Consider the following 72,089-nt stretch of genomic DNA (forward strand, 5'->3'; position numbering starts at 1 on the left):
TATTAACCCCTAAACGAAGTTGCTGCTACATTATTTGTGCAACTTGATCATTTTTTTTTGCACAGACAATATATATCTACGTACAAAATATTCGTTAAATGTACGCCATTTTGCACATATTTACAAAACATTGTGTTTGTGTATGACTTTGTTCTGGAGAAATGCAACCGTGAAAAAAAATCGCAATGCCCTCTCTTTCTATGTTTAGGTGAATAAGCACATGGCACTCGCTTTACACGATATGTGAAAGCCATAGGCGTTAATATAAACTACACGCTTGGCCGCATTCTTTTATTCCGCAATGTTTAATGACTTTATTACACAAAAACGATCATTGTACACTATTTTTGCTCAAGTCCTTATCATAGCCACAAGCCGTAATGCATTAAAAGTGTAATACCAACTCTTACGCGTAATTTGCAAGGGTCTTCGTCATGTTCCCAAATAAAACAAATGACTTCAAGTCACTTACAATTTCGTAACACCGAGCTTTTTCTTAAGTCCCGACGTAGTTTTGGGTATCACCCAAACCACCACCTCCCTGGGAACGTTTGAGAATACCAGTGTCACCACATTTTACGTGTCTTTTATTTATGCTCCTGTGGGAAAACTTGCATAGGGAGCTTTTCATGGCACTTGGAATAAGAAGGGGGTGGGCGGTGTAATGATAACTTCCCTTCTTAAGAAAAGCCACCTTTATGCCATCTATGTACGACCTCACGAGGTGTCTCGAAAGTCATATTTTGTTTTATAGGTATACAAGTTATTGAATGATGTCTCCGTGCCAGTGTTATAATACACAGAATGTAATACTGCTTTGCTCCTGTAGCTGAAGTCTTTGTAAGTGTTTATAGGTGCCCCTTCTAAAGAAAGCAAAATACGAGAGTGCAAGTTGGCTGTGGAACTCTTTGTCTATACAGGGGCTTATTATCAGGGAATGTTCTTTGCTCCAAGAATGAGTTCGTGTGCTGCGAAGATGTCGACAAGTGTAATAAATGCTATGCTATTGCTTTAGCGTATTTCTCAATACTCTTTCCTCTTGTGCTGCACTTAGGACTGGCTATGTGTTTTTGGTTATTTTTCTATGTCAATCAGCACTTACACAAAATATATCAATTTTAAAAGGGATAACATATGATTTACCGTATTTTGGCCATACCGAATTCTCAGAAGGCTCTCGTGCTGCTACTTTGTAATCTTGCGCGTTGTGTTCTGTTTTGTATTGGTGCGCATTTTTTAATAAAAACGTTTTACCCCTTCTGGCTGCAGAACAAATTCTAATAGTAATCTACTATTGCACTTCCAGCTTCCGTGCCCTTAATGGTTCAAATTTTGCGAGTCTTGACTTTTTTCCCACCACACAGGAATTTATGTTTTTGGTTGCTTCTTAACAAAACGAAAAAATTATGGTAAATACAAAAAAAAATTCAACTCCCAACTGCAGTAGCGAAAATGTGGTCCTGTTTGTCGAGCCTCCTGAAAACGCAGAGGTTTTAAAAATAACGCCAAGAAACAGCAATTACACCACAACGTCTAGTATAAAAACATCCATTTGTCCTAGATCTATTGGTATTCTGCTCCAGATTACTGCTAGAATATTCACACTTTTGTACAGTTACACATAATTTACAAGAAAAACACCCTTTGCAAATATTATTGGCTAGTCTGGAATGTGTAAAAATGGAGGAATACTGATTCTAGCTAAATAAATGAGCAATTTTTGTAGCACGGCGAGCGAGTTTAAGCCTTTCCAGGTTATTGGCTATGGCAAATTTTATCTACTGCGTTTTCAGTGTCACCGTTATATTGGTACAATTTTCTGCATTGCTTGTGATGGTTTCTTATATAAAAATTTTACAGCGATTTTGAGGCGCATGTCTTGGAAAATGAAACAAAAAATTCAATGCGAATAGCACCACGAACAAAATAATTACTGCAATACCTTAAATACTGGCAACATAAAAACATTAATGCCGATAATTTTTGCCACTATTTGGAAGGTATTCTTGATAGTGCCTCATCCTTTCTTAAAACTGCAATACTTAGTTGAATAATACTTTTTTTAACGTAAAAATGCCTTACCCGAATCTACAATTCTCGCCGGTTTTTGGAAGCTCGACACAGGGCTGGACACTTCATTGGGCAAAGCAACGTGAAAATGTACTTGCGGAAATTTGGTCTTCCTTGTCCAGCCACAGAAAACGGATGTAGCAGATGTAAAAATAGCATCAAGAAACAAAAAAACAAGAAACGCGTTCCAATCTCTGATTGCTTGGGGAAAAAAATGATTACTTCAATGTGTCTGTGTGGAATATATATTCGGGTAAATGTCGGCAGTGTTTCGCTCGAGTACTTCTGCTATCAGACTGTGTTAAGACATGGAATTTTTTAATAGTCAGTCCATCATTTAAAAGAACAAATAAAAACTTTAGGTGCGGGATTCCAGCGCGACTGCTGATAGTTGGGAGGCCAGCACGGGCAAGAAACTCTGTGGGAGAGTTGTGGCGTCGATACTTGTTGAAAATAAACCTAACGGCTTTTATCTGAACACTTTCCAATTTTTCTAAGCACGTTTTATTGTGTGGGAACCAACTTATTATCCTGTATTCTAGTATAGAGCGTACTAAGAAAAGCGTTGGTCTCAGTTGAAGTTGATTTCCGGGAGCGTTTGAGAGAGCAGGGCACCGAAACGGCGTCAGCACTAATAAACGATACGTGTTTATTAAACCTCAGGTCAGCAGACATAATAACTCCCAAATATTTGTATTCATATATTCTTTAAAGAACGTGTCTATCAATCATATACTGGTAAATTGATGGCAGTTTTTTTCTAGTACCAGTCATACATACAGACTTGTCAAAATTGGGTGAGATTTGGAGGTCGTAGCACCATTTAAAATTGATTTTAACGCATTTCGTAGCAATATTTTATCGTTCTGGGCGTATATTTCTCTGTAGATAATGCAATCATCTGCAATCAACCGTACTGTAGCATCTCTCTGATTTGAGATATCATTTACAAAAAAAAGAAAAAAGATGGGGCCTAATAGTGTTCCCTGTGGGACACCCGACATAACTTGCACCGTATCTGAGCATTGTCCTTCAAGTTCTACGTGCTGCAAACAATATGAGAAATAAGCGGATAATCAATTTGTAATTCTTGCAGATCTGATGGTGTTCGGTAGTTTAAATAGCAATTTTTGATATGATACGCTATCCAAAGCTTTTGATAGATCAAAAAATACATGATCCACCTGGCGATGCTTGACTACTGTTCGAGCAAGGGCGTGAAAAGTTCTAAGTATTTCATTAGTAGTTGAGCGCCCTTTTTGAAATCCGTGTTGATTTTTCTTGATCACGTTATTTGCCTCAACAAAGGCTAATATGTGTTTCAGTAATTTATGTTCTTTTATTTTACAGGCAGTGCAAGTGAGTGAAATAGGTCAAAAATTTGAAAGATTGGTCTCATTTCCTGACTTATAGATCAGAACTACCTTAGCGATTATCCAATCTCTGGGGACGTCACAAGTATCTAAGAATTTTTTATTCATCAGCAGCAGGTATTTGCTCACCCACTCCGCGTATCTTCTAAGGAAAGAGTTCGGTATGTAGTAAGGACCACATGATTTTTAATATCTAAGGCGATTTTAATATCATGATTTTTATTATCATGATTTAACATGATTTTTAATATCATCAAGCGTGCTCTTATTGAAACTTCTAGGGTTAAACGGGGGCCTAATGGCGTTATCGACATTAAATACAAACTGGAATTAATATTTCAACTGCTCAGCTTTAAGCAATGCGGATGCCGGCGGCAAGTTAATATGTTTGCGTTTTCCGGAATTTAAGTATCGCCAGAACTTATCCGGGGACGCTTTTATGAATTTGCCTAACGTAACATTTATGTACCTATCTTTATCATTTCGGACTGAAGTTTTAAGAGTTTGAGATTTTACGCCCATGCATTTTTTATACCTTTGTCAGCAATATTTATTTTTCAGCTTTCGAAGTCTTGATAGCTTGCGCTTGAGATGAATGATCTCTCTTTTTATCCAAGGGTCAGTTTTTGCTGTTTTTATTTATTTGGAATATATTTAGATGAACAGCCTTCCACATTCGTATTAAAAGTATCCACAAGCAGTCAACTGATACAATTGGGTCGTTTGAAAGAACTTTAAAAGCTGGGTATGAAATTTTCATGTTGTCAAGCACACTGACGTCATCAGCTTTATCCACGTCATACATACGTTTTTTTACTCTCCCGTTGCGCACACTCGGAAACGATAACCAGCATTTTGTTGCCTTGTGATCAGATATGCGCTCGGTAACTTCCCAAGAAAGGCCATCGGTTAAAACGGTATCACTCACAAATGTTAGATCCAGAATATTCTGCGAAAAAGCAGGGACAAGTGTGGTTTGCAAAATTATCTGCTTTAGTTCGAAGTTATAGGTTAAATCAAGCAGCGCTTCAGCGCTGGCCTTTTCAGCGGTTCCACTTTGAAGGTACTCCCACTCAAGGTCAGTACGGGTATATTTACCAGTCAGAATATTTTTTTTTTGATTCATGAAGATGCCGTTGCATATATTCTTTCAGGACATGTATCGCATCATAGCCTACTCCTGGTGGACGATACATTCTTCCCACGTAAATGCAAAACTTGCCTATCGTAACTTTACACCACAGGGCTTCTATACCGTCAACGTCCATTTAATACCCTCAATTTGAAACAGTGAATTTGAAACTTTTGAAGAAATCGAGGACATTTGGATTGCAAAGCAAATTGCGCCACAATCAAGACTACAAAATTAAAGGTGTAGTGTCGGAAGGTGCATGAGCGTGAGGCTTCATAGTGTTGACCCTCAAGTTTAACAGTGATAAAAATCTATGCTTCCAACAGCTGTTTATTTAATTTGGAGAAAGGGCGTTAAAAAAAATGTTTGGAACTCTCCCTTTCCTATTCTTTTTAAGATATTAGTAATCGATCAAGCATGGAGTAACATACTTATCAAATTCGGTCTTACATTCCAGAAGCTTTTCATGGTACGACAACAGCATATGCTTTTTTTGCACAGTCTTTGTTGAATACGGTGTCTTTTGCCGCCTCATAAAAGGAAACTAGGCAGGAGTTTTAGGAGTAGCACCTTGTTGGAAGGAATGCTTGCCCGGATCCACGCGCATGACGTCAAGGGCATGGCGCGAAGCGCGGGGCGGGAGAGCTTTATTCTCTTCACTACGCTACACTTGCGGGTGTAGCATATTGTCCCACATCCTCCCCTCTCTAAAAAGGTCACGGTTCCATCCGCGATTGCGGAATTATGCACCGTCTACTCTTGCTGTGAGTATGGTCACTGCTTGTGCATAATGGGTTCCGCGGGACTGACTCTTGTTGCTGCACCTCGTAAGAATGCTGAGGCATTGCGACCAGGGAAGTTCTGTTGCGGCGACAAGATCCATAATCCGTGTCAACCCAGTAGGACCTCGGCTTCTCCGCATGCTCTTTGACCGTGTCAAATTTTTTAAGGTCCACGATTCATACGTCAGTATCGGGGTCAAACTACGGAAGGTCTCGTGCCCCATGCCGGATGTCGAAGTGGTGCTGTTTCTTTTTCCTGCTTTCAGCCTCGTATGCCCTCAGCCTGTCTCTGTCCGGGAGGCACGGGACTACGCCGCCCGCAGAACCCGGCAAAGTAGTGCGGAGTCTCCTACCCATTAGGAGGAGCTCAGCGGGAGAATACGCGTTCTTGCGCAGGCTCATCCTGTACGCGAAAAGCGTTTTGTAGGCATCGCCCGTCTTCTCGAGGCATGCGGAGCGGCCATCCTTCGCAGTTCTTTAGGCAAAGCTAAGCACTCCACCGCATGCTCTCTGAAGTCCACAATAAAATGACCGATGTCGCCTGTAGCACCACACGTTCCACAGAGAGGTGAAGCGATAATGTTCAGCTTATGAAGCCACGCCGGTGTCCGCGCTGAGCTGGTCCGGATGCGCAAGAGTAAGGTTGCCTCTGTCCTCTTCATTCCTTTTGTGACACGAGGTCGATGTTGTGGTCGCGAAAGAGAGCGGAATATTTCCGGAAGGCCATTGGATCACGAGGAGGGACATCTTTCGTTTGATCCTGTAAAGTTTTTGTGTCACAAGCCTCAGCGAGGCATGGTGAATTCCCGCGAAGAGCGGTAAAAAGGTGCTGATCGGGTGAGCAATTGCCGCCACACCACGCAAGGCTAGGTCCACCCGTCAATGAACATCACCACCACCACAACCACCACCGTCTTCTCGAGGGAGCCCTTGATCACTTTTACGGCAGCTTCCGCGAGCCCGTTGCTTTCAGGGTACCGGGGATTTGATGTCACGTGTTAAAAACCGTATTCTTTGGCGAAGGCTGCAAACGGTGAGTCAGGTCCTTTTGAAAATTGTGGACCGTTGTCACTGACAACCACTTCGGGGATTTCATGCCTTGAAAAAATTGACTTTCAGTGAGTTACCACTGCCCTCGAAGTCAGGCTCGTGAGTTTGGCCTACTCCGAATAACTCCAGTAGTAGTCGGTGACGATTAGCCACCATACTCCTCCAATGAAGAAGAGTTCGACGCCAACTGGCTGCCAAGGCCTGTCGGGAAATTCTTCCGGCTGCAGCGGTATCTTCCGGTTAGGCCTTGCTTGAGGCAGGTCCGGCAGGTATTGACAAGATTCTCGATGTTCGGTGTCAATCGTGGGCCACGAGACAGCATTTCTTGCTCTTGCACGGCACTTGTCGATGCCGAAACGGCCTTCGTGCAGTCCACGGAGAGCTGACTCCCGTAGTCTTTTGGGCACTACTCTCCGAAAGCCATGCATCAGGATGTCGTCGAATTCGGTGATGCTGTCCTTGTGCGCCCAGAATGCCTTAAGGTTTTGTTGGAGGTCAGGATGGCTCGGCCAACCCTTCTGCGTGAATGCACGGAGCTGGCGGCAATGTTCGTCGCGTAGTTGCTCCCGTTTCAATTCGTCTAAGGAAGGTGGTGAAACTGGGAGCGTAGATAACAGCTGACCCACGTGTCCTTCAATCTCTCTCTCTAGCTCATTCGTCTCGCCGTGGATACCGGAGACCTCGTAGGGCATCAGCTGCGGTCAGTTCTTGTCCGGGGACGTAAACAACCTCGTAAGCGTAACGCATTAAGCGCATCCGCATCCTCTGTAGACAAGGCGTTATGTCGTCGATGGGTTTTGAGCCAAAAGCGCAACTAGGGGCTTGTGGTCGGTCTCAAGACAAAACTTCATCCCGAAGACGTAGTCATGGAACTTCTCGCATGCCTTTCTTTTCAATCTGAGGGTATCGACGTACTGTTTCCGTAAGTACTCGATAGGCGTAGGCGATAACAGCGAAGCGGCCGTTCTCTTGCTTTTGGCGCAATCCGGTGCCGAGACCTTAGGACGACGCATCCGCTGTGTCCTTCGTCGGCCTGTTGTTGCTGTGCACGGGTAGAACTGGGATTGATGAGAGCAGTTTCTTCCATTTGCCAAATGCATCCTCTTGTGCGGCCTCCCAGACGAATTTCTGCTTTGAAGACAGCATGCTGGACAGGGGCTGGAGAAGTTCGGCCATGTTCGGTACGAAACGACTCAGGTAAGTCTCCATGCCTAGTAGCCGTCGAAGTTGGGCTAGATATTTCTGTGATGGCTTTGAGTCTTCTCTCATCAGGTCGAACATGGTTGTTCTCGATGACGTGCCATAAGTACGAGATTTTTGTGACGCCAAACTGACATTTCTCCTTGTTTAGCGTGACACCGGCGCGTCAAATCCGCTCGAGACTACTTCGGAGTCACTCGTCGTGTTCCTGCTTGGTCGAACCCCAGATGAGAATGTCGTCCATGTGACAGGCGACCCCATCGAGGCCTTGCAGAATGTCACTCTTGCGTCGTTGGAAGTGTACAGGAGCAGAGCAAACGCCGAAGGGTAGATGATTGAAGCAGAGACGACCAAAGGGCGTTATAAAGGTCGTGATCAAGTTGCTTCTCTCAGTCAGCGGGATCTGCCAAAAACCCGAGGTTGCGTCGATTTTCGATAACCAAGCGGCTCCTCGAAGCATGCCAAGGGTGTGCTCAACAGCTGGCATCGGATGCCACTCGTGGAGTACAGACTTGTTTAGTTCCGTGTAGTCGACACAAATGCGGAGTGCCCCCGAAGGCTTGCGTACGACGACTATTGGCGCGCACCGTGCTGTTGGTGGCGTGACAGGAGTAATTACGCCAACTTCCTTCATTCGTTGTAGCTCTGCCGTGGTGTTTTCGTAGCGCGGAAGTGGTACCCGACATGAAGATGTCAGGGCAAACGGAGTTGCGTCAGGTTGGAAAACGATGTCATACTCCTGTTGCAGCTTTCCGAGCCCTTAGAAGATTCGGAAAGTCCCTTTCGACGTTTAAATCCAAAACAGTGTTCATAGACGGGAACAAACCAAGGTTGGTGATGGATGGTTTGCCAAGTAGGGCTGTGCGCAGAGCAGGTAAGATGTAGACGTTTTCTACGCTTTTTTGGCCGTTGATCTTGAAATGAAGCCTTGCCATTCCGAGACGCACAGAGTCTTTCTATCTGGACCCTGAAGCCTCCGGTCGGGGAACGTCAGAACACTGTGCTTGAAGAGCCGTCGGAACCAGCCGCATGATTTCTTGAAGCCCCTCGGGTGGTGCGTGGTTGGGGGTGGCGTTGCAACTGGGTCTTCGCGGGTCTACTCCACCGTACTTTCAGAGCGTCGAGGTTGACTGCTTCCTTTGGCGTGCTTGATAAGAGTTCTACCTGCTGCTGTTGGACTGCTTCACTCTGACCAGGTATGGTTAACGCCTTCATTAGGTCTAGGCTGAATTCAAGCTGCAGAGTTTGCGACACTTTATGTTTCTTGAGGCGCACGACTAACCTGCTGTGAATTATCTTTTCACAGAGCTCCCCGTAGTTACAAGAATCTGCTAGTGTGTGTAGGGCTGTTGTGAAATCTTCGACGGACTCACCATCCGGCTGGACTTGGGTGCTGAATTTCGCCCGCTCGTAGAAGATGTTTCGCCGAGGTATGAAGTAGTCCTCGAAGCCCTTAAGCACTGCGTTAAAGTTCTTCTGCTCGTCAGTGGTCAGCTTGAAGGTATTAAAGATGTCCTTTGCCTGGGGTCCCATGAAGTAGACAAGTGCATCCACCTGGCATTCTTTGGGCCGATCGCTGAGCCCTGAAGCAGCCCCGTAGCGGAGGAAACGTCTCTTCCATTGGGGCCAGTCTTACGGTGAGAAGGTGAACGGGTAAGGTGCCGTGATCTGGAACGAGGCAGCGCGGCCGTTCTTGTTGGCCATCTAGAGTGAGTTGCTCGCGAAGGTCACAGGCAGGTCTGCAGTGGAGGGAAGGCGCTTAGACGAGGCAGAAGCGTCTTCAGAACGAGGGTTGGTTGGGTGTGCTGACGTTTCGTTCCTGCGGGGAGCGCGATCAGCACATCCCACTTCTGACACCATGTTGGAAGGAATGCTTGCCCGGCACCAAGCGCATGATGTCAAGGGCATGGCGCGCGGCGCGGGGCGGGAGAGCTTTCTTCTCTTCACTACGCTACACGTGCGCGTGTATCTTATTACTTGGACGACAATCATGCTACAGGGATTAAAATGCTCAAGCTTATTGATAAGAAGTGTTCTATACGAAGTCGGCACATAAAATCCGTAAATAAAAGTCGCGGAATACAGGTGTTCCCCGCAAGCAATAATTTTAGTTGTAATATTCTTCAACCCCGTCTTCAGAATTTGATTTTGACGTGACTTTATTTTAAACGCATAGGACAAGCCAAGTGGTGTTGAAATAAAAGTACTCCTGATGTACTAATATTTATCACTTTGTAATATAGCTCGAAGGAAACCGTACTAAATACAAAAAGTGACAAGGAATCTTTCCTTTTAGTCAAATTCGCAACCACAGACCTTTTGTGTCACGGTTATTTTTCCCCATTTGCATTACGGTGGATTTTTGGATGGAAACACCTTTCTAAAGTACTCCTAATTTATACCACTATTTTGAGCTGAAGAGGTAGCAGTCGGCCAAAAATTGGGTTTTGCAAAGTGGTGTTTTCATTAAATGTGATGGTTACTTTGTACAGGTTCATGACATTTTTTACAGCACCTTTCCTTCATATCGAGTACACGCTGCTCACGGTAAGTCAAGTTTGAAAGAACTTCGTTTAAAGTATCAGACGCTTGAGGTATCAGAAGTTCTTATAACTATGACTCCGCGCAACATAGCAACTTGTGATATAAGTAACCACTCTTATAAATATTATTACAACAATTACACACAATACCCAAATGCTATTCACACTTTAGATACAAAAACGTACAATGAATGATTTCTTTCTCCTTGTGTAACTGTCGAATCCAAAGTTGGAATTGTTTCTCAATTCACACGGAGTTGTGGGCAATCGCGAATTTGTTTTTACTTTGTATAATTGTAATCGGCTTTAATTGTAATTGTTAGTGGTCTTAAATCGTAATAAGGAGCTAGAAGCGACCAATGCAGAAGACATTTTTCGGATCGGAAAAGAAAAACGTACTAAAGCAGAAAAGACACCCACTAACGCAGTTTGGGTTGGGCGCTACCTAAATAAATAAAGAACAAAAAAGGCCAATGTAATTTTAAATTTAGTTTAAGTAAAAAAATCGGAATTACTCAGGTTATTCTCGCGGGAATATATCGGTATCGGTACTATGGACTGAAAATAGAGGCATACGTAAAATATGCTACCCAGAGACTGAGAAGATGAAAAAAGGGTAATACTTCGGCTATAGTTGTGCAAAAAGTTAGAAACGTCGAATCTTGCTTTTATTTATCTATATACTTCTTTTTTTTACAGACAGGTTTATTCACCTTTATTTCTCTGACGCTCAAAAACGACCAAAGAAAAATGTTAGCGAAAAACATGCATCTGTTTGGTATATATATTTCAACCGAGAGTTCTGTTTGTGTGCGATATTGAGTCCACTTTCACTACGGTAATGGCGAAGATATTCCTCCTGGGTTTCTTCGGTTTCTTCCTTCTTTACGGGGAGTTCTTAAAATGACGAATTCTTTCTTCCGATATAGGTCTTTCGCTAGAATAGTAGTAAAACACTCAAGTTTACATTAATAATCACGTACCTGATGTATAAGCATTGATTGAATTTGTGCTTGAATCAAATCGATGTCAATAAATTAACATGTATGTTCTATGCAATAAAACTGAAATCAAGGTTTTTATGGTATGTAGTATCGTTATGGGACTGTAAAAATAGGGCCTTTGAGTGCTTACTCATTTTTAACCAAGATACAATCACGCCAGCTTATACACTTTGCTGGTGTTTTTATAAGTGTAGCATTTGGAAGGTATTCTGGCATTGTGGTTGTTTTGGAAGCCTGAACTCCACTGAAGCGTGTATATTTGGTGAAATAATTGACGAAATTGATGCGAACACTAATAAAGCTTTCGCACTTTTTTTAGCTTAAAAACTAAAGCATTTAGCAAAATGAAATATACATTGCTCGTAAACGTTCCTTTAGTTACCGACTTGGTTAAGGTAACATTGCTTTAAAGTAAATGTTTCTTCGGTGAATGAAGTATACTAAAGTACACAACAACCATATTTCCATAAATAAATGCAACGGAAACTAATATGGCTACGTGTACCAGCCGTATTTTTTTACAATCCTTGCGTAATATTTGTGATTTCCGAGCTAAATGTAAAATAAGCTGTGTTATCAAAAAAAATATATTTGTTCACATGGGTATTTGATACGTCTGGGTAATAACCTAGAGAATATTCTTGTTGCTTTAGTTTCAGCAAATTTAACTTCCATCGCCACTGAAGGTAAGCTCTCTAAGCAGACTTGCTTTCCTATGAAACCCATAGAATAGGTAGACAATGAACTCAGCAGTTGTAAATGTAAACAAACTAACAATAAAAAGTTGAAGAATAGGGTAATATTTGAATACGTATTATGTCTGTGGGAGCTCAAACATTTTAACTTATAGGAAGTCCTACAGTGTCCCTGTTTTAATTAGCGATCCTCATAACGGTCACGATGACCACCCCACCATGCTGGGATGCACAACAAAACTAATATTGTGAAACAGAAAGTAGACAGGGCAGTGATAACTTTACTGTAATCCCATTCCCTGGGCATGTACGAGTATCTGAAGCGGATCTGAAAAAGTGTTTGAAAAAGTATTATACAAAAACGTTGTTCATACAAACTAACATGTTTACAAAAACAATTAGAGGGAGAGAAGCAACTTTTCTGTTGTGCAAACTCAGGGGTGGGGTGGGCTTTTCCAAGGCTCTTGCCGTCAGTCTTTTTAGGGGCTGGAAGTAACAGCTGTAAACAGCCTGCCGGCTTACAAAAGAGTGAAATGAAGGGAAAAGTGACTGAGCAGGCACTGACACACTGTGTTGCAGTGTTGTTCTGTGCATAAAATGAACCATGTGGGCATGAGGAGAATTCCTGAGCGTGTGTTCGCGAAGGAGGCAACGCTTAAATTTTTATCGCTGTGATGTTCCAACTGTTTTTTGCTACAGACGAGAGGAAAAGGGGGAAGTGCCTGCAAAAGGGTTGGAATTGGGGAAGGCAACTTGCACCGCTATCTTGTCTCGGGGGAAACAGTTGAACAGTTGGTGGGTCGTGCCTGCAAAAGGGGCGCAATTGTGGGGACGTAGGTGGTCCTCTTTTTTTTAGCTTCAGGTGAGAGAGCTGTGCAGCACTAGGTAATGAATACGCCGAGCCAAAGAAGAACACATATATTTAACACTGAGGGTAGGAGCGGCTAGGGCAGCCGCACCGATGCCTGGCGGAACGAGCGGTGTTCCTAGGAGCCCCCATGCTCGCCACGCGGCTGAAAGTGGTGACTCATCATCTCGCGTGATGTTGCTAAAGAAGCTCCTCCTACCCTTGTGATCCGTGGCTCGCAATCCTGGGTGCGATAACCTATTGTAGGCCTGGAAATCAACGTGCGCGAAATGCACCAGGACGAGTGGGCGTGGGATGGGCGTGGAAACATCACAAAGCACCGTAACAAGAAACAATGGATTGGGTGCTTTTTAAAGGAGAACAGCGCGTAAAAATTCGCGAAGCGCTAATATTTCAGCATCATCGTGCTTTGCTGTGGCGATTGGTGTGAAGCTGATGTCAGGCGCTGACTGAACGCTGTCTGAACGTTGTCTGAACGCTGTCTGAACGTTCGTTTAAAAGAACATGAAACCTCGATAACATCAGGCGGAGGTGCAAACTTGCCTGCCCGTTGCCGAAGTTGTGAATGCACCCCCTTCTTTGACAAAACACAAATAATTGGTAGAGGAACCACAGAGTGCGAGCGGGAGCTTATTGAATCTTACCAAATGCGGAAGCATGATTATGTTAAGTGCGTGAGTGTTCCCTCACTAAGAGTATCACGTGAAGAATCTTAATATCTAAAAATAGAACCGATTGAACTGCGTCATTAGCTGACCTTCTTTCTTTAATTTTACGGCGCATGCCCTGACCTTGCTTTTTCTTTGAAATTTTATTCATTAAACTGTTGCTAGTCCCAGCGTGTGTGTTGTCTGCTCTATCTCGTGTTCGCGTCTTTAAGGCTGGGTTTTACAGTTTTCTAATAAATGGGAGTGCCAGGGTGACAATGTGGTAAGTGACGTCATGTATGACAATGAGGAGGAAGTGTGGAGCGCGCAGAAGTGACGGGAATTTCCCAAGAAGCATGTCGTAGAGAGACTTCGACGAGGTGCGAACGCCAAGGATAGTTCCTTCGAAGCTGTTCCAAGCACAGAGATGTGTGTTGTAGCATCAACGAGGTGCTTTCTGTACATTCCAACTTACAAGATGTAGTGACACAAAAAGTCTGCGCTCAAAATGTTGTAGGCCAAATCAGAGATAAGAAAAATGTATCTAAATGTCCTGCAGACGCCAATGTTTAGGGAAAGCGTTTCCTCTCCGTAGGTACAGATGGAAGTCTTGTTGGCGCCGTGTAAGCTGCTTGTGGCTCCTCTGCTGTTGCTAAACGCGGCTGACGATGGTACGAGGCTGACTTCGACGTCAGTGTCGTCAAGAAAACCCGGTCTGGTTGTTTTGTCCTTCAAAAAAAGACTCGGCTAGCTCCACAAGGGACAGTAGTCGCCGCCTCAGGTAGTGCGCCGGAGACTTCCCATGAAACGTTCAGGCTGACATACATTACGCTGCTGCTTTTCCAAGGTTGCGGTGGTGCGAGCATACACCTTGCCTTGAAGGTGACGTCGAATGGCGGCGCGCAAACGAGCGGCCGTGGAGAGAAGGACTGGTGGTAGGCTGAGGGAGTGGCGAATTGATACTGATAGCTTGGTGACTGTCAATGTGTAAACGTGGGCTAGTTGGTTCGAACTGTGAAACATGGTTAAGTAGCGCGGTAAGGACGGGACGCCACCGCTATCCTGACGGAGGTGGGCAAGCGTTGATGAAAATCTCTCGAAGCAAAGCTTGATCGAACCTGGCTTCTTTGCCTCGAAGGAGCTGTTGATAGCCGCGCCGTGGCTGTGAAGGCTTCGGTCACCGTGTTTTTAATTGTAGAAGCTGCAACCTTCGCGGTTTCGATTTTGTCGTCAGCTTGATGAGTTCACTAGTAAGGGTGTAGAACGGCGCGGTGGGGGGTGGTGAAACAATCAGGTCGCGATGCTTAGTTTTGATCTCAATAGGTAGGGCAGAACGAGATAATTGAACTTATGTCTCTGCGACATAATGTTCTCTATGGCGAAAAAGCGGTTATCTTGGCGAGCTAGAGGCTTCGGTCATGACGTCAGTACTGGGGTAGCAACGCGCAACTGCAGCAACGTCACTAAGTGCTGCGGAGGCTGTTCGATCGCTGTCATTAGCAGCGGTGGCTCCGACTGCGACATTCAAAGTGCTGCGATTGCCCTCACCCATGTTGATGTCTGTGGTCACCAATTCGGTGGCAGCACTAAGCAATCAAAACGCCTAGTCACACAAGAACAGATGTATTTAAGACACAAGGTAGCAGCGGCAAGGCGAGGGGAAGGGATGCCTAGGAATGACCGGAGTTCCTACGAGGCACCAACGCCTCGCCACGAGGCATAGAGCGGTGTTTAGTCGTCTTTGGCGACGTTGCTAGAATGAAATAGTGTGAACGTCTCTTCTGCGAAATTGCCGGTATTAGGGGCAAGCAGATTACGCCTCTTGTTGGTTGCTAAGACGAGATAGTGCAAAATCGGTGGACAGCTCTTGCAAAAGGACGAGAATGCCGGGAGGTTGTTTTTGCCACTTGTGGTTTGTTTCAGGCGATAGAGTGGAGCAGGGGTGGGTAGATATTGCAAAAAGGCGCAAATTCTGGGAGGTAGGTTGCGCCCATTTTTTGTTCATGCATGTAAGAGGCGGCAGTGGAGGGATCTAGTGCCTCAGAAAGAGGTTAGTTGCAGGTTGGTAAGGGAGGTAAGTTACGCAACTTGTGGGTTGTTTCATGGGAGAGGTTGGTGAATCGGTGGTTGGTGCCTGCAAAATAGGCGGCAAAGCTGTTAAGCAGGTTGGGAAACTCGTGGGATGTTTCAGGAATGAGAGTATAAAAGGGGTGAAAAGGGCCTGCAAAAAAAGCGATGCTGTTGGGAGGTAGGTTCCTCCAGGGGGGGTTGCTTTGCGCGAGAAAGGGAAGATGAAGGTGGGTAATCCGAGCCAAATAGGCCGTCTTAGCAGAAGTACCACGAATATACAATTGGAAATCGTGGACGCTGTGTGTACAGACATATAAAACGTCACTAGTGTAATTAAAGTTCGGTCTTGTTAGGCCGGTTTATTTGGGCCTGGCATAAAAAACTGTGTTTTAAAACCAGCTAAAGTGTAAATAGTAAAGCGAATTGAAAAAAGCTTGGAATGCAGTCATACCAACAACTGCCTTGATAAAATATTTTAGAAAAATTGGCGAGTAGCGTAGCATATTATGTAAAAGATGGTGCTCAATCAGCGAACGGCAATGGCCTCATTGTCAGCAATTACTACAGATGTGATGGTGAGTCCATAAAAGGAACGTCATTTCTAATTTTTTGTTTTTTGAATCATGGTTGCTGTAAACTCTAGTTTTTTTACAGAAAGTCCAACCAGATGTGGTGGTTATACTGTGACTTAATTTTTTTTCATTTCAAGCCTAGCCACTTCAGAAATGCACGTCCTAATTTCTTATGTTATGTTATGTTATGTAAGCCAAGCCATGGGTTGTAATTTATTCATTATTATTGCGCAACCACAAATTAGCATTATGTTATGTAATTGCTTCAGTTTTCAAAATAAATAAAATAGGTCAGCAATACGTACTGCTTTTTTTTAATAATAATGGCATTATTTGGTTCTGGAGAGGGCAATGTTTTGTAAGGTGTAAATTTACTACACCATTTATAGTCTCTAAAACATTATGCATATTTTCCTCCCATGATAATCAATTTTGGGACACTGATACTATATTTGTGTTTGATACCTCTTTAAAGCTTGAATATTTCATTGCTGAATGAAACGTATTTCAGTGGCACACTTGGTTTGGGAAATTCGCTGTTCACTGTAAAAGAGTTTACGGTGCATGTAACCATAAAAGACATAAATATTTCCAAAAACGAAAACACTTGGGCAGTATTCACTTTTCACGTAGAAAGCGTAGTTTGTAATATAATATAACTTATTGGTAATATTGGAGAAAAAGACATACCATTAAAAGAAATAAATAAATATTAAAATATTTAAATAAATAAATAAGAAATATTTTAAATAAAACAAAACGGTTCCTCAGATTACTTCGTTTTATGGCTTGTTTCTCTTGTAATGCATACACCTATCTCTTTATTTTGCGTAAATTATATATACAGCACCATGGACGATGTGGGTAATCATTGTCCCTCACTTCCTACAGAAACCCATAGCGCTATCTTGCTAACTCCTCAGCCAAAATAAATTTAAATATAGTAGAAATAAATGTAGTGGGAAAGACCTACGAATAAATGCGTTAGATAAACAAAGCGAGCTAAAACATAGGGTTAAAGAAAGCCGACAATTTATTTGGGCTGAATAATGATCCTGGAACTAATAATGAAGTTGGGGTGCTATTTTACTATGCGAAACAAAGACGATATTGCCAAACATAAAGAACATAGGAGAAACGCTAACTTCAAGTTATATTAATAATTTCCTTGGGCCCATATTCCACGGGACTCTGAAGAAAGGTGGTTGGAAGAAATGGTTCTAAAAACTTGCTCTAGAACCAACCTTAACAAAGTGTACATAGAGAAGGAGTGAAAGAAACAGCTTTATTTTTCTAATATCTTATGGTGGGGGAATGCTGATGCAAAGAATTCCTCGGCGGCTTCTAATGCTCTTGCCATCGCATCTTCAGTGTAGATGCCGTAGCCGCCCAGAGCTTGCACCCAGACAAGAGGAGTCGTTTTAAAGGAGGCACGATTGCACCGGTTGTAATAAAGCGTATAGTAGCATGGGCGTCTTGTGCGTTGCATTTGAGACATGGGGGAGTGAAGAGAATTTAAGAGCGAGTGCTAATATGAAGGGCGTATTGCTGAAATGTTTGTATTTAGGATGTGCACTTGTGGACTTCTTTATGCGTAAGAGGGGAGAAGAGGGTAGCTAGTGCCTGCAAAAGAGGCGATAATACGAGATTTAAGTTGCGTGACTTTTACATTGTTTCTGGAGGGAAAGGGGAGAATGAGGTGGGTGGTTTCCTGGAAAAGGGGCAGTAATGGGTACAGGCACCCATGTACGTGAGAAATATACTTTCAAATAACGAGGTGCCTCTGCGTGTGGACATGAGAAGGTCCTCGCCCGCGCATTTATTGCTCGGGTTTGCTATTTCGCCGGCCTCAAATTGCCTGCGCATGGTGGTCCATGTTCCACAGCATTATCACGTGTTAATTGGAGGGGCAATTTTAAAGAAAATGTGAAGTTATAGCAAGAACGCCCTTGGAGCAATAATGCAGAGAGGGTAGTGAGTGGGGTGGCATAAGATGTGATTCAGGCGCTGGACGATTGTGGAGCAAGGGCCGCCTTCTGAGCTGCTAGTATAGATTTGGTGGGAGGAAAACAAAAGTTTCTTTCTTATAAATATTTTGCTGCTCGAATCATGGTTGTTGAAAACTATTGTTTGTTTAAAGAAAGATAAAATCATTCCTGTGATTATATAGATTGAAATTTCCTCTTTGGGTAAACCAATATCAAAACTGCGTGTGATGTTTCAAATTGCTGTCCCCACTATGGTTTGTATGATATCAAGAATGTTAAACAACCGCAAAATAACCGGTACGTCAAAAATTCCCTTATTATTCCTCCAGACAAAAATCACAGCGAGCAATGCATAGTTTTTTTAAGTGATTAATTAGAATGCTGATGAGGGATGGAGAATGTTCTGTGATGTAGAAAAGCAATGCTGACATTTACATCCTCTAGTAAATATAAAAAAACTCGAAAACCAGTCAACTTTTTGGCATATATTAACATATTTTTGTTGAATATTCTTTTAAAATATAGGATTCTTCGGTTTATAAAATGCGTTTTGTAGACGCAGCCGGTGAGGATAACTTCACTACTCGGTTGAAAATTTTGATGGCGTATGGAAATATAGCCAAAATCATTTCTTTTCTTCCCATTAACAAAATAATTAAAAACTACTTATTGGTGTTCGTAGGTGCCGCCCTTGTGAAACCCGTGTTTTATTGTGGCTTTAGAAATCACTCCGTAAAGTAGACATATCGTTTCAATGAGACCAGTTCTTGAAACACTGCATGTGGCTGTTTGTCACGTCTTTTTTCTGCCCTAACGCATACATTTGTCACTTTATTTTCAGATGATTTAATTTCCAGCTCAACAAATGGTGAGCTTTCTCTGAGTACTTGCCTTCCTGGAGAGACCCACCAAAACAGTACACAACGTACTCAGCTATAGCTAACATAAAAAAACAGGATGGAATGCAGTAGGAAAAACAAAAAATATAAGGGGCTTTTATGTACGAAGCCAGGCAAAACAATATTTGTCGCAGAACGCCGATAGTTGATTTGTACCGAATAATGATACTCAGCATGCTAATAAAAATAAAACCTGTGTTGCGCCACAAAGACGATATTACCGATCATAAAGTAGGCAGGCCAAGTGGTAAATTTCATGCAATCTCTCTTTATTCACATGTGCTTTTGTACTAGACGATTTTCTGAAAATTTCGAAGTAATAAATGGTTAAAAATAACCGGTTTTCAGAATAAATGACAGAAACGTTTACAAAGAAAGCTGGCGAAACCAACAAATTTGTAATTATGATATCCCAGGCTGGGGAAAGAGGGAGGCACAGACGGCCTCAGAGCATTGAAAGGCTCCTGCAACGCCACACAAAGCAGGTGCGTGGGGTAGCGCCGTAATAGACGACTCGAAGTTGATGCACTGGTCAGCCGCGCCGCGGCTGCCAGTGCTGCCTGGGTGAGACACGCTACGCTCTTCGTGAACTACTGGCTCCGCTGGTTCGTGCCCCCCCCCCCCCCAAAATTCAACTGGCAGGAGGGGGGAAAACAATTCCGCTGAGGCGAGAGTCACGTGTGTGTATACCACAGTTGAGTCCGGCGTTATGGACTTGCTTTCCTGTAGCTTGCGCGTGCGCTTGGAACGTGGTTTGATGTGCGGAGGGGGGTGAGGCGCTGCTGTCCAGTTGGAAATGCCCACGTCGCTGACGTCGTCACCCGTAGCGCATGTGAGGAACTATGTCATAGCGCATTGCAACAGCAATAGAGACACACTGATGAAATTTAAGAGAGAATTAACCTCAGGTTGATCAGCACCTTTTTTTACAATGTAAAAAACTAAAATTGACCCGACTAAGTCTCAACGGTACAACAGAAAATGAAATCGGCTTCATTTCAGGTGACAACCCAGGTATTGTGCATAACATCGAGGTGCTAAGTTAGATACAAAGCAGTGATCACAGGAAGGTTAGATGCAAGCTAAGGTGATCTCTCAAAAGAGATAGGAGCTAAACTCGTGAATTCTAAGAAACCCCGAAGAAGTCAGTCAGCGTCACTTAGCGGGACTTTAAAATAACTCTTAAAAACAAAATACCGCTTCTAGACGATCAAAACAAGGTCAATGCAACAGGGTAATGACAACCTAAGATAGCAATAAGTGAATCAGCAGCAGCGGTGGGCGAAGCAATATGTTTAGAACAAGCTGAAAAACTAAGAAATGAACGAAAGTATTGTCGAATAGAAGAACTTGAAAGTGTCAAGTAGGGCATATCAGATTAAATTACCCGAGCTTTCGACAATAACTAATAGAAGTAGAACAAACGACGTTCGTGCATATAATATGGCAATGATCAAGCATGACAAAAACGTTTTCTTCAGCTTGCGAAGCGAAACGCTCGAAGTTTAATGTCATAACTAACTGGGACCGAGGGTTAGTGCACACCCCAACCACAAGACAGAAATCTGGATGACAAAAGGCATGGGTTGGGGAGCTTTCTCCAAACACTCCCAATTAGTGAAAAGTAGGCTACCTATGTCACGCAAATGAAAAATCTGCAATCAGTAAAAAGTGCAAGTAATGCGTTTTGGAGCTAAAATTTGGTGCTTTACTAAACAAATAGAAACAATTCATAGGTCGACCGAACGGGCCATGGAGGGAATAGTGTTAGGAGGACCACTCAGGTGCAAAAAACGAGAACACACTGCAGGTTCCCAGATGTTCTCGCGTCATTGGTTGTTAGATTGCGCCTATGAGAACGGCAGCGTTCGTGCTAAGCTGATCCAATCTGCAATGATATAACGCACTAGTGTAGAATATATGATAGCTCAAATACGCAAATATGGACTTGCACTAGCCATATAGTGATAACCACCAACAAGCGGTAGACAAATAGGACAACCGAGTGGATACCAAAAGAGAGGTTCTAGAATAAGAGGAAGACCATTAGACTGATGGAGGAAAGTTAATGAGAAAATTCGCGTTTAAGATGTGTACTCGAGCAGGAAAGACGGAAGCGGTTTAGAGTAAATACGAGAGGCATTCGTCCTGCAGCGCACCTGAGTAGGATAATGGTAATGATCATGATGAGAATAAAACGCCATGATGCCAGGAACGCCCCTTTAAGAGCAGAACTCAGGCTTTAACCATTCCGGCGGCCGATGCTGGCTTCATCAGAGGCAGAACAATGGCTATGTTGAGAAGGTACCACTGTGAAAGTAATAAATTGGTGTGATTGAACATTCGTTTTGTTATTTTATGCAACCTGGACAACTCCATATATCGTTACGCAAAAGCGACATTTTTTACCATAAAAGTGCGACAGTGCTTCTGGTATGTGCAGCCACGACGAGAGTGCGGACGCCATTAGTCAACACAGTTTAAGCACCGATTCAAACCATAAATAACGCGCTCTACTAAAGCAAGCAGCTATAACTCCACAAGATGTGCTCTCAGCTACGACAGGGAAAACGAAAGTGGATCAGCTTGGTGACCAGAAAGAGAGGGCAACGAAAAACTGACTGGGTAAACGCAGTGCTCATTAGGGCACTTACCAATCAATGGCAAGCCAGCAGCTTGATATCAGTCGAATGCCCACTGGAAAAAAGTATACGTTGTCTAAGAGAACGAGATCATTCAGGAAAACCGCCGCCAGTATGATCACATTGAATATGAAGTAATCGAAGGAAATATTCTGGATGACGATGACGGTGAGGCTCCTGGAGCTGTCACTGGTAAAATGTGTGTGCCAAACTAATTTAAACTTTCTCGGTTGACACAGTACTTGTAGGAACGACTCTATCACGTGTACCGATGGTAGCATGGCCCTTTATGAAGAGTTGACTGACCTGAGATAGACCCACAACATGGACGCACATTGTTTGCTAGCTTTGGCTCATACTACTTTCATCACATTAGGATTCCCGCCTGTCCAAATTCCGGTCAGGCGAGCGATAGTTGTAACCTGTGAGAACCGCGATGATAAAGCAAGCACGACCTCTACAGGCACATACATGGAAGATAAGTCGAGGTGCAGGATGGCTGCATTAGGTATTGTTATCCTTACAAAGTAAATAATTTCCGTTCTATTGACGTCGGCCTCCCTCCTTGTCGACCTGGACGTTCTTCCACAGGAGATTTTTGTTGAGTAAGTGTAGGGTCTCTTCAAGAATTGCATTGTGGGCTTTATTGTGTAAGGAAGCCTCTGGGCGCTTACGTGCATAGCGGTGCCAGTTTTACTACAGCTGGTTGCGCTTTTACGGCTGTTTGAAAAAACGCTCAGAGTTTTGCGTTCATCAAACGGGGCTGGGTTGTGATTTTAGTGTTTCAAACAGCGGGCGGTCTTGATTTCACTGAGGATCCACAAAATGTGTGGGCTTCATCAGACCTGGAAATTCTCAGGGATGTTTCCGTGTCCTTTAGATGCAACGCCTTGTAGACTATGCACCAAGCCCGGCACGATAGCTGATTTTTGGTTTCTCTATGCCGAACCTTCTGTTCTGAGTAGCTATCCCAACGTCCTGCGGAGTTCCCTGTTTCCACCAGGCAGCACATGCTCCAGATTGTGTTTTAATTGACGGCCTCAACCCTTTTACGCAGGGTGTCCCATCCAGTTGGTATTGTGGTGCCGTGGAATAGCACTGAATGAAGTGTGCCCACTACATTCAGGAGAAACAATGCCAGGAAAAAATTTTCGAAGAGGTGCTTCCGCACAATGGCAAATCGCGATCTTCTTCAGGAACGACGGAGACTACTCCGATGGTGTTGAGATCTAGATATTTTACTGCTTGTTCTTATGAATGCATAATCACGATGTTGAGAATGACTGGTTGTGTACCCGATTTGGGTAGTCAGAGGCTCTCGCGATCATATGCGGTTCAATTGCACCTACGGGACAAGCAGCATTCATGCTAAGCTTATTATATTTTAGACAGTTTGGCACAATGGCAATTCGAAAGCAATATCGAGCACGTTTGTAGGGGTAAACCAACACTACAAAAATAAAAACCTTGAAAAATAAGAAAACATGCACTACAAAGCTTCGAAATGCACGTACTGGTTTTTTCTTGTACATGAGCTCTTTGACTCATTCCAGAGATATGGTAGACATCTCACAGCAATAATTTAAGCTTCTGTTGTGACTACTGGTAAATAATATATACAAAAGAACATTGCGGCGATTGTCGAAAACGTTTTGTACTTGACAACTCTACACAAACATTGAATGAGTGATAGAGGTGCCAAAATATTGATTAAGGTGATTCTTACAAGAAGCAACAAAAAGAAGACGAGGCGATGTTCACCGTGCAAAAACGCCTTAGCACTGCATCGGTAATCGTTTTCTAGATAGGGTGACTGGATGGAATTTTTGATTTTATAGCCGTAAAGCTATATGTTAGAAAGGCGTCTTTTGTAGTTAACTAAGCAATGAGTAAAAGAGAGATCACTAAATAGAAGAAAGGCTTCGTTGCTAATAATCATCAGTTCGTGCACTCACATGCAGCGGTGTAGATTACTGTAATTCTAGAACAATGGGACCTTTGTCAAAACCTAACCGTGATTGTATAATGTTGTCAGCATTACTTTATTGCGTTGATAAAAAATATGCTTTGCTGTATATAGTTGTTTTTACGTTTTTTTTTGCACACACACAACAATGTTATTCAAATATACTGTTGACACATATTTGAAGTCTGAACCTTGCACTTTGATTTCAGCTTTGTACTTTGCTCTTTTTTAAGTATACTAATACCGAGCCGTAAGAATAATCGCCGTAAGAATACTTGCTGTAATTAATTCGCGACTACCTCAGGAGAAAAAAGAAAGCACGATGGAGCGCTTTTGCCACGGCCCACCGTTTTTGCGTCTGTTTCTTGTGCTGATCATGCGCTATATCTTTCGAGAAGTTTCCCTCACGTTCCTTATATCCTCAGAAATGTGTTGTATATGTAAGATAGCACTTCTTGTACTCGTCAAGCATATAACTTTTTTTTCGTTTACATTCTTTTGCTGAAGGAATTTGTTAACGAATGAGGAAAATAGATATATTTCTACACCTGCTACAAACAAATTTTGATTTATTTCCAACGGAATAACTTTCCCTCTAGAAAAAGCTTGTTATGGTAATATTGGTGTAAACTTTACCCTAATGTTGCACTTTTTATTCCAAGAATAAGTACTCGGGTTCACAATCAAATATTGCGAACATAAGGGCGTTCACTTTTGGGGAGAAAACGTTTCATTTTTTTTGCATCAACACACCCATTAAAAAGCTCCTATGCTAAAACATCTTGTGATGGTTTAACAGTTAAAATAATATTATAAAAAGCGTTCATACGAGGCCCAACGTAATAAAGTCGTTTTTCTTTGTTTATGAAGCCTAGTTCTCGAAGTTTGTAGCTGCATCGCTGATCATGTTTTAATAAATTATACAAGAACACACGATCAGTGCAAAGGCAATAAACGTCAGCATATTGCAATATAACACCATATGAGCAATAGTGCAGGCTCGCCTGGCAGTTGCAGCGCCTGGCGACGAGAATAGGTGCATTCAACGCTAATGAATCCAAAGCAAATAGCGTTAACTGCTCATATAATTATTCGTTTGTTTTACTATTGTTGCAGTTTCAGCGAGTCTCTTGCCCAAAACCGTTATAAGTAGGATATATAGGACAGCAGGAAGTACAGAAAGCGTTTGAAAACATTATTCGCAGTAAAGATAGAAAATATTCTAGTGAGGTGCTTAAACTGTGAAAAAAAAATATTTATTGACTTTGTTTCGGTTTGCCCAATAAAAACTTTACACAGAATTCTTTTGTTTCCAAAAAAAAGGAGCCAGGTGGATAACAAATGTCCTGAAAATTTTCTCGTACGCATTAGGCGAAAAAATGGAAGGGCCAATAATAGGAGAAGCCAACAAACCTTCGCGATGGGATACAAGTTTTCTGCCTGATTACAATAAAGACTATACGACGCCACTGGGCAATCATCATCTGCCAGTTAGGATAGAATTATTGTGCTCCATGAAAGTCGTTGCTGACGTTAGCATTGCACAGTCTTGGTGGTTGTACACTCAGCTGCGCAATATCGCTAAAATATAACGGTAATTTGTAGAGAGCATCGTAAGCTGTTCAATTACAGGTTACTTTTTTGTAGAAAAAGTGTTTTAAATTATTCTAGTGACAAATTATAAGGGTTGGTAGTCAGAAATTATGTTTAGGTTCGGTTTCTAAAGGCGTGCTTCGTCCAACAGAAAGGGCGAAGTGCAGCTAAGCGACCTAACAAAGACGTAATAATAAACACCGAGAACATTAGCCTGAATATTGAGGCAACTATCACTGTTGAGGAAAAAAGTCAAGGTAAACGTGTCGGCATCTGTTACTGGAGAATCTCAGTAACTTGCTTGGGGATATAGGTACTCGTTAAATACAGCCGCACGAAGCCCACTGCAGATGGGCTCCTGCGGGGCAACAGTTACCAATTACACAAGACATTCGCACAGTTTGGTTGTTCTGGTGTCATAATACTGCGGCTGCCATACTTAAGCGGAAATTATTTTATTTTATCACCGACCAGAATTTTATACCTGACAAGAAGGGCATTTCTATTTACTCCCAGACACAGTGCCTAGATACAGTGCCCTATACGGATTCGTAGGCTTTTAGTTGACACTCAATAACAGACTCAAAGACCGAAATTGACCTCAGCACTTACACAGCAGTAAATTTACGACTCATTATAGCGTTAAAATGTTTCCCTTGTTATTGTAAACTAAACGGGATGGCTACCGCGTAGCGAGAACGCATAGGTGGCACGTTTTACCAACTAGGCCTTGGATATCGCGGAAAGAGCAGGACTGTGCGAGGGCCGGACCTGACGGGCAACTTGGGAGATGTGCTGCCGTTCCCAAGTAAAGGGCTGCTTCCCAGAAACTGGCTGTGGTGTTTAAGAGCCCCGTCCGCGTTCTGGGACTCCGGTACTTCATAGTGTGCATAAACACTTTGCCGAATCATTTACAACATTTTCAGCAATTCCCGTACGTTAATGCTTTCTAGTAACCCAACCACATTGATTCATGTTTATGGTTTTTATCCTGGTAAGAATTCCACCGTGAGCAAACTAAGTACCCAGAAAAACACGGAGAAGAAATGTTCGCAATTTAAAGTTGGAATAGCTCTCAATTGAGAGAGAATAACAAACTGAAAACGAAATTTTGTTCTGGAATTTTTATCTTGCCAAATGAAACTACGAGTAACTCCAGTCGTGGAGGGTTCTGAAAGACAAACTTTTGTGATTGTGATTGTTTTTGTTTCTTTGTACTATATAATAAGTCCGGAGTAATATTTTATCTAATTTTAAAATAGAGATGCATCATTTGTATACTTTTTATTGATACAAAATTTCTAAATAGAAATATGGAAGGAGCGAAGTTCCTTGTTTCTTGTTCCAGTTCTCTGTAAAGGAACTCTGAATATTCGTTCCTGCCCTATTTTTTCCATGTGCTCCAGCGGTAAATTACTTTCTAGAGGAATATAGCAATTTTGATAATTGCTTTGTATTCCAAAAACCTTTGGTGCAAGAGACTACTGTTGAAGCTGCCACTTAAAATAGCATTATTACTTTACTGAATGATGTGTACACAGCGGAGATGCCAAGAAAAATGTTTCAATGCTATTTTGGGGGCCTAAAATATGCAAATAATTTAAAAGACTGTGTAACAACCTATATGATATGTTGTGACCCTTGTGATTGTATACAAACAGCCATTTGTGCTTCTTGTAACATGAATGTTGCCTTGTTCCAGAAACCTCATACGAGGATTATGAGCCATTCACCTGCCCATTTCTTCAAGCAGGAAAATCAAAGAACGGCTCAGATGTGAGTTTCTTAATTTGCAATGGTAAATTAAAAAATTATGATAAACGGAACTTCAAAAGAATAGAACACTTCCCAAAGAACTACACGAACTGTATTTTAGGCCAAATATCAGAACTTTAAATTGCATTGTGGGAAGTCCTGCATAAAAATTGCTAAGGCGTAGTTGAAGCAGTCTTATCATCAATTTTTGCGGTTCCATATTTTTTCCCTGTTAGGTTTTCAGGAATTATGCTGAGTTTCGTGTACTCATTATCTGTCCAACAACATTTGTTTCCAATAGCTAATAATTGCATAACACGTGTAATGAATTCACCGCGTCCGTTGAGTTTCGTACACAATGTTCGTGCTGCCACATCCGGCTCAATAATTTAGCATGGTGTCAACGGTAATCAACTTCCGCGTTTACCGTTCTACAGATTCGTTTCTATCGCTACTTTGAGAGAAAGCCGCATCAGTAGTGCATTTCTTTAAGAGAACTAGCTGGCTTCGGAGATTCATGGCACAGTGAAACAAGTAGATATTGCCCGTACGTTGCAGACACCTCAAAATAAATCAAATCGGGTTAATCAAACCTCGTCGAGGCTCTCGCAGTTCGGGGTAAACATATTCGCGTCTTATCCACTTTTGCATGCATAGTGATAATGGAGGAAAATATACATTTTTGTGACGTCCTCAACAGAAGGTGATGTTAAGTATAGAATGGAGTGCTGTTGAATGTAAGCACGAGCACTGCTGGCTGGTCCATGGTTTCGGCGAAAGTGGGATGTAGATGGTGGTACCATTTTTGCTGAGCGAATTCGGATGTGTGAAATTTTGTACGCGGCCGAGGACTTTGCTGTAGCGATATTTCTGAGGTTCAAATTTTGAGAATGTGCAAACTCGCAAAGTTTTATGCGCAAGCTGACTCAATCGCCTACCCTACTGGAGCTGGGGGCATTTAAATAATATCGCTCCGCTATGTCATCGTATTTCATTGCGTGGGCAAATCTCGCTATCTTCATTATGCAACGCGTACTCACTACCGTATAGGTGAGCTCAGAACGGCGGTTGGTAGCGGCCTCAGACTCACCGGGAAAAACTTGATTGAAGAACTACCGGACGGCGCGAATGTATTCGATCAAGTCCTGACGCCGGTTCTGTATGCGGGCTAATCAGTCATTGCGGGTACTGTACGTGTAGTAGGTAGGGAGGAACTTTGCGCAAACGGACACCTCTATGCTAGCCCACGACGCGAACGGAGCCTGGAGACTCCAGTAGCAGGCAGTAGAATCCTCCAAGAAAACCGACCGCACACAAGTCAAAGCTAACTTGTCCCAAGCACTCAATGCCATCTTGTAAACGGTGATTGGGCAGATGTCTGCCACAGATTTGGGGTCCTTGTAGATCGTAAACCGTGGCATTGCGAGGCTTCAGTTTACCAACAGAACGCGCTGTGGCGCGTAGCGGATCTTCGAGGACGCTGGTGTTGGTTGAACGTGCTCTACTCGCCCCCTCGACCGTATTCAGGGTAGCCACTTAGCAAAACAAATGGAGCCATGCTTACTCGTGAGAACTTAGCTTCTCATCAGTGTAACACGAAGAGGGTACGCCTCGCAACAGAACGGAACTCGTCCGTCAAAACGAAACCGTTAGCGTTACATGAATCGAGTGGCGCCTGTTCCGAATAAAGGCCCAAGCCTTTCCCCAGTCCAGATACTGCCTTGTGTTGCCGAGCGATGTAACGACGTTAAAGGCTTATGCACGGTACGCGATCAATAGGAAAGTAGGGGATAGCACTTTTCCTAATTAGCTAGACCAGAAGCATCAGTTCCATTCAGTATAGGCGCGTTGCGTACGCAGAAGTAGTATGAAAGAATACAATAGTTGTTTGCTCCCTCTCATGTATGCAGGTTCTCAATGAGCTTCTCTGTGGTTGAATAATAAAGTAAAACTACGAATTGGAAATAAAGGTTGGGAAAGCGAAAAGTAGAGAAAAACAAATATTGCTTGAAGTAAAGTCACCAAACGTAAAAATAAAACACTGATGAACCGATCCTGAAAACGTCAGTTAATTATCGCGTGCCTGATTATCTAGCAGAATAGGCTGCTGTAGCCCATGGTTTGGAAGTTACCCAGTTTCCTCTTGTAAAACTTTATCTTACACCCTATAAAAGCACTAATATTTGTAGATTGGCCGACATAAAGAAAAGGTTTGGTATTTTTGACAATTTTACCAGAAACCAAATGTAAAAGGTGCCTGTAATCTCCCACAAAAGCGCGGCAACAAAAATCTATTTACAAACAAATTTTCGATGCCAAAATTTCCCTTAGAGTGAAAATGGGTAAATTAATCATACGATAGTCCAAAGCGTTTATGCTGATTTTGTAAGAAATTTCTTGGTTGTTTTGGTTGTCTAAATACCCCAATGAAATCATCAGCTCTGTATTTGTCATTAAGACCCTGAATTACTTTCAGGTTGCGTTTGGGTGCCATGATTGGTGCAACCGCACATGACCAGATGGCATTCCATGCGTCGTAAGTATCCAATTCGTATAGCTATACTGTATTAGTAAGCATTGGGATATGCCGCTTATTGTTTTTGGGTTTTGAGAACAAGTCGCCGTGTTTGTCAGAATATTCGGCCCCAGCAAGTGACAGAATGGCTTGTCAATCCCACCATGTCACATTTCCGTAATACTCTTCCCTGAAATTTGGGCACATTTGGAGTGACTGAACTATTACATACTTTGAGATTATTCGGTTCGGTGGTTGACATTGATAGCCTGACGAATAAATGAGTAACCTAAGTTATCACGAGAGCATTAGTAGTCTGAATGGGAATTTACAAAACAAATGAAGAGCAATTTAACAGCCTAAGTAAAACTGAAAGGATTATTCTGAACGTATTCTTGTTTAAAAAATTCGAAATAATATATCTTATATTATCCCTACGAAAACAGACTTGTAAAAACTAATATCAAATTCGCCAAATGATCTCCGTCTTTTTTAATCGAGTGATTCTCTTAGCAAGTCTGGTGGTCTAAATAGGGTAATTATAAAAACGAAACGTAGATATAAACTTCTATTTAGGTATCCCCAAAAAAGCTCTCCTAAATATAAAAGCCAGCCAGATTCCAAACAAAAACATCTCAGATAACACTTCACTGATACATTTTAAATTGGGCTGGTCACAAGCGTCAGACATGAAATACCGACACATCATACGTCTTCCTCGTTCATCCACCGCCTATTTTAGCAATACAAATTTGCCCAGCACCAAGTCTGCCATAGAATGAAACTAAACACATCTTCATCATTCCTAAGCACCTGGGGTTTTTTCGCCATTGCTGCGTTGAAATGTCCAGCACCACAGATGACACTCAGATGACCTGGGTCCAGATACGATTACTTTTGAAATGCTTACAATCTGCATCGTCATTAGATGACAGCTTAGAAGCCCAACATCAAGTTTTGATATAAGTAAAATATCATATATTATGCGAAGTAAATAATTATAATAAGTATGAGTCGAATGAGATGGCACTTACAGATTTTTGTTGAATTTAAGCTATTGAAGGACAGTATCGTATGGTAGAAAACTTCATCCTTGTGTAAAATGATGTGTGTGGAGGAATTTATACGCGAAAAAGTACTTGCTTAGATCGTTTTCATTGAGCTGTATCGAAAGTAAGAGTTTAAAAAAGTGCGGACCCGCTCAGTAAACTCAGCCGGCTCAATAAAACTGGCTTCAATTTCATCAAAAACTTTTGTATCGCCAATCGATATTCTAAGAAGCAATACCAATTTGTTGTATAAGACTGCAACATAAAACATAGAAGGAGGTAAGGAAAACTCAATTGGAAAACTTTTATTAGGGACTGGCGTCGTATACTAGACGTTCTATCTGGAAATGCGGAAACAGATAACCCAATACTAACTACACCATTCCTAAGCAACTGCATTGAAAAGAACCTCTAAAGCATCTTGAAAAAGAAAAAGCCAAAAGGAATTTTTCTACCAAAGCGAATTTACAAATGTACAGTGAAGAGCTTGGCAAAACAAAAAGCAACGACCAGATAATTGTCAAAAACAAAAAGCCTACATATATGAGGTAAAAACAAAAAATGGAGAAAAAAATCCTACACTAAAAACACCAAATTTGCAGCCGTGAATTAATTTAGTGCGGAAGTTTTAAATACGGTTCAGAGGTACCAACGTACGAAAGGAAGCTTAATGGCGACTTTGAGATAATGAGTGGTAATTTTTTTCAAGTCTGTAATTGCTGATGTTCGTGAGTAGGTCTTCAGAGTGAATCCGACAGCCTAATTTTGGAGTGCTTCAAGTTTATTCATTAAATACGACTAGTGGAGCCTCAAGAATAGTTCGGGCTATTCTGTCCTTGATCGAACAAGTGTTTGGTAGCTCAGAAGCTTTGCGGATGTTTTAGTTAGGCACAAATTGCGCCTAATGAATCCGAGTGATTATAGTGTCCATAAAATAGTGACGTTATGTGAACCCCAGAATTTTACAGCGGTTACAGTTTGCACAAGCTTTCTATCAAGGACATTGGGACGGGGTTAGATGTGCAGGTTTTGGTAAATGTAATGGAGTGAGTTTCGGGTGCAAATACTTCGATCCACCATTCCCTACACCATTTCGTCCGTTAAGGCCTGCTTGCAAGGATAACGAATCTTGGGGGTTTATTATTTGCGTATAAATGATGCTCTCATGCACAACCAATAGAATAGTATAACACATGTTGCTGTTAATGTCATTGACATTTACTAAAAATAAGATGGGCCCGAAGACAGAGCCCTGTGGGACATCGGAAGTTTCTCGGCCAGAAGCGCAGGAATAGAAATAATAGTTACTGACTGATGCTATTAGATTAGAAAATTATTATACACCTGTGAACCTGAGGTTCGAATTACCAGCGGTACGTTTTTCTATCAGGCGGATGTTACAGACTGTGTCGAAGGCCTTTGCGAAATCTATAATTCTAGCACTTATTTGTGAGGACGAACGTACTGTTACAACGAAGTTCAAATGTTTTTGGGGTGTGAGGTGAGCTGAACTTTTATTTACAAAGCCTGGGTGAGGACTGTCGCTAAGCGTGGTGTTCGAGCCCTGTATACACATGAAGCCCCTCAATCGTCTACATGTCACCCCGGTGTTCCCGGCGGCGATATTTGCCTGTGATATAGTCAATGCCATCTACTGAGCACGACATTCAATCAGTTCTGTAACATTACATTTCACCCTCTGCAGACGGAACCTGCCGGGTGTATCCCTCAGCAGCACGAGGGTGCAAGTCTTTAACCAGGAGACATGCATAGGTTGGATCTTGCTTGACTAGCGACCATGTATTGCAAGGCGCGAGATAATGTAAGTCGTGTCGCTTACACGGTCGATGATAAAAATAGGCCAGCGTAACACGACAAAATCTTGCTACACAACCCGCGTTTCCTTTCCATAACCCCATCAAACCACCTCGACAGAATGGTAAGCTGCAGTTTCGAGCACCGTATCTCTGTTTAGACCGTGATTGTGCTTTATGATTGCGGAAGCGAGATATTTGGTGGTATTTTTAGGCCACCCAGAAAGTCTAGGCAACTGACTCCTCTTCGTGCATCGCGAAGGGCTGGATAAAGTCCAGATGAATGCAAGGAGTGCGTGCTTAGGCCAGGTAGAAGGGACGTTAGCCGGCTGTTTCGTACTTGGCCGTGTTGTCCGCGTGAATTCTGAAAGGTTTCATTTGAGGTTCTATGATGTGATCCGACGTACATTGAAATCATGTTGAAGAGTGCGCACTTCGTACGCACAACGAGTCAGTGGGTCTGCGGATGGTATGGTGTAGCATGCCGAGTCTGTGAGGTGCAAAGGTGAAGAAGCTCTCCTACGGCATCCGCAATAAATTGTCAGCTACGATCGCTAATATGCACGCTTGGAGCGCCATTCCTCAGAATCATCAAACTCATGTAGCAAGCAGGAATAAATAAACCAGCATCAAATTCAGGGAGCTGAAAGAAAGAACGCGAGGCTGCTGAAGCCGTTGGTAAAGCCGCATTTTCTGCGTGATACGCCAAGTGATCGACGCTGACGATAGCTCAGCGGTTTCCAGATGACGTTCATGGAAGTGAACCAACGAAATCAATCCCCACTTTTTCAATGGAGCAGCTGGTAGTTTCACATGATGGAGGAGGCCGGGCGGCGTCGTGTAAGACAGTCATAGCGCTGACACTCTGAACAACTGGCGACATATTTTTCAGTCGTGTGCCGTACTTTGGGCTAGTAAAGGCTTCCTTGTGCATGGTGTAATGTGCAATCCGAAAGGAGTTGCTTAGACATAACGTAATCATGCATAGCAAGAAGAGCGCTAAGGGGTAGTCACTCGGGAAAAACCAGCATGAACAGCGTGTCAGTTGCACTGTAGTTAGCTTTGTTGAGCAGGCCATTCCGAAGAGAAAAGCAGTTGGTAGAGGTGCAATCATGAACAGCGGCAGAAAGAGATTCTAGCTTGGGGTACCCTTGTGGTTCTCGCCGGCAGCGTTCAATGTCAGCAAATGTTTCAGCGACTGCTGCAAGATAAACGTTGAGATTGTCGGCGTCACAAACGGTAGTTGAAACTGGGAGCCGGAAAAGGCAGACAGCGTGAGGGTGTCGGCGGTCTCTTTTGCAAGACACAGCGAAATCGCATTATTGAAGTCTGAGGGCTGAGCCGGCGATCCACAAGGTTGATCATAGAGCCCAAGGACCCAACATTATTAGTGGTGGTCTGTAGAACTTGTAAAAATCTGTACATAGATGTAGGTTCAGAACCTATGCATAGCAAAGATGAAAGCCAAACATTCTTGCACCGATGCGGGATAGTTTCTGTGATATTTTCTGAGCGTGCGGCTGGCATAAGAAATTACGTCCAGCGGGCTCTAATGTCTCTGTACAAGGGCTGCTCCGATTTCGATGTCGCTCAGTTTCGAGTGCAATTCTGTAGAAGCAGCTGGGTCGAAATGGCGACGTATTGGCTCTGACTTGAGAAGAAAGTTTAGTTTGGGAAAAGGAGGCTTCGCCCTCAGGTGTCCAGTAGAAAAGTACATTTTATCGTAACGGAGAAGGCAGTGAAGAAGGGAGCTCAACAAAGTTTGGCCCAAAACGACGAACGCAGGAGCACAGCCACAGGAAACTTCGTACGTCACGCTCACACTGCGGCTGCTTAAGCTAAATCACGGCATAATCTTTTATAGATGAGAGACATCTTGAAGGTAGCGCACCTAAACACGGTCACTAGCGAAAGAAACGACAAACCACAGCGCTGACTCGCAACAGATTTTTATTAGAACAGACACACAGTTAAATAGTTCAACCTAAACCCATGTGATCACACAACATGCCTACGTCACATTCAGCGTATCATTTCCAAATCATGAAGGCACGTGTTATATTTTTGCTCCAGTGCGATTTAAAAATTCAAACTCACCCTTATGTAAATGAATGGACGGCACACTAAAGCACCACACCCCCTTCTTTTGACGGCACACTAAAGCACCACACCCCCTTCTTTTATATTATATGCCTTAATATTCTCACGTGCCAATTTGTGCCTGTGCACAGATAACATTACCGTTTCCTGCAACGCAGGCTCGCATTTGCACTGGAATGCGTGCAGAGCCACGTGCGAGTAGGCGTCCCCTCCTAAAGTCATTTTATGCTCCAGCAACCTGACATTTGTACATCGACTTGTCTGACCAATATACACATAACCACAAGGAAATGGTATGAGGTAAACAACATACATTTTGCAAGGAACAAAACGATATACATGCTTTACCCCGCCACCCTTTCCGGGGCCACGCGACATGCCTTTAAGCTTTCTGTCAACAGATCCACAGATCCACAAATTCTAGGGGGTAATGCCTTCCCAAAAGAGTTCATATTCACTATAGAGAGAGTTCAGCTCAAAACTCCACCTTGAGGCACCCTGTTTTCTTGCAGGAGAACCCTTGTGAGTTCACTACCGACTCTCACGCGAAAGGTTCTCTGCGACAAGTCCGTAACAAGGGTGTTCAACATGTTCCCCGACACACCGAGTGACTTCGGATCACTGAGAAAGCCATGACGCCAAAGGTGTCCTAGGCCTTCTCGATGTCGAAAAACACCCTAAGATTTTGTACATACGCGTGGTGGAGGAAAAACATAGATTGATCAATTCACGTTAACGTGGAAGAAACTACTACACTTTATCTAGCACATATCTAACAAGTTTGGGGGCGCCACAAAGGACGTTGCACGGACACAAGTGCAGGCAGTGTTGGTATCGAAGGCATGTTACGATACCATTCACTACCACCTCACTAAACTGCAGATGAGCAAATTGAAAAGTTTGTACCTGCAGGCCCTGAGGGTAATAACCGGGCTAGCCCACCAAGAGAAAATATAAGAACTATACCTGTACAGCCACCTTGAACCGCTCCATAAAATTGTAACTCACCAGACACAAACTGATCACGACAGGCGCCTACCCGCACGAAAAGGTCACTGTCTGTAGGAACTCGACGACCACTCCTCCAAATCTAGAGCGTTAGACCTAACCATACATCCACGGCAAGATGTACTGGTTAGTTCGAAGCCTCTCGACGAACTCGAAGCCTCTAGCAACGAAGACCCACAAGACTAGCTGCAACCATCAACAAAAGACACAAGCGACTTTGACGTCTGATGTGCAATCAACAGGCGCAACGATTTGCACAGATGGGTCTATAGACGAAACTCGCCTCCCCATAGCACTTGCTGAAATCGACCTAAGAAAAACAAGGATGCAGTGTTTCTCAAATATAGAACGCATTTCTCCTACTGAACTCCAACTGCAAGCCATCCTGCTAGGTGCCCACATGATCCCCGACATTGCAGCTCAAAATACAACTCCAGATATATTTTTCACGGATAGCCTCGAAGCCATCAAAGCATTACACACCCCAACAAGACGACACACTATGCCTCATCGTATAAAATGTTTCTGTGGAACCTTCCAGCATGAGCATAACATCGACATACGAGTACATTGGATACCTGGCCACACAGGTAACCCCACTAATGAGGAGTACCATAGGCTCGCGAGGGAAGCAATTCTCAAACACCCCCGGGGAGTCTGCACCGCCTTTTCTTCAAGATAACCCTTCCCCCGAGGAAGGCAGGAAGACACTTTGACAAGTAAGTAAGAAACAACTCAGAGCAACGATTCCCGAACTACAGCACCGGATACCAGGCAACATCCCACGAGTTGCATAAGTTATTCTTGCAAAAGACCGCACGGGTTACGCCCTTACGGATGACATCCTAGTTCGCTGGGAACACTGTCGCCAACACAAGAACGGACAAGTTCCACCATGCCGGCTTCTGTGCTCCCTGTGCCACCAAGAGAGACCGACCATCAGCCGCTTGCTGTGGTCATGTGGGGTCCTGGAAAGAATCCCAGCAAGGTACAAGCCCCCTGACGTTACATCTCTGCAGGATTGGCTTTACCCAAAGAATAACGCTAACGATGTGCAGCTTCGACTGTGGGCCATTCTGAAGTAGACTTACCAGGTAATTAAAACTTAAACTTTATCGACCTTAAACCCCTTCCCCTATTTCGCCCTACAGGCCTGGGTGCCATCCTTTCTATATTAACTTTATTTATTCACTCATTCATTTATTACTAGGTCACCTGCATGAGACTATTTCTTTTTTTAATTTTGAAGAAACACGTATTACAAGCTTTGCGTTATAAGCCTTAGGATATATTCTTCGAAAAAATACACAGTAATGTTTAAAGAACTATTATAATCTAATATTATTTATAATCATTTTAATATATTTATATTACCAAAATGCTACACCACTACTTAACAATTTGGTTTCTTTGCTAGAATATTTCATTGGATTTTGCTTGATTGCTGCTCTTTATTCGAAATAACAGTGGGTCTAAAACGTGATATTAACTAACATAAATTTCAATTTTTGTATCCTTTTCTGAATGTGACCAAAGAAGCAGCCGAAAATTGGAATTCTTCCTTGACAGTATCGTGTGGAGTAGGGCATTGTCGTAATGGTACCTGCGAGGCCGACTTCAAAATTAGGCAATGCTGGAAGGGAATTTAATTCGTATATTAAAAACTTGCATATTGAATGGCTTCCGTCTATTTTTTTCTGTTGGGCGAATCCTTATCAATGCATGATTAATGTGTTGAAATCTGTGTTCTGCGCTTTTTCCGCATACGTGCACAATATTCATAAGCCGCATTGCATATGAAGGGTAGTAATCAGTAGCCACAAACATTTCATTCATGTATACATTTTCGGAAGAAGCCCCAGAAAGGGTACAGAAGGTACTCTTTTCTGTACTTATATGTATTCAGGGATTTGAATCTCTAGCTGCTCAAGCGTATATAAAAATTGCCTTATTATACAATTTTTGACGGGTTACACGCAAATTGTAATTTCATGAGATGTTACAACATTATAAGTGTTCCGCTTGGAAGACTGATGTTATAGAAACAGTCATAGACAACTTTTAGGAATACTGGAAGTGAACTTAGCACTTCTTTCAATAGATATTACAAATACTGAAGTACTGCAAAAGGTGCGCTAAATGGAAGTTTTCTGACATCACGCAGCTGTTGGCTTTAAACACAATGGCCGAACCTGCTTGAAATAATTCATTTCCCAAAAACAGTAGGTTGAAATTATAGTGTCCTGTAGGTTCAATATATTTCCGGTGGCAGACAAATTTACGAGAAATAAAACTGTGCTTTTAAAAGTGCGCTTATTTAAAATTGTGGTTTCAACCCCGGGTAATGCTACGACTACAACCAAAAAAACAGAAATGAAAATAACTTTAAATGGAGCTGCAAACCCGTTATAAGCGGCATGGTCCCTGTACTATATGTGTTCACAAGAGATTGCCCAATGCTAGCGCGCGCTCGTTTTCTGAGCCTGATGCCTGACCATTGGCGCAACTGGCGAGATGACACAAAGCCAGAGAAAAGAATGCAAAAGCCCTTTGGTGCTTATGGTATTTTCAAGGCACTTTTTTTGCTGAATAGGCGGGATTTTGCTTTCCCCTGTTTTTACGTAGTAAATTTTTTACATTGTAATATATTTCGCTGAGAAGACAGACATTTGTTTTATTATTTCGTGGCCTTTCTGCTTTTTGGCATTGGGCATTCCAGAAAATTACCAATTCATTTCTCAAAAAATGGCTTCTTTGAATATATAATTGTTGTGGCTCGGTTTTTACGGTAGATCACAAAACTTGTCCCCCACAGATTGTTCCACAAATTGTAGCCTAATTACTGGCTTGGATGTTTTCGGGGCACACGAGAACTTATGGGTGCGTATGCATCAACTTCACCGCAAGTTCATGGTGCCATGACATAATTTTAGTAATCAAGGCGGTGAAAGAGAATTTGCCCTTCAAAACTGCATTGAGTAAAACACAAGTTCAGCAGACACAGCCAAAGCAGGCTACACGTACCGACGATGGTCGGCAATCTGAATTCTGTGGTTTTTTTCGCTATACATCTGAATTTACAATTTTTAACACGCTTCATTCGCATAGATAGCTGTCTGTAAAAATAGTCAGCTTATATAAGTGACTTAATATGAACACCAATTTACCATCCAAGATTACTTTACGGCGCCGTTTAAACTCGTATAAATTGTATACTTCCTTGTACTCAGCCTAAAACACTGCAGAAGATGGTGAACTATAGCAATGGTATTTTCTTCAGAAAACGAATAACAATTCAGGCAGCAGGGTTTAGGGACGTGTTTTTACGAAGATTATCATTTATGACTTCAGGATAGTAATTTCCCACATTTGTTTGATTATTTATCACCATAGAGATGACAAAGTCAACTGTCATCATAGTGTCACGCGTCTCACGCGACCGAGAAATGATGCTCAAGTTGATCCATTTGAAGGCAACACAATATATTTACATAACAAAGCCACTAAAATGAACGAAATCATAGTGACTGAATACACATATATTACATAAACAGCAAAAACAAGCACGACCTCACACTACCAAAACTCTACTCCTAAAAAACTATAATACATTAACTGTCTCTGTCAGATTCAAACAAATTCTACCGCCGGTAGCACAGTGCGATGCCGATGACGTGGCCCAGTGGGTCGGTTGGGTTACGCGTCAACAAACGTCGCCGAACGTCGCGATGGCCCGTGCTGGTGCGTCGTGGTTCGGAGCTGCATGCTGTGCGATGACTCGGCTTCGCTGAGCAGCGCGGCTCAGCACGAGGCCAGCAGTGCGAAGCTGCTGGTCATAGGTGGTCCGGAGCTGCCCGGTGCCAGACGGTGCGGTGCTGCTGGTGCGTTGTGGGGCACGGCTCGACGGGTCGTCGGCGGTGCGATGCCGCCGGTCAGCCGGAGGCCAGCAGAGCGAAGCCGCTGGTAATCGGTGGTTCCGGGCAGCCCGCTGCTAAACGGTGCGATGCCGCTGGTGCATTGTGGGGCACGGCCCGAACTTGCCACCGTTCCTCCAAAGAACCCGTTCCACTCTGTCTACTCCAAATTTGTTCTCTACCTCTTCAGCTCGCATTCTATCGTGTGGGGATTCCATTCGCTGAACAAGCTACCTCCTCCTCCTCTTCGATTACCCTGTGTTTCGTCTCCATTGGTCATTTCAAAATCGTTCTCACCATCCTGTATGCTGTTTTTCTTTCTCTTCATCTTTTCTGACATCTTCTTTTGGGGCCAATCCCTCTTCGGGTATGGGCTCTTCTTACCACATGACATTAAACCCCCGGCATTGAAGAGTTTGTTTTTCCCTAAAAAAACTGCTACACACCACGCCTGCTCGTGGGAAAAAAGTCCGCAGTTCGTACGTCACAACGCTTATCAGTCCTATTAAACTGCTGCATACATGAGTCCTACTAAACTATTCATCACACACCAAGTTGTTCACGAAAACTAACTTCAAATCTTACATACAATCACAGCAAGTAACTCTAACAGACAACACTTCCTCATCGTCTTACACTATCTACTCCTGAAATCTACTGTAACATCGCCAAAATCAAACACATCAATAAGTCCCAAGCTCACAAACACTCTTAATCAATCTAAACTACTCAATTACTTCCTTTCCGTGTACACTTCGCAACCCTACAACACCTTGTCGTCTGTACCATACCACAATATTTATGCTTTATTACACAACATATTTGTCATATTCACTTATGAGTCCTATGACTTTCCAGTCAAATCCATTATTTCAACCGGCTTTGTTGAGATTTGACTTCATCTTCACTTTCTTGCGCCTCTTCTATTCAGCACCTTTCGCTACACTGCCATCTCTCTGTGAACCACCATCGAAGTTCACTTATCTTACTACCCAAAGACCCGTGCCCGGTCTCCAGTCCCTCTCTAGTGCAAGCTTTCTCTCTATTAAGCGTGACTCGCACGATTTATTCGTTTGTGTCTTCTTTGCACGTCTGCGCTTTCGCTCTCCTCTGGCGCTGGTAGTTTGGTTACTCCGGGAGAAAAACTCACTGCATATTTTTCTGCCGATGCCACCTTGGCCTCGGGGCTGATTACGGTGCCATCCGTTCGCCTTACAGGCCTTGGCTCGTCCTCTGCGCGCCATCTTCGTAGCGTGCGCTAACTCTGCGAACTTCCCAGCTACCCTTTCACTTTTCGCACAGCTCTGTTCATGCACTCGAACCTTCCTAAGAACCAAACTCTTTTTCCTCTTCTGCTTCGCACGCTTACGAAAACGCGGGCACTTTCTCTCGCCCCCTTGCTTCTCATTTCCCTTACTGGGTGCTCGCAACTGCTTTTGACTTAGGACCAGCCCCTGTACAGTGCCCAACCTGCATTTCTCGAGTCGGGACTCTTCATCGACCACAATGATCTGGTTCTGAGGGAGGTGTCCTAGTTGCTGTGAAATCCGCTTACTTGGCTGCGCACTGGTGACCCCGTTTACCATCTTAGACACTGATCTGTCCGCTGAGCCGTTTGAAGAATCTGCAGGGTCCTTTTGTGGGACAAGTGTACACTCAATCGTCCTAGGCATTTCTACCCGACCAGCAATAGAGCTTTCTGTCCGGAGGCTATCACTGCCAGTGCATGGAGCGGCCTGTGTCTCCGTCTCAATAATTACTCTTTCAGAGACTGGCAAATCGATTGAGTCATCAGAACAACTAGGCGGCCGCAAGCTCTCCTCACCTGAACTGTTCAGGCTGCGATCTCCAAGCACCTGGCCTTCGGTTCTGCCATACCCGGCCCGTTCACCCCCATGCGCTTCGAGCACGCCTTTCTCCTCCGCGGTCGTTGGCGAGAACCTTTTTCCTTTTCTTTTTTCATTGCCATCACCGCGCTGTGTAAGCCGCGTTCTCTCAACAGCACGCGCTTCTTCGCTGTCACCTATCTGTGCTATTTCTTTCTCTCGTGCCTCAGGGAGGTCTGCGACCCTCGTGCCTTCATACTCACGTGCGGCGCGTTCACCGTCCCTTCTGCGTTCTATTTCGTTTCGGCGCCGCTTTAACTCTGCTAGGCGTATCTGACGTTCCAAAATCTCCTTTTCCCGCGTGGCTTTCCTCTCATATTCTTGTGCTCTCTCTCGTAACCTCGTACTTTCCCGTTTGTACAAGCTGAGCACCTCCTCCTTGGTCAAACCTAATGTACGAGCTAAGGTTAAAATCTTCTCGAGATTCATCCCTCCACCAGGTGAGACGTGTGGTTGGGCTAAGGATAAATCCTGGCAGGCTAGCCAATTGTTGTCACGCGTCTCACGTGGCCGAAAAATGAGGCTCAAGTTGATTCATTTGATGGCAACACAATATATTTACATAACAAAACCACTCAAACGAACGAAATCATAGTGACTGAACACACATATATCACACTAAACAGCAAAAACAAGCCCGACCTCACACTACCAACACTCTACTCATAAAGTCACTATAATACAATAACTGTCTCTGTCAGATTCAAACAAATCCTACCGCCTGTACCACGGTGCGATGCCGATGACGTGGCCCAGTGGGTATGTTGGGTTACGCGTCAACCAACGTCGCCGAACGTCGCGATGGCCCGTGCTGGTGCGTCGTGGTCCGGAGCTGCCCGCTGTGCGATGACTCGGCTTCGCTGAGCAGCGCGGCTCAGCAGGAGGCCAGCAGTGCGAAGCTGCTGGTCATAGGTGGTCCGGAGCTGCCCGGTGCCAGACGGTGCGGTGCCGCTGGTCAGCGGAATGCCAGCAGAGCGAAGCTGCTGGCAATCGGTGGTTCCGGGCAGCCCGCTGCCAAACGGTGCGATGCCGCTGGTGCGTTGTGGGGCACGGCCCGAACTGGCCACCGTTCCTTCAAAGAACCCGTTCCACGCCGACTACTCCAACTTTGTTCTCTTCCTCTTCATCTCGCATTCTATCGTGTGCGGCTCCCATTCGCTGAACAAGCTGCCTCCTCCTCTTCGATTACCCTGTGTTTCTTCTCCATTGGTCACTTCAAAATCCTTCTCACCATCCCGTATGCTGATTTTCTTTGTCTTCATCTTTTCTGACATCTTCTTCTGGGGCCAATCCCCCTTCGGGTATGGGCTCTTCTTACCACATGACACATAGGAAGCTACAAACTTTGCCGAATAAACTTTTACGTTTGGCGAAATTGAAGTGTTTATAGCGGACGTCCACCATGTCCAGAGAAATCTTTTTTTTTCACAACCAGCATCAGCCCTCAGAAAACCCCACAATGGGTTCATCTTAACCAGTTGTGTCATCTGACTACACCTTAAACTCCAGCAATATTTTACAAAGAAAGGCAAGTTGCTCTATGTGAAAACGGTCCCTGTGACTTTACCTCTGTGCGAAGCGAAACACATTAAGTATAACGTTTCCATGCTTCGCAATAAAGTTCAGTACTCGCCGTCGAGCATTGGGGAGACTGGAAGCTCTGCTTTTCCTCTCTGTTCAAGCATTAGGTTCCAACAATTCTTTTTCCTTTTATACCGCGCTTTATTTTGAGATTTGTGGTTACAAATGCCAGGAGCACAGACAAAGAGGAATTTAAATAGGCTTGACATGGTCTGGGCACCCTACTTTCAGAGTATGTCACGCAGAAAACAGTTTTAAGCTACAAAATAAAAGTCAAAGTACATGACAAAAATGTACAAAACGTTTAGCAGCAGCATACAGTATGATCCGGCTTTCGTGTCTTAACAATGAATGAAAGTCCCATTCACACAATCACAGTCACGCAAGAAATACCCTATTTGTGTTCAAACAAAATAAATCCAATCACACCGTATGCTTCCGTGAAGGAAAGTTTGACATCCACCCAAAGGCAGCCCTACGGCTAAAATAAAAGCTATACAGCATTCTCCGAATCTTCTCAGTTGAAGAACAATTCGTCATGGTCCAGTCTTCGAATCTGGGACAACCCTTTAACTGGAGCAGTTGGCCTACCAGCTGAACTAACGAGGAGGCTAGTCATTTGTAGCGCGAAGGCGAATTGATCAACATCTCGAAGTAAAGAACAGGTATTCATCGACCAGATTTAGGGTATATCTTCCAGGTGGAGTAAGTTTTTTCGAACGAAAGTTTGACATTCAGCTAAATCCAGCCGCGAAAGTGCATTTAGGTGGATGTCAAGTTTTCCTTCGACTGCTCCGGTTTAGTGGTGGTCCCGGGTTCAAATCCTGGACCAGGACGAATTTTTTTCAGCAGCGAAGTTTCTAAGGAAGCTGTATAGCTTTTCTTACAGCTGTATATTGGTGGATGTCAAAAATGCCTTTCGCAGGAACCTATTTTACCTTAAAAATTTACCATATATCTCGTCGATGAACTCTGTGTTTCTCTTGAGGCAACCGGCCTTGTCACCAGTCCATACAAGAACATGTTTGCGAAGACCATACCCATGGTTGGATACATGGTAGGCAATGTGGACCAGCTTTGACCCCCGTGCGTATATTTTAGCAAAAGTGGCTGCGGTTCTTAGGAACACCCCTTCGAGCAGGTACCATCTCTTTATTTGCTATGCTGGAGATGTCTCATTAAACTTCGGGAGCACATGTACCACCCACAGTATTGTTTCTCTTAAGACATAGGCAGCAGTATTCTACTTCACGTTTTGAAAAATGTACATCTTTCTGATTAGCAAAAGTGCCGCTCAACGCAGCATCGAGATGCCGCAGGCGAAATGGGTAAAGCAGTGTGCGCAAATGTACAATTTTACTTTTTTTGACTTTTTTGTATACTTTGTTTGTACACTAAGCACATAACAATTTTAATACCCAGGTACGGTTTTTCAATAAAAATCAACATCGTTTTTGCGTGGGTCTCTCAACCTTATCCCCGCTTGTGGAAACGATGCACATTGATGTGAAGGTACCGAGCAAAAGGGCACGTAGAAGTACTTTTTTATTTTTTTTGACCTTCGACATACTAAGCAATAAGAAACTTTTGAAAAAACTGCAAGCCTACATAAAAATACTTCTCTTCTCCAGTACATTGAAGCATTTGTTATTATTGGAGACATTTTGTTAGTTTATGGAATAAAGCGCCCACCTTTTCTCTCCTAGACTCAGGGTACCACAGGAATCATTTCTCGGCCTTCTTTTATTTGTAGTATTCAAATATCACCCAATGGATGACCCTACAGTTCCAGCTCGATCACTAGCAGAGTGTATTAATTACAATAAGGTAGAAGCTGTGGCCGATCAGATTAAAATAAATGATTATCTGTATAAAATAATAATTGGTGCTTAAAAAAGCTGTTGCCCCTGAATCTCCAAAAGTTAGTTTGTATTACTATAACTGCCAGTTTACATCCACTAAATTTGACTAGACATTTCCAACTGGCCCTTTGGCCAAAATTACCCACTACAAGTGCTTAAGGGAATTATCACCTCTAACGTGACAATGGTCAACCACGTCAATAACGTAGTTTGTCAGGCGTATTAAAGGCAAGGTTGCATTCACAATTTGCCTCGACTCAAATAGGTATTACGGCTTACACAATGTTAGTGTGACCAATATTGAAATATATCCATAATTTTTTTTCCACCAGTGTAAAAATACTAGTACCTAAAGAGGAGAGTGTTCACAGACGTGCAGTTTGTCTTATTTACTCTCGATACTGGAGACCATACTCGGCTTCATCATTGCATGACAAAGGTACCCTAGAGCACCTAGAACTCGGTAAAAAATGCAAGAGTTTCGGCAATTCAAAATTACGTAATAAACGCGTACTTCTTGAGAAGCATCAATACCTAACGAAGAGCATTTCGAGAATAAAAAGCAATCAGCATTCTTGAAATAGCGGAAGTGCAGTAAAAAAAATGCTTCAAATGTTCCTTCTTCGTGCAAACTGCGCGTGATTAGAACAAATTGCCTGAAAGCTCTGGAACCGCCTTGAAACAAAAAAAAAATATGTCATGTCTTGTGATAATTTCTCAGCAGTAAAAATAGTGACCGTGACGGTTAGGTTGCTCATTGCTGTGTGCATGTTTTCGCGTAAACAGACGTTCGTGATGTTGTACAAAAGTAGTTGTTCTTGTTTTTAGTGCAAAGCCATTTTATTGTCGAAAGTGAATTCGTTGACGAAATTGTATTCCACTCCTATCTTGAACCTGTACAGGTCTTGTAGTATATACAAAAATATACAAGAAATAAATACATAAAAGTTGGGACAGTGTTTATTATGCATAAAGTGTGCACGAGGATATTCCCCAATAAAAGTATGACAGGGAGAGATTACGTTCCAGAGGACTGACACCTGTCTGCTCATATAATCACACTTCTAGAAACTATGCTGCCCTTCGTCTTTTCCTCACCTTACAGAGGCTACTTCTGTAATCATCGGCATATAAGCAGAAAACAATGACATTGCTCAGATGACCTTTTTATTTACTCATTGTATTGTTTACATACTGTCCGTCACATTTGAAGCGAATAAGACTAAATTACTTCACACAAATGAATAGAATTAAGAAGCTGCAATGTATATTTCTATAAAAACAAAATTTCGGGTTTGAACGGGCTCACTGAGGGAGTTTCGTAATGTTTTTTCCATAGCCAATGCAGCATAATATACGATTTGTTTTGATATGGTACTTAATATTTGTTATTGCTTTGATCAGTATGGAAACTGCACTAGACTTGTTTCATACTGCACTTCCCGATGGTGGCCAATGTCTACACCCTCAAGATCAGCCCCACACACCAAACGGCTGCAGAGAGATTTTCTCCCATTACAAGCAAACTCGCCACACCGTCCCAACACCGCACCGCTGCCTCTCCGGAGAGGATGTGGCGTCACCAGAAAAATTACTAACCACATCCCACCCGCCTCCACCTTACTTCACCACCCAACAACCTACCCTCTGGGCTTTCTGTCCCCTCTTCCACATCATACGGGGGTGCCGGTGAACTCCAGACTTTCCCCCACTTCCCAACCCCACCTTCGAGCATTAGAGGGCTTCCCTGGCATCCCGGACCCACATAATAATCTTAAACCGGTGACCGACCATGGACGGCCAGCTGAAGTCAAAGCATTCCGGACTAGGCACGCCTTCCATAGTGCGAGGCGCACAGATCAACCTCTACTGCATAAATAAAAATGTTTATTATCTCTCTCACTCTCTCTCTCTCTCATTCTAGTTTATTGTTTCACTCTTACACTTCATTTGTAGTTCAGCTAGTCATGCCTGGCTTGCTGCTTAGTGTAGGGGTGGTAGACTACAGCATTTCATTCTAAACTATTTGAAAACAGTTTTATGGTCGCTAAGAAATCAACAACCACGCACAAAGACATGAACTGCATGTCTTTCTATAACTGAGAGCCTCTAATTCTATATCCTTTATCACGTAAACGCGGATTTTCCCTGGAAAACGGTGCTATATATTGTAAAATTACTCATGTTGGGCCTGATCGACTCGTTTTTGTTCGGGAGAAATGATTTGAAGACGTTCACTAGCTCCTTTACAACGAGCGCAACAACGGTAATTTCTGCGTTACCGGAGGGAATGAAACGTCATGCGCGGTATTTTGCACTCCAGGAACAGGTTGAACTTCGCCAATCGAGATCTGTGCAAGCAGCTGGAAAAACCCCCGTACACCCATTACGCTCTTCCGCTGCTCGGCCCTTCATATCAATCATTATTTCGTGTTGGCCTATATGTACCGGGCCAATTTCTTTTAAAGCATTTTTACAACACATGGATTGTGATTGCGAACGACAACGCAATCACCCGTGGTATCACCCGTGCTCTGTCAAGCATTTGCACCGTACATTGTGCTTATTTTCCTCTGGAAGACGATATTGCTTCACGGTGGTTTTTTGGAAATACACACTGGACCAGCATGGATTTTTAAAAGAAGCCATCAGGGCATTCTGCTTTTTGTTCTAATAATAAAAGAGTGGAAACCATTTGCAATCCCGAAATAAAGAGGTAACGTTTCACCTACAACCCTCCAGATATGACTGGAGTGTATGTCTCGGCATAACATCTTGACTTCGAATTACAAACATCATAAATTACAAACATCGTGCACATTCGTATTCAGGATTTTAAGCCACCGGTGCTTTTTTTGCTTAATGAAGACCCGATACTGGCTGCATAAATTTTTAGAAACAAGGTTAATACATTAAAACATTTAGGTTCCTGATGCGTAACTAAGGTAAAAACATAAACTGGCACCAGTAAAGCAGATTTCCTTGAAAAGCGTGTATTGGGTGAATGAATGAGAGTGAAAGAGAGAATCCACTTTGTGGAGAAGTGTCGGTGGGCCAGGGGGCCGCCGCGACGTCCAGGGCTCGCCCGGTCACCAGTTCTTGGACGTCGCGTTCTGACTATCCTAGAGCCTGTTCCCCGAGGGTGGAGAAGGTACCGTATTTACTCGCATAATCCTCGCACTTTTTTTTGGAAAAGTCAATGCAAAGGTATGGGTGCGAGAATTATGCGGGGAAAAAAAACCGGTGCACAGTGTTGTCAATTCGCCTTATGCCAATCCCGCTAAATGTAGGGTTCGTTTTTGTATATGTAAGCTCAGTGTTGCCAACAGCAGCTATTTCTTTTTATTTTGTATTTACAACGTAAACAGTCTCCCGTCGATCAGCGATCATGAAATTGCCGCCTTTGCTTTCTGGCGCACGCCCTATCTCGCCGTGGTATGTGCGTGCCCGACTCCAGTAACGCACGTTGAAGTCGGTGACGCCGAAGTGCCTGCCTGCGGCACGGTTGCCGTGTTCGATCGCGTTCTCTTTCACTTTCAATTTGATAGCGGCAGTGTAGATGACGTTCTTCCCCATGGCGGAGCGGCACCAAGCAGATCCTAAAGTCCTCAAAATGGCAGCGAGCTATCCACCACTGACGCGAGTGACTCACTGACTGCTGCCGCCCAACGACGGGACCACGCAGGTGCGCGGGTGCAACTCACGCGGAGCTTTGCGGTACATTCAAGGATTTATTTTGTGTTTTCCTTCTTTTTTTCTTTTTCCTTTTTTCTCGGTTTCGTTTTGTTAGCTCCGCGTGAGTTGCATCCGCGCATACCCCTTCTATTCTTCTGTGAACACTAACCTCCACAGTCGGAATTCTTCAAACTATACGGGCTGTTGCGGTTTAAGAGTTTTCTCTCTTGCACACAGTTCAGTAACCTTGTAATTGCACCTCCAAGACGCCCCTCTCGTCCCCAATCTTCCCGGAAGCCTCCTTTGAGTTCGCCCCCCCCCCCCACCGCAGCCCAGCTTAAGCCGTTCCGCCCTGTTTTCTCCGACTCTCGGGTATTCTTCCTTCTTTCTCTACTGCAACGTCGTGTCACAAGAACCACACCTCCCTTTCTCTCTCACTTTTTCGCTCCCTTCAACCGAGCGTTGAACTACCCTGCTGTCCTCCTTCCGGCCCCGCTTTTAACAACTTCTCCCTTTCTCTCCAACTCAATCTGTATCTATAAAACAGTGTGCCAGAGATGAACCCTGATGCCTTGAAAAAGACAAGTCTCCTGGTCGAAACGTTGACAGAGGTCTGAGGCCGCTACCTTCCCCAAGGTATTATTTCTATCTGGTGACCATCTTCAAAGCCCTCTCGTTCCCTATATATATATACAAGGAGCTTCTCGCTTCCATCAGGCATGACCATCCTCAAATCCGTACAGTTTATGCGATTCCCGTGCACATCTTCAACTCGGAAGCCTGCCGGTTTAACGACCTTCTTTGCTGGCATTGTCTCCACTCCAGGGGCCTCTTCAACCTCCACCACGGCCTTGAGTGCCTGCCCTCGGCCCGGGTGTTTGCTGCGGATGGCATCCACCCCAACTTTGCGGCGTCGCCATCATAGCCAGCCATTTTTACCGGACCTTGTTGAGAAAGTTTGCACGCAGTTGGTCGAAATGGCTACAACATGCTGCCAGTGCTCCATCCCAACAAGTGCAAGGACCGGCCCCACCTCCACCTCTACCAACAGCCGCTGCTCTGTCCTCCGAGGCACCCTCTACCAGGCCCCGATATTCCGATGTCGAACTGGGAACACCCCGAGATTCACTTCCTGAAGGGCCCCCAAGTGAACCCGGTGCCCGCCCATTTTCCAGAGAATATTTAAAGCTAAGGAAAGTTCTGGAAAAAGAATTCGATATGAACATCACGTTAACAGCTTAATTGCGTACAGAAAATCAGGCGTTGCCCCAAAAGGCTTGATAATTAACCTCAAACCAGCTACCTCTGACCTCTCGCCTACTCACGAGGCAAACTGGTGGAGCATACTACACACGGCATCGATGGATCTTTTGAGAACGGTAATCGAAGATGACCAGTGTTGCCTTGAATGCCGTAAAAAGAAAGAAACCTCTCTTGTTAAAAAATTCATTTGACTACGCAAGTAAAGACCGCACTAGAAATGTTTAAACTGAACAAAACAAGCCATTTTTCCACTCTCAAAGCAAAAAAGATGCTCCGTGACGGTGTTGATTTATCCCAATCCGATCCAAGCACATCATCTTCCAATAACAATGTACCTGAGCCCGACAATCCTGATAATATAGTAAATCAGTCCACCGTTACTCTTTCAGAGGATGAATTGAGCGCCTTGTCTAAGGGGCTATCCTTTTGTCCCTCCAGTGGACAAATAAATGAGCCGCAACTGTAGAAGGATCTTGAAAAATTCTCACGCTCTCTCCGATTAAAAGAGTACTATCATTATACCCCCAGAGATGATAACACAAGATCGAGTCTTCCATCGGTTAGCCATTGGACGCCACCACCACAACGTGACAAGTATAAAGATACGCACATCAAGGCGGTTCTAAAAGATGTCATTGCGGAGTATAGAAAGCGCACCTCCTACCGACTGAATCTCACAGGAAAGGAACAGATGGCACTAGAAATTTTTAGCACCCGCTCTTACATCATTATAAAACAGGCTGATTAATAGGGAGCCATTGTTGTTTTGAACCAAACGGATTATAACACTGAAGCAAAAAGGCAATTAGGGGACACGTCTTTCTATCAGCCCCCTTGCGGCCGATCCAACATTAGAATACCAAGAACGAGTCCACAGAACCATAGTTGAACTTATGAATGAAATACTGATGGACAAAAAAACTGCCCGGGCTCTGATTCCATTGCACTGTACGCCAGGACGCTTTTACCTCCCTCCCAAAATTCACAATTGGCATAGGAACCGTGACCGAGAACATTTCTAGCTATACAGACAACGTTATAAGGGAAATGCCGCCCACATTTCATTCGTACATAAAGTATACTACTCATTTTCTAAGTGAACTAAAAGACCTCACAAAACCGGATAAGTCCTTCCTTGTAACATTAGACGTAGCCTCTTTGTATACAAACATACCTCACGCCGGTGGAATCAAATCCGTCATAAGAGCCCATGAAAATTCGGAAGAGCACAAACCTGTTGACAGCAATACTTTGGCCAAACTATTACCTTTTTACATGAAATAAACAATTTTGAGTTCAATAACAACCACTACGTCCAAATGGGTGGCACATTTATGCGGATAAAATAGGCTAAATCTATGCAAACATATTCATGGGAACCCTTGAGACACAGTTCGTGGAGAACTTCCCTCTAAAATCATTGTTTTACAAGCGGTACATCAACGACATTTTCTTGGTTTGGGGGCATGGTGAGAAAACCCTGAATCAATTTATACCCGATTTCAACAGTGCTCACAGTGATATCTCATTCTCACATGAGTATTCAACATCTGCAGTAAATTTACTTGACGCGCAGATAACAACTTACTGGCACAGACTGGATATTTTGTTGTACAGAAAACCCACTGACCCACACCAATATTTGAATTTTCACAGCAGCCTTGTGAGACACTGAAAAATGGCCATTCCATACAGCAAAGCCCTACGTTTCTGCAGAATTTGCTCTAACCAAAATGACTTCGCTTCTAATTGTGATCAGCTCCGCATTGACCTCGGACGACAAAAATTCCCACTACCACTCATTGAAGATTCAATCAGGAAGGCATCAGAACAGGAGCATTCAAGAGTTATTAGTGGCAATAAAACCTATACTTCGATGTCACCAACCAATCTGAGTCAATATTTGGCATCTGGCCCAAATGTCTATAAAATTTCAAGGAGACACCACAACATGTTGCTCCAGACTGCAAGAATGAAGCAGGTTATTCCAGACCCACCACACGTGGTGTATCGCCGAGCAAGAAACATCAGAGACGTTGTAACATCACCTCGATGAAAAGAAACCAGCTTCACAGATTCCACACCATGTGGAAAACGCCGGTGCAAATTGTGCCTGATGATGACACCAACAACAAGCGCTGAAAGCAAGGAATCTGGCTTTTTCATGCAGCTAAGAGGCAGCTTTATTGTTACACTGAAAATATAGTTTACCTCCTAGAATGTGGTGCTTGTGGTGCGCAATATATTGGAGAGACTAAAATAATTTTAAAACTCGCATCAATAATCACAGATTTACTGCAAAAACAAAACCTTATATCCCTCTTTCAAAGCATATCAACTCTTTGAAACGCCCGTTCGACCAATTTAAGCCCACAGTGCTTCAATCATGATTTAAAACCCATTTCGACCGGGAAGACTGCGAATCGTATCTGATCCACAAATACAAAACTCTCACAAGGGGTATCTTTGAGTCTCCGGGAAGGCTGTCGTGCCTTCAAACCAGGACCGTGTGGCGGCACATATCACATGTTACCACTTCTCAAGCGCTGGATGGTTCATCGTTGTGAGCAGGGTAATTTTCAGTATGCTTTAATGCTTCTCGCGCACACAATCTTGCTGTATCACATCGTTACACTTTCCAAGCACTTCTCGGCCTAGTGTTGCGAATAGGTTATTTTCTCCGTATGCTTCATTGCTCTCTTGCCGGAAATGTCACTTTGTAAGCTATTTTTGTTCACTGATATGGTTCCCCATGTCCTACAATTTGTACGTGCGTATTCTTTGTTTGTTCTTTCGTTTGTCAGTTTAAAGAATGCTGTGTGCGAATTTATACTGCCATTGATGACTAGCTACGAAGTTTCATTTGCTTCTTAGATCACTCGAGATTTGTTCTCGTACGTGCGTGCATTCTTTGTTTTTCTTTTTTCATAATGTGCAAGCCCTTGTTACTCGCAAATATATCAAATGTAAGCTAAAATATTGTTGTATCTATCCTTTTGATGTCATGAGCCGGAGGCTCGTTTACGGTTTTTTTCTGTGTACTGTTTCTTTGTTTATTTCCTGCCTTGTCTGTCGTTTTTCACGACACTCGCACAACCTGACCTCTTCCTGGGTAGATCCCGCACACATCTGTCGGCGTCGGCTCCCATCGAGGGGTCGTCATTGTCCGCATTGCGCCTGAGACGCGGGACGCGGATAAGCCATTTGTGGCAATTATCTGGTCTCCGCGGGAAGCGGCGGCATTTTTCTTTGAGGACGCGGCCCCCTCCCTAATGCACCCACCTGGGCTCTTGAACTTCAACGTCGCCTTCTGCCGAGACATAGCTGCCGTTTTGCGTTCCCTAGTGTCTGGAGGACTAATTGTCAATTCTACGCTTCCGCCTTACGCGGCAGGTTGTTTCCGCTCCTTTGGAGTAAGATGCCCAGTACCCCTTCCTTATTTGTTTACTTTTCTTATTATGGCTGTGCGTGGGTGGGCAGTGGCTGAAGGAAACACACTTACTAAGTGCCTCGCTTTTGCTTTTCGCCGCGTTGTATATTGAGATGGATTACCTGCGGGCCCAGTCGTGCAGTACGTTTCTTTCCACTTGTTTCTTGCTGTGCTTCCTTCTTGTACGCTTTTGAAATCATGTGTCAATCTGCTCACAGCGCTCCTTACGAGCCTACATATACCCTGTATTCGACCCTTGTACTTCACTTGAAAAAGGCTGGATCCCAGCCGAAACGTTGTATTAGATATTGTTATGTTTTTTGTGGCGATTTTAATTTATTATATATATATATATATATATATATATATATATATATATATATATATATATATATATTTATATATATATATTTAAATATCTATAATAATCTATATGTTAGGCAGTACGACTAACTTCATCTGAAATGCGCATGACCATGCTTATAGAAGTGGCGGCTCTCAAGCAGTATTAAAATTAAAAGATTTCATAAGAAAGCTTGCAGAGCCAACTCTTGCGCTGCCTCAGCGTGTGAAAAATGTTTCAGTGGGAGTTACGAGTCGGTCATCATGTCCTCATTGGAAGCAGTTTTATGTTTTGGTGCATCGATGCTTATAAAATACGTTGTAGTGCGACGTTCTTTTTTACTTAAACATTTACTTCATTTGTGCCGGTTAACAGTATAGGCATCATTCTGTGCCTATACTTTGCCCTTCTTGGCACTTTTGCTCTGATTTACACCGAATAGGTGCAAAACGGGGAGCTTAGATTTAAATTAGTAGCACTTTTGAAGCAAAGCATGATTTGAATCACTTACAACGTGGACGTGTCACGCAATACGCCACAATGTCTTGATACCTAACGCAGTCTATAGATGAGGCCAAGAGCGTCAGGTTATTACAGCCTGTGGCCTCGGTTTGTATGATATAGTTCGAAAACAAACACGTTTTTGTTTTGTGCGATCGGCATGCGCCAAGTGTCTACCAGTGGCAAAAATTTATCCGCGCTTCCTTAGTGCAGTGTTCCATGTAATTCAGTGTTCCATGTAATAAGTCCCAAACTTGGACTGGAAATTTCCGGAATGCCCCTCCACATCAGCGTGCCACGTATAAAGAATACTTTTTACTTATCTCTCCACTTGCCGACTGCACAAAATTACGTTTGACTGTACCATGGCCACGTCTTGACAAACCCAGCCAGCACAGTTTAGTTTAACTTGTGTCGAAGATGAGGTGATGGGCTGGGGCATCGGTATCTAAATCTAAAATCAAGAGACAGTGAATTTAAAGCCAGCCAAATGTACACCCGTCTTGTAAGTCACAGCTTGCCTTCGTGCACAAAAAAATTACTGGAAAGTATTTGTGTAGCCTTTTCCAAAACTAAATATATTGGTGTACTGTTTAGGCAAATGTACCCAATATTGTTATGTTGTAAGTAATTTTTGAATGTTCGCTGCTCGGTGGCCTATTGCAAAGGAACGACAATTACATAAAAAGCAATGTAGCCTGTAACGGCAGAAATGTTGGAGAATTTTCAGAAGCTAATCATACGTTATTTTGCATTGTGGCCTGTTTTATGTACCCTCCAACAGTGACATGAACCTTTCTGCAAAAAGCGGTGGAGAAGAGTCATGGCGTCACACTCGAGAAGGACAATTCGCAAGAAGTATTGCGCGAGCACCGGAGTTTTTCTCTTCCATTGTCACAGCGAGCTTTGTTCGCGTATAAGATAACTGTTCAACCTCACTATCAAGACTGCGACACTTTATGCATTGTTTTGGCCACAATTTGATTTGTGCCGCTCGCTAGCCGCCATTCCTCTCCGTCTAAGCTGTCGCGATCCTCCGCTTCTTTTGTACCATTGAGGAGGCCTCGCAAGCTGGGGAAGTGTATTGTTTATTGTAAAAGGTGTTTGAGAGTTTCACCCTATTCGCGTAAAAGTAACGATAGGTGACAGAAGAAATTCACTTTCGAAAATTAGTCTAAGCGTCGATAAGCAAAGGTTTTGCACATCAAGATAAAAACTCTGAAGTGCGCCCAGATTGAGAGTGCCCTGTTTGTTTTCTACAGTAAATACCTAGGCATGACTTTATATGCTGAATCAGGATACAGCTATAGCAAAGCAACTCTTTTTAAATAGCATTGGCTTTGGCCGCTCTAAATTTTTTAAGCAGTCTTGGGTGAAATCCTTCAGCCGAGGTGTTAGCCACAATTGTTTCATTTTTAGTATTTTTAAATGTTTTCTAAGGAGACAGGTGTGTTTTTCTGTCAAATATTTCACAAAATATTCATTGAGTAAATTGTTCGAACGCTCGGTGACTGCCTACTAGCCCACAAAATAGCGCCTAGTAAAAATACTTGAATAACGCCGTTATCCTCTGAAATTTAGATGATAAAGTAAATATTATTATCAATTATCTAAAACGGTGTTTTATAGAAGTATTTGCTTCATCCTCCCTTACAACTCAGAAGATTTATTTTTTTATTTTTGCATGGTCACCTGATTTGTTGGTACGCTAAAGTGCTAAATATTACTGATCACACCTTCATAAACAATAAAAACATACCCATTCACTTTTGATTTACAAAATAGTGATAATAGTCTGATAAAGAAATCGACGGTAGGGTTGGTGAAGGAATTATTTGTTAGCAAAAATGGCTTCCTTCTTTCAGCCTGCTAATAATACATGAGTGAGTCAAAAGATGATGCCGCAAACCGTCCATTTCCTGAGCAAACGTAAGTTTGGTTTTTACCATCACGCGGAGTCTGGCAGTGTTATCACTGTTTCAAGCAAAGTGGATGTATTCTTACCTTTCTTTTAATTGCCGCTAGCAATGTTACTTTGATAGGAAGAGTGTTTTGCACTGATGTCACTAGCCATAAATAATCTTGGATATCCCGTTTTGTCGTTGTAATTCGACGTTTCGAGGAACAACCGCACCTACAAATAAATACTCTGGGCAGGAGCCGTAGTATTCAATTACCTGACACTCGCCCTCGCACGTAACTTTGCTGACTGCTAATCCGCCGTGCTTGTATTCTTAGTTGTTAGGGAAGCATAAGTTAGTTCTAACAAACGTTTTTTTTTTCAAGACAGCTGCGTCGTCTTTATATAAGTGAGATCTGGCAGAGTTGCTTGCTACGCACCCTTTATGCTCCCTATGAGTTGCATTAGCAGAGAAGTCAATGAAAGCCCAGAAACTCATCCACTGCAGAGTAAACGGATCAGTTTGATCTTCTACTAGAAAAATCACATAGAAAGACCACCGCACCCGCTCAAAGATAGTGTCCTAGACGGGCATTTCGTAACTATGAGACAGCACAAATGCTTCGGAAGTGAACGGATCTTAGGGATGTATGAGCATGTCAGCAAGGGTATTCTTTATGTAAGTGGTGGTTCAATGGTTTCAACATAAAGACTACTAATGGGTGATGTACAATATGCACCAGATGAGACACTTAAACCTAAATTATGTACGGGATCGAGTTGTTTTAAGTAGGACTGCCTTGCTGAGCCATACACAATGCAACAATAGTCTAAGCAAGAGCGAACGGAGTGTTACCTTTTCGAAGGCATGATCGGTGTGAACCCCATTGTTTGCTTGATCGAACCTTACGTATCTTTAGAACTCGGGAGGGTTTTTTTTTCAAGATATTGCTGCTAGCAGGAAAGTAAGTTTTTGGCAAATGTTATGTCAAAAAATTTGTTTTGGTTTTGTATGGGTAAATTTGTTTCTTTTAGGTTTAGGGTGGGGTTTGTCTGCAGGCCTCGTTTGAGTGAGAAAAGATTAGCGACTGTTTTGTGTGGTGAAGACTGGTAACCATTTCTGTCAGCCCGTGTTGCCAGTTTATTTATGGTCAACCTTAATTTTGCTCTCACATGTCGTTACATTAGAGGTTGTGCAAGCTGTTTGAAGGATATCAACATAGACAGAATACATTATGAACCTTACAATTATTTTGATAATGGAGTACTTTTATAGGACAAACAGTGTAGTGCTAAGAATACAGCCCTGCGGGACCCCGTTCTCCTGTACAAAATTCCTCGACAGAGTTAAGCCCAGGCGCACTTGAATTGTACGATTTGTCACGAAGTCATTCAGGCAATGCAGCATTCTTCCACAGATACCTAATTCTACTAAATCCCGCATTATGGCAAATCTCTTTGTAGGGAAACACCAAAAAAGACAGCAAGACAGTGTTGTTTGTGTATAAATGCTTCGCGTACCACATTTTGGAGGCGGACAAGATGATCAGTTGTTGACCCTGCTTTCTAAAGCAGCACAGGAGAATATGTAAAAGTTCATTTATTTTTAGAACAAAATTTACCTGGCATTCACGAAAACTTCAAATGTTTTGGCCAGGCAGCTCGTCAGGGCTATTGGCCTATAACTACTAGCGGCTTTGTGGTTGGCGGCTTTCCGGGGTTTTAAGAATGCTACCATAAATGCTTTTTTCCAAGCTGTGGGCATTATTTTCGATACCATAATTTTGTAAAAAAACTACGGAAGTGCTTCTAAAGCAGCACACGATAGATGAGCGAGCATTTTATAATGTACAATATCTGGCCCGGGGGCGGTCTGCCTACAAGCCAAAAGAGCTCTTTTTAGTTCTTGGAGTGTAAGTAAAATTTCGTATGTTTCGTTTGTGCCACCGCATGTTGGCAGTGCTTGCTTCTCTGATGCGTTTTTGTACCTAAAGAATGCTTGTGTTTAGTGTGAGGAACTTGATACTTTGGCGAAGTGTTCATCATGTATATCTGCGGTTCTTCTATGCTAGTTTCACATCTGGTGCTAATAAAAGTGGTAGTGTCTTGGGGCAGTATGTCCAGTTTAGCTTATGAATTTTCTCCCATAACTTCTTTGATGTTGCGGAGCTGTTTATGGATGAGACATAATTTTTTGATGAGGCTTTCTCAGCTTTGCGGTGAATGTATCGTGCTTAAGCTTGTAACTTTTTTAAAATTTATTATATTTTCCTGTTTTTGCTACCTTCTAAAGACCCCCCCCCGATTTTTTGCGGCTTTTTTCCTCATTACGTCTTTGGGTCAACCATACTTTGTGCTTTTCCCTCATCACTCCTGTGGACTGTGGGATAGCTATGCGTACATCATTAACAATGGTGGATGTAAACACGTCATTCAATGCGTCAATACTAAGAGTGTGTGGAAAAAAATGGTCTAAATTTGCTTCGGAAGTAAAAAGTCTCTAGTCGGCAAACTAAAGTTTCCACCTGCGCGGTTTCGTTGTGATAATGGTTGGTGATGATGTGTTGCTAATGGGTACAGGTAGATGATCGCTCACATATAGGTTGTGTTGCGTATTCAATTTAAAGTCGCTAAAAACAGATGGTTAACTAAATGATAAATATAAACAGCTCATATTCCTTGAGATTGGGGAGCAGTATGTAGGATAGCGAGTATTCAGTAGGTAGACATTATTGGACAAAATAAATCTAAAATCTGACCTCTTACATAAGTTTTTTCACTTCACCAAAAAGATGAGTGGGTATTAAAATCACTTACTATTAAGAACAGTTCTGGTAACTGATTTATTAAGTCTTGTAGATCAAGCAGTGATATCGTGAGTGTAAGTTTGAAGTACAAACAGCACACCGTGATTGTTCCGAATAACAGCAGGGTGGCAGCGACTGCTTTTAGCCTAGTTTTCAGTTTTTGTTCTTTGGCCGTGTTTGTGCCCTGTTCTTTTTGTCTGCGTCGGTAGCGCTGTTAATATGAACAAGTACCAACTCGCCCAGTTTTCCGTTTTAGCTGCAATACCATTTTGCGCAATTATGGCCACGCCACCAGAGAGCCTATTCGCCTGCTCTCGGTCGCCTGATCTTGCAGCTTAAGCAGCCCCGTCCGCAGCGCCTCTGATGCTGATTGTGTCAGGATGCCCGTAGGAATTGGCCAACCAAAGAATCCATCACGAGATAGGTTCGCCTTCAACCACCATCGTCATCTTCCGGTAGGGGCACCGCCGAAGAATAAGAAGAACGAGAAGACAAAGCTGCGAACAGGAGGGCGTGTACATTGCTCTTAGTCGGTGCACCAATATCAACAACCTTTACCTCACCAAAGCTGACGGAGACTACCGATTCTACCAGAGAGACAACATCGACAAGAACATAATGGACGGGTTTCGGCGCCTCGAGAACCACCGCCTACTCACTGTAACACAACAGCACTTGCGTGCCTTCGCCACCGGTGTGGACCCAGACGCGGAATTCTCTGTGGGGCTAGTAAAAACCAGATCACTCAACATAACAGCAACACAATGGAACCACACAGAACCGCCACGATGCTTTGCATCCTCATCAGGGTCCCCCACGGGAAGATGGGGTAATTTTTTCCACTCTAAGCAAACCTAGAGTGTGCTGCGTGGTTGCACTTGCAGTTCACACATGGTTGTTCTTCAGATTCACAGTGCCCGGCGAGGTGTTCATTGGAGCCACATTTACGCAGATGTCTTGGTCCCGGCAGCTTAGAGAGTTAGAGGTTAGATTACAGGGAATGCCACATTAAGGGAGAGAATAATTGAGACAAACTGGAGCTCTGCACCTATGTTTATGTACACCTGTATTTTAGATCTCGAACCCTATGAGTGCGGCTGCTGTTGGTGGCAATTAATTTCGCGTGCAATAAATTTCGGGGCAGCCGCAGTGAAAGTGCAGCCACGTCACTCCGCACTGCAGTGGCTCTTCGATGGCTCTCACCTACACCGGTGGCTCCGAGTGCGGCATCCAAAGCGCTAAGATTAACCTCACCCTTGTCCGACGTCTGTGGTGAGCAATAAGTAAAAGAGAGTATACTCAATAGAAAAAAGGCTTCGTTTCAAAAGATCATTATTTCGTGCAATCACATGGAGCGGCGTAGTTCACTGTTTTCGAGAACAATGGGCCCGTTCTCCAAAACTTCAAAGTGACTGCGCATTGTTGTGAGCTTTAGTTTTATTGCATTTACCGAAAATATGTCTTTCTATATATAGTTTATTCAGTTTTTTTCACACACACAATGGTATGAAAATATATGGTTGGCACATATTTGACGCCCAATCTTTTCATTTTGACTTGAGCTTTGTACTTTGCTCTTTTTTTATTTATACGAACACCTAGCCGTACGAATGATCGTCGTAAAAATACCTAGCTGCAATACAATCGTAAATACCACAAGAGAAAGAAGAAAGACGGAGTGCTTGTCCCGTTGCCCACGGTTTTTGTGTGTGCATCTTGTGCGGATCACGCGCGATATTTTTTAAGAAGTTTCCCCCGGGTGCCCCAGATCCTCAGAAATGTTTTGTATATCAGAGACAGCACTTCTTGTACTCCTCGAGCATGCTATATTGTTGTTCGTTCGCATTCTTTTTTTGAAGATATTCGTTTACGAATATGAAAACTACCTATTTTGCTACACCCGCTACAAACTTGAAGATTTATTTCCAACAAAATAACTTTACCTATACAAAAACCTTGTCATAGTAATTTTGCCTAAAACTTTACTTTAATGTTGCACTTTTTCCTCTTGCAATAAGTACTCGGGTTCACAACCAGTTATTGCGAACATAAGGGCATTCACAATTGGGTTGAAAACTTTTGATGTGTATTTGCAGCAGCACATACACATTAAAAAGCTGCTACGCTGAAACGCAGTAAAGATATTATAATAAAATCGTTCATACGATGCACAACAACAGGACATCATTTTTCTGTTGTTTATTATGCTTATTTCCCGAAGGTTGTAGTTGAATGAACTAAACAAGAGTACTCGAATAATGCAAAGATACAAAACATCAGCATATTGCAACTCAACTCCATGTGAGCGATAGTACCGCAGCACCTGACAATTGCATCGCCTGGCGACGAGCATAGGTGCATTCAACACTAATAACCCCAAAGCGAATGGCGTAAACTCATCAGATCATTATTCTTTTGTTTTATCATTATCGCAGTTGTGGTGAGTCCCCCTGCCGAAACCCATTATCAGTAGGCTACATAGGAGATCAGGAAGTAGAGAAAACGTTTGAAAATATTGTTCGCAGGAAAGGTAGGAAATATTCTAGTGAGAGATGCTTACAATGTGAAAAACATTTATTCATCGGCATTGTTTCGGCAATCACAACAAAAACTTCACACAGAACCATTTTGCCTCCAAAAAAGGAGCCAGGTTAATCACAAATGTTCAGAAGATTTTCCCATACGGATTAGTAGAAAAACTTTAATGGCCATTATTAGCTGAAGCGAACAAACCTACAACGATAGACACAAGTTTTCTTCCTGATTCTGATTATGAATATCCGACGCGACTGGGCAATCATCGTCCGCGGGTTAGGATAGAAATATTGTGCTCCAGAAAAGTCGTTGCTGACGTTAGCGTTATTTAGTGTTGGTGGTAGTACACTCGGCTCCACAATCTCGGTAAAATTTACCCGTAACTCGGAGAGATCATCATAAGCTGTTAAATTAGCAAGTTACTTATTCTGCAGAAAACGTGTTTAATAGTAGTCTAGTGACAATTTCGAAGGTTTGGTAGTCGGAAATTATGTTTATGTTCCGTATTTAGAGGCGTGCTTCGTCCAACGGAAATGGTGAAAGTGCAGCTACGCGACCTACCAAAGAAGTGACAATAAACACCGAAAACAGTACAGTGAGTATTAAGGCCAATATCACTGGTGAGAAAAAAAAGTAAAGGTAGACGTGTCAGCTTCTGTTCTGTTAGTGAAAAGTCTCAGTAATTTGCTTGGGGATATTTGGTACTCGTAAAATACAGCGGCACCAAGCCTACTGTGAAAGGGTTCCTGCGTCCAAAATATACCAATCGACACAAGACATTCGCACAGTTCGGTTATTCTGGTGTCATATTACTGTTGCTGCCATACTTTAGCGGTGTTTTTTTATGTTCTCATCGGCCGGAATTTTGAGCGTGAAAATAAGGGCGTTTTTTTTTACTCGCAGGTGCTGTGCCCTTGTATTACCCTGTACGTATTCGTAGGCTTTTAGTGCCCACTCAATTACAGCATTAAACACCGAAAACGACCTAGGCTATTTAAACAGCAGGAAATTTAGTTCCAATTTTAGGTTAAAATTCTTCCCTCGTTAGCGCGAAAGAAACAGGGTGGCTACCACTTACGGAGGAAACATAGGTGCCACGTGACACCAACTATGCTGTGGACATCGCGGAAAGCGCTGGACTGAGAGAGGACGGTACCTGACGGCCAAAATGGGAGCTGTCCTGCCGTGCTCCAGCAAAGGGCTGCTACCCAGAGACTCGCTGTGGTTATTGGCAGTCGCGTGCGTGTAGTGGGACCTCGGTACTACTAAGTCTACATTAGACACTTTAACGAATCATTTACAACATTTTCGGCAATTCCCGTTTGTTTTCTCTTTATAGAACCCAAATCACATAGATGTATCTTTATGGTTTTTATCCCGGTAAGAATTCACCCGTGAGCAAAATAAATACCTAGAAAAACAAGGAGAAGAAATGTTCACAATTTAAAGATGAAATAGCTTTCAATTAAGAGAGATTACGAAGCTGAAGACGAAACATTGTTTTGGAATTTTTATCCTGCCGAATGAAACAACCAGTAACACCGGTCGTGGAGGGTTCTGAACGACAAACGTATGTGATTGTTCTTGTTCGTTTGTAGTATGAAATGAATCCGCAATATTATTTTACCTTATTTTGAAATAAAGATGCCTCAAATGCGTACTTTTTACAATTACGAAGTTTTTAAACTGAAATATGGAAGGAACTGCATGTAGTTCAATGTGAATGAGCTGTAAATATTTGTTCCTTAGCTCTTTTTTCCGTGTGTTTCAGTGGTGAATTACTTTGTAGAGGTATAGAACAATTTCAAAATTCATTTGTATTCAAGAAACCTTTGGGGCAACCGACAAACTATAAGAAGCTGCAATTTAAAACAGCATTACCACTGTATTGATTGATGTGTGCACAGCGGAGCTTACAAGCAAAATGTTGCAATGCTCTTATGTGGGCTTGAAATAAGCAAAGAATTTAAAACACTATGTAACACCCGGTATGATATGTTGTGAGCATCGTGATTGTATACAAACAGCCATTTGTGGATCTCGTGATGTGAATGTTGTCTTTTTCAAGATCCCCTAGAGGAGTACGATGATTATGGCCCATACACCTGCCCATTCATTCAAGTAGGAAGAACAACGAACGGCTCAGATGTGAGTTTGCCTATTTTTAATGCTAAATGAAAATAAATATGATAAAAGAAATTTCAAAACAATAGAACACTTCCCAAAGAACTACATAAACTGTATATTTGCCAAACTATCAGAATTTTAAATTGCATTGTGGGAAGTCTTGCATTGAAATGACTTAGGCGTAGTTGAAGCAATGTTATCAATTTTTGAGCTTCCATATTTTCATAAAAGCGTGTGGGTTCCGGCCGTATTTTCATTCTGTTATTATTCAAGAATTATGCTGTGTTTTGTGTACTTATTAACCAGGTGAGATTGGGTGTGAGGTACAAAAAATCTACACTGTCCAACAAGCTTTGTTTTCAACTGATAATAAATGCATAATACGAGTAATGAATTCATCGCGTCCCCTGAGTGTGCGCTTACTATGTTTGTGCTGCCTGCTGCCACCTCACGCTCAATATTTCCCATGGTGTCAAAGGTATTCCAATTCTGCGTTTAACGTTCTACAGATTCGTTTCTATCACATTTTGAGAGAAAGCCGAATCAGTAGTGTATTTCCTTGAGAGAACTAGCTAGCTTCAGAGATTCCGGGCACAGTGGCACAAGTAGATATAGCTCGTACGTTGCAGATACCAGCTCATCAATCAAATCGGGTTAATCGCAGCACATCGAGGTTCTGGCAGTTCGGTGTAAACTTCTTCGCGTGTAATGTATAAAGAAAAGAGAATAAAATTTACTTTTTTCTAACCTCCTCAACAGAAAGAGATGATAAGTATAAAGGGGTGTACTGTTACCTGAAAGCACATGCACTGCTGGGTGGTCCATGGTTTCCCCGAAAGTGGGACGTAGATGGTAGTACCATTTTTGCTGAGAGAATTCGCCTGTGTGAAAATGTTGCTGCTGCCATGCGCTGCCGTGGACTTTGCTGCGTTATATCAAACATTCAAAGTTTTAGAATTTCCAAAGTCGCAAAGCTCTATGCGCAAGCTGACTCAATCGCCTACCCTACTGGAGCTGGGGGCATATAAATAATTTCGCTCCGCTATCTCACCATATTTACTTGAGTGGGCGGAGCTCGCTATCTTAATTATGTAACGATTCCTCACGACCGTATAGCTGAGCTCAGAATAGCGGGGGGTAGCGACTTAAGACATGAGTGACCTTTACGGCATAAGACGTACCGGGAATAGCTTGATTGAAGAAATCCCGGACAGTTCGAATGTATTCGAGAAATTCCTGACGCGGGTGCTGTCTGCGTGCTATTAGGTCATTGCGGATGCTGTACTTCCAGTACTGAGGGAAGAACTTTCCGCAAAAACACACCTCTAAGTGGCCCAAGACACGAACGGATACTGGAGACCCTAGTATCAGGCAGTGAGATCCTCCAGAAAACCCGGCCATACACAAGTCAAAGCTAACTTGTCTCGAGCACCCAAAGCTATCTCGTGAACGGTAATTTCGCAGAAGATATCCGCCAAGGATTTGGGGTCTTCGTAGCACGTAAACCGTGCAATTCGAGACTTCAATTTAACAACAGAACGCGCTGTTGCGCTAGCGGATATTGGAGGACGCTGGCATTGCTTAAGCATGCTGTACTAGCGCCCTCGACCGTATTTAGGGTAGCGACTTAGCAAAAAAATGGAGCCATGCTCGCTCGCGAGAAATTTAGGTTCTCATCAGTACAACACAAAGAGCATACACCTCGCAATAGAACTGAGCGCGTTCATAAAAGCGAAACTGTTATCGTTACATGAATCGAGTTGAGCTTGTTCCGAATAAATGCCCAGCCATTTCCCTAATCCTGAAACTGCCGAGCGGAGTAACGACCATAAAAGTCTTATGCACTGTACGCGTTCAAGGAGAAACTACGGGTGAGCGCTTGTCCTTATTACGTAGAGCAGAAGCACCAGTACCATTAAGTATAGGCGCGTTGTGTACGCTAAAGCAGTACGAAAGAATGCAATGGTTGTCTGCTCCCTTTGATGCGTGCAGGTTCTCAAAGAGCTGCTGTGGGTTTAAATAATAAATTGACAGTACGAATTAGAAATAAAGCTTGGGAAAGCAAAAAGTTGTGAAAAACAAATATTGCCTGAAGTACAGTCTCCAAACATAAAAATACAACAGTGTTGAGGCGATCCTGAAAAAATCATTTTACGATGGCGTGCGTGGTTAGAGAACAGAATAGGCTGCACTAGCACATGTTTTCAAGGCTACCCAGTTTCCTCTTGTAAAACTCAATCTTACACGCTATAAAAGCTATATTATTCGTAGAATTGCTGACATACGAAAAAGGATCCCGAATTTTATCAATTTCACCTGAAAGCAAACGTAAAAGTCTCTCTGTCCTCCCACAAAAGCAAGATGACAAAAATATCTCCCCCAAAAATTCTTGATGCAAAAATTTTCCGCAGAGTGAAAATGGTTAAATTATTAAAACGATAGTTCAAAGTGTTTATGCTAATTGTGCAAGGAATTCCTAAGTTGTTCTGGTTCTCTCAAAATCCCAATGAAATCTTCAGCTTTATGTTTGTCATTACGACACTTCATTACTTTCAGGTTGCGTTAGGGTGCAAGGACAAATGGAACCACACCTTACCCAACGATATGGCATGCATCGTAAGTATCCAATTCTTATACTTATACTGTATTAGTAAGTATTAAAATCTTCAGCGTATTTTTTTATGGTTTTAATTACATGTCGTCGTGTTTGTCAGATTATTGGGCCTCAGCAAGGGACAGGATCGCTTGTCTATCACACTTTGTTACGCTTTCGTAATACTCTTCTCTGATAATTTGGGTATATTTGGAGCAACTGAACGTTTACATACTTGGTGATTCTTAAGATCGGCCTTTGACATTGAGAGCCTGATGAATAAATGAGTAACGGAAGGTATCAAATAAGCGATAGGAGTCTGAATGTGCTTTTAGACAACAAATGAAGAGAAACTTTACAGTCTAAGTAAAAGTGAAATAAGTATTCGGAACGTATCTCTGTGCAAAAAATAAGAAATAATATTTCCTCCAATTTCCCTAGGAAAACAGTCTTGTAAAAACTAATATCAAGTTCGGAAACAGATATGCGTGGTTTTATGGATCGCGTGTCTTAGAAAGCGTGGTGGTCTAATTAAGGTAATCATAAAAATGGAACGTTGGTTTAAACTTAGATTTAGGTATCACTAAACAGCTTCCTGATATATTAAAGCCGGCCATATATTGAACAGACACTTTTAAGATGACACTTAGCTGATTATTTTGAATTGGACAGGTCATAGGCGTCAGAGATGAAATACCGACAAATCTTACGTTTTCCCCGTTCATCCACCGCCTACTCTGGAAATAAAAATTTGCCCAGCATCTAGTCTGCCATAAAATGAAAATAAACACATCTTCATCCTTTCTAAGCACCTGGGAAGATGGGCGTAATTTTTTACGAACTAAATCGGGCAGGTTTATTTTAGAGTTCTTCAAGTTTATTTACAAGATACGACTAAACGGGATTCAAGGATAATGCGGGAAATTCTCTCTTTGTTCGAAGAAGTGTTTGCTGGCCCAGAAGCTTTGTGGATATTTGATTTAAGTGCAAATTGCGCCTCATGCATCTGAGTGGATATAGTGTCCATAAAATGGTTACGTTATGTGGACGCCAAGTATTTTACAGCTCTTACAGTTTGCACAAGCATTCTATCGAGAACATAGTGACAAGGTTCAGACGCGCTGGGTTCGGTAAATGTTATAGTTATATTTGGGTGCAATTACTTCCATCTGCCAATCCCTACATTATTTCGTCAGTTAAGGCCTGCTTGCAAGGATAACGAATCTTGGGGCATTTATATTTGTCTATAAATGATGATCTTATGCACAAATAATAGAATAGTAGAACAGATATTACTGTTAATGTCATTGACATATACTAAAAATTATATAGGACGCAAGACAGAGCCCTGTGGGACACCGGTAGTTTCTTGGCCAGAAGCGCAGGAATGGCATTGAATGATTACTGACTGATATCATTGGGTTAGAAAATTCTTAATACAACTGTGAAGCTTAAGTTGGTATTAGGAGCAGTACGTTTTTCTATCATGCGCATGCTACAGACCGTGTCGAAGGCCTTTGCGAAAGCTATAACTCTAGCAGTTATTTCGGAGGGCGAACATACCGTTACAACCAAATTCAAACGTTTTTGGGGTGTGGGGTGGTGGGTGAGCTGAACTTTTATTTACAAAGCCTGGGTGAGGACCGTCGCTAAGCGTGGTGCTCATTCTTCTGTATGTCACCCCGGTCTTCCCGCCGGCGAGATCTGCCTGTGATAGAGACAATGCCATCTACTGAGCATGACATTCAATAAGTTCTGTAGCGTTACATTTTCCCCTCTGCAGACGAAACCTGCAGGGTGAGTCACTCAGCAGCACGACGGTGCAAGTCTTTACCCGGGAAACATGCACAAGTTGGGTCTTGCTTGACTGGCGACCATGTGTTGCAAGGCGCGAAATAACGTAAGTCGCGTCGCTTACACGGTCGTTGATAAACATCGGCCAGTGTAACACGACAAAAACGTACTACACAACCGGCGTTTCCTTTCTATATCCTCACCAAATCACCTGTACAGAAAGCTACACTGCGGTTTCCAGCGCCGTATCTGTGTTTACACCGGGGTTGTGTTTCAAGATTGCGGATACGCGCTATTTGGCGGTATTTTCCGGCCAGACACAAAGTTTAGGCAACTGACTCCTCCTCGTGCATCGAAAAAGGCAGGATGGTGTCCAAAGGAGGGCAAAGAGTGCGTGCTAAGTCGAGATAGAAGGGAAGTTAGCCGATTGTTTCGTACTTGGCCGTGTTGTACGCGTGACTTCTGAAAGTATTACTTCATTGCAGTTTTTATGATGTGATCAGACGTACATTGGAATCATGTTGAGGAGTGTTCCAATCGTGCTTTAAATGAGTCTGCTGGTCTGCGGATGGTACGGTGTTGCCTTCCGAACTTTGGAGGTGCAAAGGTAAACAAGCTCTCCTACGGCATCCGCAATTAATTGTCCGCAACGATCGCTAATATGTACGCGCGGAGCGACATTTCTCAGAATCACCAAATTTATGGATAAAGAAGGAATTAATAAACCGCAATCAAATTCAGGGAGTAGAAAGAACGAAAGCGAGGCTGCTGAAGCTGTTGGTAAAGCCGCAGTTTCTGCGTGATGCGCCAGGTGATCGACGCAGACGATAGCTTAGCGGTTTCCAGATGACGTTTGTAGAAGTGGGCTAACGAGTTTAATCCTAACTATTTTAATAGAGCAGCTGGTGGTTTCACATGATGGAGGATGCCGGGTGGTGTGGTTGTAGGACACTGATAGCACTGACACTTTACACAACTGGAGACGTATTTTTCAATCGTGTGCCGCATTCTGGGCCAGTAAAAGCTTTCTTGTGCGCGGTGTAATGTGCGAGCGGAGACAAGGAGCATAGATATCACGTCATCATGCATTGCAAGAAGCACGCTGTGGGGAAGCCACTTAGGTAAAGCCAGCAGAAACAGCGCGCCAGTCGCACTGTAGTTAGCTTTGCAGAGCAGGCCATTCCGATGAGAAAAGCAGTTGGTAGGGGTGAAGTCACGAACAGCGGCGGAAAGGGATTCTAGCTTGGGGTTCCCTTGTTCTTCTAATTTTTTCAGCGACTGCTGCAAGATAAACGTTAAAATTGTCAGCGTCACAAACGGTAGATCAAACTGGGAGCCGGAAAAGGCAGACAGTGTGAATGTGTCGGTGGTCTCTTTTGTAGAAAATAGCGAAATCACATTCTTGATGTGTGAGGCCTCAGCCGGCGATCCACCAAGATGGATGATGGAGCCGAAGGACCCAACATAAATAGTGGCAGTCTGTAGAACTTGTAAAAAGCTGTGCATAGATATAAGTTCAGAACTTGTACACAGCAAAGATGAAAGACAAACTTTCCTGCTCCGATGCGATATAATTTCTGTTATGTTTTCTGAGCGTGCGGCTGGAATAGGAAATTACGTCCTCTGAGCTGTGATGTTTCTGTACAAGGCCTTCTCCGATTTTGATGTCGCTGAGGTCCGAGTGCAATTCTGTAGAATCAGCTGGGTCGAAATGGCGAAGTATTGGCCCTGACTTGAGAACAAATTTTAGTTGGAGAAAAAAGAGTCTTCGCACTCCAGTAGAAAAGTACATTTTTGCGTAACGGAGAAGGCAGTGGAGAAGGAAGATCCACAAAGTTTGCCACAAAAGGACGAAAGCAGGAACTCAGCCACAGAAAACTTCGTACGTCACGCTCAAACTGCGGCAGCCTAACAAACTCACGGCATAACCTTTTATGAATCAGAGACATCTTGAAGGTAGCGCTCTTAAACACGGACACTAGTGAAAGAAACGACTAGCCACACCGCTGACTCACAACTGATTTTTATTTGAACCGACATAGAGTTAAATAGTTCAACCTAAACTCATGTGACCACACAACATACCTACGTCACATTCAACGTATTTCCTAAACATGAAGGCGCGTGTTATATTTAGGTTCCAGCGCGATTTAAAAACTCAAACTCACCCTCATGTAAATGAATTGACGGCACACTAAAGAACCACACCCCCTTCTTTTATATTATACGCCGTATTATTCTCGCGTGTCAACTTGTCCCTGTGCCCAGATAACATTACCGTTTCATAGAAGCCAGGCTAGCATTTTCACTGGGATACGTGCTGAGCCACGTGCGAGTAGGTGTCCCTTCCTAAATACCTTTTATGCTCCAGCAACCTGACCTTAGTACATCGACTTGTCCGACCAATATACACATAACCACAAGAAAACAATATAAGATAATCAACACACTTTTTGCATGGAACAAAACGAGGCACATGCTTCACAACGCAACCCTTTCTGGTTCGACGTGACATCCGTTTCTGCTTTCTGTGAACAGATCCACAGATACACAAATTCTAGGTGGCGATGCCTTCCCAAGAGAGTTCATCTTCAGTATGAAGAGAGTTAAGCTCAAACCTCCACCTTGAGGCACGCTGTTTTTTTGCACGGGAACCGTTAGTGCACTACCGACTGTCACGCGAAAAGTTCTCTGTGACCAGTCACTAACAAGGGGGTTTAACTTGTTAACCAATACACCGAATGACTTCAGAGCACCGAATGGTGTCCTACGCCTTCTTGATGTCAAGAAACACCGTAAAATTTTGCACATAAGCAAGGTGGATGAAAATTACGTCCAGCTCCCCTCGCGGGAACCCTGCTGTGATGCGATGCTGAAGGGGGTTCCGTTGGGTGTTTCCGTTGGGTCGATTAGTAGAATTGCGTGAAACTCGTAGTGAACGTGAATTGCGTTTCAATCACATCTTTGGGTTCCACGCGATGGGATGCGGCGCAATCGCAAGCGCGGGCGACCGTCGACTGAGAGAACGGCCGGAGCGCGGCAGTCCGCTTATATGCGCATCGCAGCCGAATGAGAGGAGACTAGGAGAGAGTACTTGACATGCGCACTTAGCGGAGCGCCGCCCACCGGCGGAGTGAGAGTGCGTTGCGCCCCGCGCCCGCAGATGCTGGGCGAGAGCGTTCGCTATCGGAGAGAGGACAGGGGTTGAGCGGAGGACAAACGCAGCTGTGCGGACGCGGACAACGACGACGCAGGAAGGACGGGGCCGCCGGCAAGAGATGCTCCTCTCAGCGTCGCATCTAAAAACATGGATTGGCCGATTTACACCAACGTGGAAGAAACTACTACACTTGATCAATCACATCTCCAACAAGTTTGGGGGTGCCACAAACGACGTTGCACGGACACTAGTGCAGGGAGTTCTGGTAAGGAAGGCAGGTTACGATGCCATTCACTACCACCTCCCTAAAGTGCAGATGTGCAAATTTGAAAGGCTGTACCTGCAGGCCCTGAGGGTAACCACCGGGTTATCCCCCCACCAGAAAATATAAGAACTATACCGGTAAAGCCACCTTCAACCGCTCCATAAAATTGTAACTTACCAGGCACAAACTGTCATGACGGGCACCTACTCGCACAAAAAGGTCAATGTCTGTTGGAACTCGACGACCGCTTCTTCAAATATACAGCGTTCGAACTAACCTTACATCCACGGGAAATTGTACTGGTTAGTTCGAAGCCTCTCGGTGAACTCGAAGCCTAGAGCAACGAAGACCCACAAGACTAGCCACAACCATCAGCGAAAGACACAAGCGACTTTGACTAATTATGTGCAGTCAACAGGCGCAACTATTTACACAGATGGGTCGATAGACAAAACTCGCCTGCCCATAGCTTGCTGCAACCGAGCTAAGACGAACGACCACGCAGTTTTTCTCGAATAATGAACTCATTTCTACTACTAAACTCGAACTGCAAGCCGACCACCTGGGTGGCCACATAATCCCAAACGTTGCAGCTCAAAAACAAACAACAGTTGTAATCTTTACAGTTAGCCTCGAAGCCATCAAAGCATTACACACCTCACCAAGTCGACACACTATGCCTCATCGTATAAAAGATTTACGTGGAACCTTCTAGCATGAGCATACCATCGATATACGAGTATAGTGGATACCAGGCCCCACAGGTAAACCCTTACTGAGGAGGTCAAGAGGCTTGCGAGGGAGGCAATTCTCAACCGCCCCAGGGAGTCTGCACCCCCTTCTCTTTGTGATAACCCTTCCCTTGATGAACGCAGGAAGACACTTCAACAAGTAAGATCGAAAGAACTCAGAGCAACGATTCCGGACCTACAGCACCCGATACCAGGCAACATCCCACGAGCTGCACAAGTTATTGCAAAAGACCGCACAGGTTACGCCTTACGGTTGACATCAAAGTTCGCTGGGAACACTACCCTTAATACAAGAACGGACAAGTTCCACCACGCCGGCTTCTGTGCTCCCTGTGCCACTAAGATAGACAGACCATCAGCCGCTTG

At 43.2% G+C, this 72,089-nt stretch overlaps 1 long non-coding RNA gene across 1 annotated transcript; it reads left to right on the forward strand.

The window, feature by feature from the left end:
- Positions 1-18,833: 18,833 nt before the first annotated feature.
- LOC144141926 (uncharacterized) lies at positions 18,834-37,012 on the forward strand. Its single transcript, XR_013316752.1, has 4 exons — positions 18,834-18,862; positions 26,797-26,870; positions 29,326-29,385; positions 36,872-37,012. It is a non-coding gene; the product is annotated as an uncharacterized LOC144141926 (long non-coding RNA).
- Positions 37,013-72,089: the final 35,077 nt, after the last annotated feature.

This window comes from Haemaphysalis longicornis, unplaced genomic scaffold, assembly GCF_048455015.1.
Source record: "Haemaphysalis longicornis isolate Haplotype H1 unplaced genomic scaffold, Haemaphysalis longicornis Haplotype H1 scaffold_6, whole genome shotgun sequence".
Classification (NCBI taxonomy): Eukaryota; Metazoa; Arthropoda; class Arachnida; order Ixodida; family Ixodidae; genus Haemaphysalis; species Haemaphysalis longicornis.